Raw genomic sequence first — 72,089 nt, forward strand, 5'->3', positions numbered from 1 at the left:
TCGGACCAACTTATGCGTATCTTAATTTATTCTCTTTTCAATCTGGTTAAAGATAAGCCATTCACGTCATAGTTAAAGAATTCACACGAAATTAATTTTTGCTGTCGTTTGTCCCCAATAATCGTAACCTAGTCAATTATCAATGCTTAGGTGTTGTTCCAGCTAGATTTTGGGCTTTTTCTAATTTCGTTCCTATCCATTTTGTTTTTCCCGCGTTTGTTAGTTTTGCTCTTAGGTTTTTTGGTTGACGAATCGGAAAAGTATAAAAAATTATATGATTTTTATCCAAATATTTTTGAAAATATCCAAAATAAAGCACCCAAAAAATTGGTCATAATTTTTTAATTTTCCGAATGAATCTAAAAATCCAAAAAATTAGGCGCAAAACTAAAAAATGTCAAAAAAACAAAAAGAATAAGAATAAAATTAGAAAAAACCCAAAAAAAGCCTAAAAATCCAATTGTGCTACAAGTACAGCAACCCACTCACAACAACCGTGTACAAATCTATTTTGTGTCTGTCTTGGGTCCCACAAAGATGATCGAAGCCGTTCATTTTGTTCAAAATATATTATTTAGAGTCCTTGCAAAAAATCATTTCAATCCGACACTGTTAAGAGTGTGTACGAATCATCCAACTTTGCTTCAGAAATTCAGGCCAAATTCTGAAGCAAAGTTGTATGATTCATAAACTCCCTTACCGATATCGGATTGAGATGATTTTTTGCAGAGACCCTAAACAATATGTTTTTGATTAAAATGAGCGACTCTGATAATTATTGTGAGACCCAAAACGGACGCAAAATGAATATATGTGCTGCTGCTGTACGGGGTTTGCTTTACCCCTGGCATTTTTTGCTAAATATCTCATTGCAATTTCGCTCACACGTACGTGTCTTCTCTATATAAATCTACACTTGTGCTTCTACAACGATCTTATTTATATCAATCTCGCAAAACCGATGTTGAGTGGTTGAACTCACAGCCAAGAGAAAGAGACGCAAGCCTCGCCACCACAATGGTACTGGACATTGAATCCACGGCGTCGGCCATCGGCGTCTCGGTCCCCGTCTTCCGCTTCCTCCTGTGCTTCCTGGCCACGATTCCCGTCAGCTTCCTCTGGCGCCACGTCCCCGGCGGCCCCCCGGCCAAGCACCTCTACTCCGCCGCCACCGGCGCCGCCCTGTCCTACCTCTCCTTCGGCTTCTCCTCCAATCTCCACTTCCTCGTCCCCATGCTCCTGGGCTACGCCTCCATGGTCCTCTGCCGCCCTCGGTGCGGCATCATCACGTTCTTCGTCGGATTCGCTTACCTCATTGGCTGGTGCGTTCTCGATTTATTTCAAATTTCGATCTACAATTGCCTCGTTATTTTGTAATTTCGCAGGGAAAAAAAATTGATCTGCAATATTCTTTATTGGTTTGATTGAATCAAAGGTTTGAATTTTAGGCTCGTTGACTTGGTTTGAGAAAAAATAAGAGTCAATTGTCAACTAGTCACGATTGATCGGAATTCAATTACTGGTTTAATTGATTCGAGTGATTTGGTTCATCTCGGGCATGCACTCGGAACTGACTCAACCGAGTGGTGTCATCGGAATTACTGAACTCGAAAACAGAAAATTACCTATAGATTTTTAGATTTTAGGAGAGGAAAATGCTAACCACAGTTCATAGGGCGGTATTCAGGCGTTTAAAGTGTGTTGGATTGTGTGAACGATGTGCAAAAATACGAAGTAGTGGAATGTGCATCTTAATTCTGGTTTTTGTGGCATTATTTGGACCTTTAGCATGTTTCTTCAGGATTGTTTGGCTGTTAGTTTTGAGACAAAATACTTTTACAAAAAAGTTCTATAGGTTTGCATATTTTTCCGTCTTTATTCAGTTTTTTTTTTAACATTTTAACAAAAAAAAATACTTTTTGAGTAGAGTTTTTAACAATATTTTTTTTTCTTTTTTTGAGTAGAGGTATGCTATATGCATCCAAAAAATAAAAAATAAGTAAAAAATTTGATAAAAAATCACTAAAGACGAAAAAACACTCATGACAAAATAGTCAAAAATTTTGGGGAGAGATATTTTGAGAGGAGAACGAAACAAGGTTATAATATGTTTTTGTCACTACTAAAAACGTACTGTTATGGACCCCCCTTCTGCCTTTAAAATACCGTCACAAACTTAAGAATTCCAAACTAACATTTGGTGTTGCTTTTTATCATTAGTTGAGGTCAATTGCCGAAGCTTCCTCTGTAAATGTTTTCTTTTTCATTTGAATCTGTAGCAAACTATTGAGGTTTTGATTTATGCATGACTTGAGAAGTTTAAATTATTCTGTTCGATTAACTGGAAATAGATGTTGGATGGGTTAAATACCAATTTTTTTTTTTTTACAAGGTTACAGAATTTTGAATATTGAAATGTCACAACTGACAAAAAGTTTTAGAGTCGCCACCTGTCTGGGAATTTGAAAAGTTATCTTAGGCACTAAGCAGAGTCATGGAAGTGGTAGGCTTCACTTTATCAGCTTCTTCTTGATTCAGATTTTCTTGAAATTTGGATTAAATTGTTATTGATAATGCTTAGAGCAAGTCCAATGGGGGGATGGATAGTCATTTTCCATACCCAAATGCTAAAACCTGGTCTCCAATGGGGGATGGAAAAGGAGATGCAAAATGACTTTGATGGATATGGGGATGGATATATCCATCCCCAAATGACTATAGTCTATAGCTATAAATGCCACATCATCAAACCCAACTGCAATTACCAGAAAATGGACGACCGGAGTTACCTCTATTCGCTGGAAAGTTGGCCGGAATCTGCAAATGTCGCTAGTTTCTGCAATCTGTCGCCGAAATTTGCAAATGTTGGTGGTTTCTGCAATCTGTCGCTGGAGAGAGAGAGAGAGAGAGAGAGAGAGAGAGAGAGAGAGAGAGAGATATCTCGCCGGTGAGAGAGAGAGATCGACTGGTTTGTTGCCGTGGTGATTTCTAGGGTTTGGTGAAAGAGGGGTTTGCTCTAAGAGAGAGAGAGAGAGAGAGAGAGAGAGAGAGAGAGAGAGAGAGAGAGTATATGGGAGTTAGGGTTTAGATGTTCTTTACTTTGCCCAGATGAGTTCGAAGAGAGAGAGAGAGACCGACAGAATATAACGTTGGAATTTTTATCCAGTGTGGCACTTTGGGAAACAATCACCTTGTTTGATTCACATCTCAACTAATCTCATTTTCGTCTCTACACGTTTCTCAATACATTTTTCTCTCTATCTCTCTCCACTTATTACCACTCATTACATCAAAAATAACTTTCAAAAATGCAAAAAATGCAAACCAAACGAGGTGAATAATATTTTCCATCCCTTTGGTTCTATTTTAAAACTCGCCATTGGAGAGGGGTAAGTCATATTTTAGAACTAACTAACTTTTAACAACTTTGTGATACTAAAATAACTATCCATCCCCTCATTTTCCATCCCACCATTGGACTTGCTCTTACGAGGGTGAATGGGCTTTTCTCCTTAGAGTGCTATTATGAACAATAGTTCTTCATTGAGAGGATTGTATGTGAAGAACGCATGGTTAGTGCGGTTGCTTGATAATTTGATGAATGGGCTTTCAGTTAGTGCAATTGCTTATAATTTAAGGATGGGCTTTCTTAGTAAAGTGCAACTGTCACGACCCCGAATCTAGGAATTTGTTGAGTCATCGTGACCAATCGATGAGTACTCATGCTCATCCAGGCCTCTTTTCAAAAATAAATTTGGAGACAATGACATAACTAAAACACTTTAAAGCTTTTATTACAAAACCAAAGTATTCTTAAAAGAGAGCATTTTTACAACATTTACACACAAAAAACAACAGGCATGTCCTGGGGCAGCAGCAACTCCATTCATATTCCTCATTATCTGTGCAAAAATATTGATTCTCATAAATAAGTCGAATGCTCGTGTGAGATACAAATACTAAAGTTACACGTTTTTACCCTGGAAACAGTTCATAACATAAATGCTTGCATAATCTGAAGTAAATAATCTCATGATGTATCATTGAACAACTTAATCTTTTTGTAGGGAAGCGACCTCTCTTCCTGTGTGAAATGTGTGAAATGATCAAGTCACTGGCCGCTAGCGCCACATTCTTTCTGTCCGTATAACTCCCCTCTATGTTATGGTATCTTTTAGACCGTCCCCCAAACTCGGGATAACTGTCTTGATGCATCAATAGACCATCACCTTTGTCTGGCCAATAATATTTTCTAAGCTTAACTTTATAATGTCATCTCCTTTGTCTGCGTGTTTCTAGTCTTTAACATGAAAACTTTATCGTATCTTTTCCGTGGCAATTTTTAAATAAACTCATAAGCTTTTTTGAACATACAAACACTATGTAGCACCGACACTTCAAAAGGGCACCGTGTACATGTATTGGACACGGGGACACGGCGGGGACACGCCTAAATAAACTCATAGTCTTTAACATGAAAACTTTATCGTATCTTTTCCATGGCAATTTTTAAATAAACTCATAAGCTTTTTTGAACATACAAACACTATGTAGCACCGACACTTCAAAAGGGCACCGTGTACACGTATTGGACACGGGGACACGCCTAAATACATATTGGACACGCCACGTGGCGTGTCCAATAATTTTTATTATTTTTTGATGGGGGGACACAGCTGGGGACACGCCGGGGACACGGCTGAGGGTCAAAATGTAATATATATTTTTAATTTTGAGGGGTTAATATGAAATTATTCAAAAATATTTGGGTTAAATTGTAATTATGCCTTTATTTGGACCATGGTAATCTTATACATTCATATAGGACATGTCTTCATCAACAGTGGAAGAAAAGAAAAAATATATGTATATATGTATTTATATATATATATATATTTATTTATTTATACACGTGGTGTGTCCCCCGCCGTATCCGTATTCCCATTTTTTTAAAATTGCCGTGTCCCGTGTCCGTGTCCGTGCTACATAGTACAAACATACTAGTTTCATTAAAAGCATATAACTAAGGTATAAGTATCACACCTTGGACTTCTTGTGAGCTTAGTGGAGTCTTGACTCGTACCCTTGTTAAACTCCGGACAACATAGTGGTTGCTCGGCGATGGAAAAAGTGGTACACGGCTTGACTAGAGCATTACTTCTTTTCTTCTTTTTTTTGCTAGCACTAACCCTATACTAATCTAATACTAACACTGACTTAACATTTCCCTCTTTTTTCCATTCACAAGGAGTAGTATGTGGTAGCACATGCTATTTTTGGCCCATGCAATGAGAATAGAACTCCTATTTATAGGCTTTCCATATTTACATAACCTTGACACCTAATTTACCCAACTGTCATGCAAGCATGATGTGTCATTCTTTTAAGGATGGTGTAGGCAACTATAAAAATGACTTGGCTAAGCTATACTTATTATGTGGCTTGCCTATAACCATGAGGTGGATAATCCATAAGCATGATGTGGCAAGTTCTTCTTTCTTTTTTTTTCCTAGAAAGCAGTAGAAATTTATTTTCCTTTCTTTTTGTAAGCTATTACATATTTTCCATTTTTACTTATAAAAACAATAACATTTTTCACTTTCTACGTGAAGTGTCTAATTATTTTGGTACGCATACGCCGTATAGATGTTCCAATTTTCATTCCAGAAATAAAACTAAAAATTCTAACAAGCCGGTCTAAACCTTGTCTTTACATTTTCTTTTTTTATACATTTTGCGTAGGAATTTAGGGTCGGGGTTTTACAGCAGCCGCGGGTAGTCGTTTTCTTCACTGTATGGAATTTAGGCAACGAACAACGTGAACTCTTAAGGCAGTCATTGGCATTTTTTATACTTCCATTCAATTTTTGTCATAAGTTGATTACTTCCTTTCTGATATGCTATAAGTCCATAAGAGTAGCTCTATTTGTTACATATTTCCCACGTACACGTAGAAACTTCTTGAAAACCTATAATTTTTGTGGATGCGATTCAAAATTTTGACTGTCTAAGTATGTGTGTAGCCATGTATACTACATGAGTGGAGATGCTTGGAAGGAAGGCGGTATTGATGCTACTGGTAAGCACCATCTCAAACTTTCTATGTGCCTTATTTTCTGTCTTTCAAGATGTTACGGCATTGAATCCGAGAATTTCTCCTGTTGACCGACTTTTAACCTTTCATGAATTCAATATTATTGGAAAATCAAAAGTGAAAGGCTTCAAAGTGCATATTCGTATGTGTTTAACCTTCTCAAGCTATGACTGACAAATCCTGCAAAGCTTTTATTTTATGTTCTCTCTGTTGGCTTGCAACAGCCAAAGATTGAATCAAATAGATGTGGAAGAGACATCTGAATGCGAGAGTTAAGGTTTTGGTTCACTCTATTTTAGATGGCCTTGTTAGATTGATGTGGTGGAGAGAGTGAGTGAGTGGAAAGCTGAGAGCTTGGTCTTCTTTCTGAAGTATGGGAACATTCCTGACACCATGAAAGATTGATATGAACTCTGAAGGAAGACAACTTAGTTGAATGCATAGCCTTCGATTGTATCACCCATCAAAACTTGGGGCTTGTTTTACTCACGTATTATAGCATGGGAGCATTGTACACATGGAGTGGGGCCCACACTTCCACCATTTGGATGCATCAAGTTGCTTTGTGACTCCTGGTTGGATTGTGGAAAAGATGAGTAAAAGTTTGTTCGTGTAAGGTAGAAAAAAAAATATATGTTGAAGATTAGCAACTTAAAATTTGCAAGGACATGGTGAATATAGACCTACTTCCTATAGGTTTGTCAGAGGTAGGCTAGTTGTGTGCTTTGCTGTTGACGCAGCCAGCTTACTCAGCTGTCTTTTTAAGTGCGCAGTGTAGGGAAGTGTAATGAGCTTCATTGTAATGTCTAAGTTTTGGTCATAATTGGAACATATCTAACCGCTTAGCGAATACAAAAATGTCTGTTGGATTGTGAAACGACAAAATCACAGGATATTGGATACATCAGGATGTGTAGTACTTCCGAATAATTGAATTGCTTCAGTATTCAGTAACAAGAGCATATGAATATCAATACCTTTCCTTTTCCATGTTAAAGAGTTTGTTCTTTGCGACCTTTGTTGTTTCAATTCTCCTATGCTAAGTGTCCTCACTTCATAAAAGTTGTTTATTGTGGGGAAAACTTAATAGTTTGCCTCTTTTACCCACCATATGACGTCTCTAGGCAAAACCATGTGAAGGTCCTTTTTCACTTTGTTTGGTTTGTGGCATTGTTTATTGGAGTTCCGCTGACTACTGAGCCTTGATTCAAAAAAAATATTCCGTACCCAATCTGTTTTGAATTCTATATTAGAACACTTTGAGGTGCACACCGGAATTGGATGCTGGACTTCAAATTAGTTCTTGGATGGGGCACGACTCCCATGGACACCATCCCTGCAGAATGGAAAGAAGGCAATCTGGCACTACCTGCCTCAATAGTATCAGACTTGTTTTAATTTGAAATGGCTTCCTAATCGGCTCTTCTCTAATAATTTCTGTAGCGAAAGTGATATAAATGTTTCGTTTGAGTAGTATATAATGTTCCTTTGGTTTTGTTTCTTCCTGTCAAAGTAGAGCAATTCTGGTAGAGAAAGAGAATGTGTCAAGGTAGATATGTTTCTTTCATAACCGATAAGGGAGATATGTTCCTTTCATAACTGAGAACCTGTTCTAGGCAAGGCCCTTAGGACCCACCCACCCAATTTCGAGGTTCCTGCTACACTAACCACTTGAACTGGACAAACGACGGGATTTGAATCCAAGTTGTATTGTGGTGAGCAATGAGCATACCTTACCAACTTTTTTTTTTTTGCACAGCACACACCTTACCAACTTGGATGGTATTTTGTAACGACACCTATGTATTACTTCAAAACTCGAAAGTATTGACATAATTCCAAAACTATCCCAGAAATTGTTGACCTTCCCCTCTTCAAGCGTTTAATGAACCCCAAAACTTTCTTTTTACACAGTGAGAGTTTCTGTTTGGTGTTTAAAATATTAGTAGTTTATGTGACAACAGTATTCTCATGACCATTAACAGAACAAGATTTCTTTAAAAACTATTTCAGATTTGTTCTGAACTTGTGATCATCCAAGGAATGGCCGTATTACTTTTTAAATCACTGATGTGATTACTTCATTGCATAAATTTTATGCCATTTGGTTATTCTAACCCAATTGTGTAATCTTTTCCTGGCAAACAGGTGCCTTAATGGTGTTAGTACTGAAAGTCATTTCATGTGCTATGAATTACAATGACGGGTTACTGAAAGAAGAAGACTTGCGTGAGGCACAGAAGAAAAATCGGTTGCTTAAGTTGCCCTCTTTAGTTGAGTACATTGGTTACTGCCTCTGCTGTGGAAGTCACTTTGCTGGACCAGTTTATGAAATGAAGGATTATCTCGACTGTACAGAAAAGAAGGGGGTGAGTCAACTACGTTATTGTAGCATATCTATGTAGTGTTTGCTATTCTTTCTCAGTGAGACTAATTTGTGCTTAGGTTTTAATATTATCTTTCTTAGATATGGGCACATTCTGGGAAAGGACCGTCACCATCACCTTATGGGGCAACAATCAGAGCTCTTATCCAAGCTGCTTTTTGTATGGGGTTGTACTTGTACTTGGTACCTCAGTTTCCTCTGTCCCGGTTTACGGAACCTCTATACCAAGAATACGGTTTCTGGACGCGGTTGGGTTACCAATACATGGCTGGCTTTACAGCACGGTGGAAGTATTACTTCATTTGGTCAATCTCAGAAGCTTCTATCATCATTTCTGGCCTGGGGTTCAGTGGTTGGACAGATTCTTCTCCACCAAAACCACGATGGGACCGTGCAAAGAATGTAGATATTTTGTGTGTTGAGTTCGCAAAGACTGCAGCTCAGATACCACTTGCGTGGAACATTCAAGTCAGCACCTGGCTACGTTATTGTAAGTTTTCACTTTTCATTGCTTGTTTGGGCTATTCCACGTAGCTTTGCTTTTGTTTGCTCCGTCAGCAGATCATGAATACATGTGAATATCTCACTCTGAACATTGATTTTTCCAAGCACACTGCGAGAAAAACCATAGCTGCGAGTGGAAAGAACTAGCCCTAAATAACTAGGGTGAAGGCAGGAAAAGAGTCATGTGTGTCGTTTGTTCGGGTGAAATACAGTGTATCGTATGGATGTGAATGGATTTCATCTGCAGTACGAGTATAACCTATTTATTGCTACACTTGACCTGCATGGAGAAAAGTAACATAATTAATTCCATCATTTTTCTTGGCTTTAGAAATCCTAGTACTTGTAATTGAGTTTGTTATAGTTCTACTGTTATCTTGTCTTACTGGATCATTATTCTATTTGTTTCGAACTTCAAACCTATATGACCCACGATTCCTGCATCTTTATAGGTTATAAGCATTCTCATTTATCCATATGATATCATAATCCTGGCAGTGGCCAATTTCCCTGGTGTTTACTATAATTAACAAAATGCCATTGTGCGAACATCTTTGTTTCACAATAGAGTGTGACATTAAGAATATCTCCTCGAGCAATTTTGGTTCACCATGCATTATGAAATTAAGGATATCCCTGAAAGTGCGAAGTACAGAAGACAATGATGGTTCAACAATAATCATGAGCATTATCAAAGAAACATTTGATAATTCTGAAGTTAGTTGATTTCTTCTCATTTCGCCAATACATTTTACTTTTCTATCTTATCATGCTTCAGGCTTTGGGGTGGATATTGCACATGTTCCTTCAGTTTTCAATTGAACATCCAAGGGGTTTGCGTTAACATGTTGATGTGGTAGATCTGTAATATTAGGAGGTCGTGAAAGTTGTGATGGGTTGGAGTTCATTGAGTAGCATTAGTTCCTTATATAAGTGGATTCATGATAAAATGCATATTTAATGGTTGAAGTGATACTTGTATAGTTGTATCTATATATCTAATCTCTAATACATTGCTGTTCTTCCAGATGTTTATGACAGGCTCATTCAGAAGGGGAAGAAACCTGGTTTCTTTCAGTTGTTGGCTACCCAGACTGTCAGTGCTGTTTGGCATGTGAGATTCCATTTTAATATATGCTATTCAAAAGAAAGCTCCGTTAATCTATCAAGAAAGTAAAATATAATGGTACAGTGAATGAAGCAATCAATCTCCCTAGAATTGGTTTGCGGACATGTCCATTTGTTGGATTACAATCCCTATGGCTAGGTGGAGTTTGGTTCTCCCATAACTCTATAAGCACAAGGGACATGAATGTGTCTTTTGTTTGCCTTTGGGGGAGAAAAACAAACTAAAAAAATAGAAGTTCTAATGATGGTGTCGTCACCATTATTTGACATGATTCACTAAGCAGTAAGCACCTCTTTTTTGTTTTCTCTTGAGAATCTTCCTTTTCTCACCGGGAAAGAAAAGGTCATTTGGGCATTTACTTGTCTTCAAAGCTAGTTCTAAATGACTTAATTTCTTGTTCAAATGGCCTCATCATGCTGTGCAGGGTTTATATCCCGGGTACCTCATATTCTTTGTGCAGTCGGCACTGATGATTGCTGGTTCAAGAGGTGAGAATCAGGCTATGCTTTTTTGTTGTTATACTTTTTTCAGATGCTTAAAGTCAAATGTTTCATTGATTGTCTAAAACATATTGTTGGTCCATGAGCAGTTATTTATAGATGGCAGCAAGCTGTTCCTCCTAAAATGGATCGGGTGAAGAAAGTATTCGTTTTTTTGAACTTTGCTTACACAGTTCTGGTGTTGAACTACTCCTGCGTTGGTTTCATGGTACTGTCCTTTACCTTTATTTCCCTTCTTTCTTCTCCCCAAGCTAAAATCTTGCCAAAACAGATGTTTATTGTTTTTTCTGCTCTTAATTCCACAGGTACTAAGCTTGCATGAAACACTTGTTGCATATGGGAGTGTGAATTTCATTGGAACCATTGTTCCCATAGTTGTTATCCTCCTTGGTTACGTAATTAAACCAGCAAGGCCGTCCAGATCTAAAGCTAGGAAAGAACAGTGAGTAGAAACCACCGTTTTAGCTTCTCATTGGAATGGCCAGAATGAAATTAGCAAAAAGAGAGGGCTTTGCTATCTTTTTTTGAACGGCGAGGGCTTTGCTATCTGCTGTATCTACTTGTTCTTTTCGTAACTTGTAACATTCGTCCTGATCTCCAGAATTTTTATGAACCTGTTTGCGTTTAATCTGATGCTAAAGCTTTCATTTGAATCGTCATGACTTACTCCCCAAATCTTTAGATAAATGTCGACTGCAAACAAAATTTCCCCCCCCTTTTACTGCCCTCCCCCCTTCTTGTACGCACACAAATACTCAAACATCTCTCCATTAACCCCCCCCCCCCTCTCTTATTCTGAGTGGTTATCCAAAAGAAAAACAACATAGATTGCTAAATTAAAACGCAATGCAAATATCTGTCATGTTTTTGTTTGTGTTCTTTCTTCACTCACAAAGAATGATGGTAGTTTCGATGGTAACATGTACAACTGGTTCGGTGGATAAGTACTTGGAGTTCCTCTCTCCGTGCTTGGCTTCAAGGCTCCATAGCTGCTTTGGCGGGGCTAACATACTCTTCAGTGCTCATAGGATGTGGTGGGACTTTTGCTTCGGTCCCGAATACGTGGAGTCATTTTTGTCTACCGATTTTTTTTTTTCCGGGGTGTGTTTGTGTGCTGATATTTCAACATTTGGATTCATCTTTGAGCTGAGGATAAAGGGTGGCAATGACATGGAGGTTCTAGTGTAGGGCCTTGAGTCCCAGTCTGTGACTGATTGTCCTCAAATGTGCTTTCAAAGAGGCAGCTGGAATGCCTGGCTCTTTGACCAATTTTGTGAATTTCCTGAAACCCTGCTTCCTAGTGATGAACTGTCCTTAACCCCACTCCCTCTTCACAACACATGTTTTTAACATATATCTGCTTATGGTGCTGATATATTTGCCATATAAAATAAGGCTGGGAAAGTTGGAAACATGTTCTTCCTCGTGCTCTGTTATGGCGCTGTGTGTTATTTTGCTGCTGCTGTCCCAATCTTCTACAATCATTTTTTCTTTTTGAACTGATCTACAATCATATGGTCCCCAAGTGACTGCGCAAGGGCAAGCATCCGTCCTTATCAATCTCAGTCATCTTAGGCAGCGTTTGATTCGCGGATAAGGCGCGCTGGGGATAGGACTTATTGCGCCTAATACTATGTTATCCCATGTTTGGTTCCTGGCAGGGTTGTCGGGATTAACAATCGTGGGATTAATATTGTCCCAATATGTGGGGTACTATGGGATTATGCATGATTAAGGAGAGCCAGCTATGAAAAATTACAGGAATACCCTCGGATGTTCCCTTGACAAGTAGACTTGGAAAATTACAAAAATACGCTGCAGAGATTACAAGAATGCCCTCTCTTTTGGAGGTAATCCTGCTTCAGTCAAACATGGAATTGTACAGAATTAGTATTGGGACAAATAGTCCAGGGACTACAAATACCGCGACCGTTAACCCTGTTGGAGTATCTAAATTGCATTTGTGCTGCGAAGAACATCTTACATTTATAATTGAATGGTGATTGGGGTTTGATGGTTTCTGAATTGTTCACATTTTCTACCCAAAAGAATCAGTTTTGTGAATGGGTTGATGCAGAACAATCAAGATGAACCCTGCAAAATATACTAATACTACGTATTAGTTATCAATTCGGCTGTAGGCTCTCTCATTTTTCACTTCTATTATAGATAGCTTTTGTCCTTTTTTACTTTTTTATACACTGACTAATACTAATAAAAGCTGCACCGACGGTTTCCGTAGGAAAACCGTACCGATGGCCACCGGATGGCCGATCCGAGCCGTCCAAAAATTTTAAAAAACAAACCGAGGGGCCCAACGCGGGAATCAACGGCATCCGAGGTGTGTAAGGTACTTGATCCGAGCACCCTTTTTTCGTGTATATATGTATAATATACATATATACACGAAAAAAGGGTGCTCGGATCATTATACATATATACACGAAAAAAGGGTGCTCGGATCAAGTACCTTACACACCTCGGATGCCGTTGATTCCCGCGTTGGGCCCCTCGGTTTGTTTTTTAAAATTTTTGGACGGCTCGGATCGGCCGTCCGGTGGCCGGAAACGGCCGTGCGCGGCGGTCGGTACGGTTTCCCTACACTTTGGTCGGTACACATAGGATTTCTGGACTAATAAAAACACCTCAAATTGTTTCGGTCCCTACCTAACAATTCTCTCACACAATTTTAGGTTTCACTTTTACTAACACTTTTTATAAAATCATCATTAGCAAACACTATTTAAAGAGCCAAATGGAGATTAAGAGGTATTTTCTCAGCTTCTGAAATCTGCCTCTCCTAGTGAGTGGCAAAACAAGACTTTCAAATTTTTTGATTTTAAGTGGAAGACAGAAGAAGGTAAACCAGTGGGAAGATTCAAACCACATAGTGGGTACAGTATGTTGTGCAGCATACTGAGCGAGAAGGGAGCTTGGTTCGACCCGAAATTGATCCTTGCACCTGTGTTTTACCTCCGGTCGGATAAAAGTGTATAGTTCTAGTCCCTGCTCAAGAATAAAACTAAAAAAATAGATTATTATTATTATTATTATATATAATGAAAAATATCGTTAACGATACGATTATACTGTATAAGAAAAATCTTGAATTTGGATCCAAAATTGACAGCTTAGTGTGAGCTTATCCATGCACTTATCCTCTTAGGCATTCTTTTTCTGATATGTCTTTCGTCCTTACTTTCTTGGGTCTCCGAGATCCTTTCAATGAATATTCTGACTTACTTGACCTAACTTGTAGGTTTTTTATTCGTATATAAAACGGATTTAAAATTCTCTTTCATTCCAAAGACATAACATGTATCCAAGCGCTTCATATTCGCCCGGAGATTGTATGCCTTTAACAATGAAGAAAATTGTGTAGGGTTGAATAGATCTCGATCAACTAAGAATTTGTCAAATCTCGACCAATGCTAATTTCATGAGCATTTTCAAGATGTTTCCTAGTAGCAGTAAAATTGATTTCTCAAGAATAAGTTGAGATGCGTGCAGACTGACCCGCTTACCTGTAAAAAAGAAAAAAACCATTTCAGAGTTTACTCCCTTCACCTTATTTTGGCATGGTATTTAGAACGGTATCACCAAACTAATACAGTACTTGACATTATTCTTATCCTTTATACTTTCTCTTGATCTTATCTCCTATCCAAATCCAAGGCATATTATATAAAGTGCACCAACATTTATTCCTCTCTCCTCCTTAATTTCCTACCAATTCCTTTCCTTCTCTCACTTCCTTCGCATTTCCCTGTCCCTTCCCTCTGCAGTCCAATTCACACAACACACGGTTTTTGTTACACCAAATTCTCTTTGAAAATAAATCCCTCTGCACCAAATCTCGTTTAAAAATAATTTCCACAATGGTCTGTGAGACAAGAAGTCACACAGATTGGTTATTTTATAGTCCACAGATTGTCTCTATATAGATACTAATACGTGGATTCTTTCTTCATCTTTGGATTTCCTCGGAACTTGACAAGGAACCCTCTTGAAAAACCCTTTTTCTGCATTGGTTTTTTTAACACCCTTGTCAACCGCGAAGAGATGCTGAAAAAGAACTCCAAGGCCGCCGGAATGCTGTCGCCGGCAAGGCAGAGCACGGGCGGTGGAGGAGGTGGCGGTTTGCAGGTGGCCGGTTTGGAAGTCAGGCCAGGGGGAATGCTGGTGCAACAGAGGAATTCGGATCAAATCTTTTCAGGTCCCAAAGTTAAAGTCAGGGTCAAGTATGGATCAGCTTGTCATGAAATCAGTATTTTGCCTCAATCAAGCTTTGGTAATTCACATTTTCTAGAACTACTCTCTCGCGCTTTCCTAGTTTAATGCATAATGTACGTAACTTCATATAAACTTATGTCGTGTTTTTTTTATTGGGTATCTAAGTCAGCTTGCGCACATATATTTTTTCTTGAATGCTATATTGAATTCAAGTGAGATAAGATTATAACCAATTTGCAATCCACATGATTTAATGGGAAATAACAAGGTCCCGGGGGCTTTAGGGCTGCTAGGGATGCCCTGTTTGTAACTACACTAATGCTTCGGTGACCATGTTTGAGTACCACATTTAGGGTACCACGTGATGTGTCACGACTGTATTGGCAGAATGTGCCATGTTTGTCATATAGTGGAGTACATTCTACCAATGTAATGATGACACCTCATATGGTTCCAAAAATGTGGTACTCAGACATTGTCACCATAGCATTGTTGTTGTAACTTTGGGTACTATTTTCCAACCAGAGTCGTTTGATGTACACCACAGATAAAGGGTATTTGGCCGCTTATTAAGGTTTACGTGGAGTTACGGGACATACTTAGTCGTTGTATTTTCGTCTTTCATTCGTCCCAGTAAGGATTTTGAAGTTGCATTGTCTTTTTTGTGTCATAAATCTGTTTTCTAGGGATATTTTTGAAGTTGCCAATTGATTTTAGATTGGAATGCTCCAAAAAAATCTAAAACGTCATAACAATGTAAATAATATGTTAATGTTAGTATGCATAATTTACTGATGCTAAGTTTTTGTGAGGGTTCAGGGGATTTGAAGAAAATGCTGGCTGGACTAACTGGGCTACACCCTAATGACCAGAAGTTGATTTACAAAGAAAAAGAGAGGAATTCAAGAGCATTTCTTGATGAGGTAGGAGTGACCAATGGGTCAAAATTGGTGTTGACCGAGGATGTATTGAGCCGAGAGAGACGCGTTCTTGAATCACGGAGAAGTGAGAAAATCGACAAGGCATCGAAAGCCATAGCCGAAATTAGGCTCGAAATTGACAAGTTAGCCAAACAGGTGAAAATTGGTTTAGAAGTTTTGATCTAATTGTGCTTTTGCTTTAATCTGTTCTCTCTCTCCCTCTCTGGTTTGGCTTGATGAGTTTTATTTATTTACCTATTTTCTCTCTGGAAATTTGATAGGTTTCAAATTTGGAGTTGGAAATTTATAGCGGGAGAAAGGCGAAGGAAGCGGTTTTGTTGAATCTGATTGAATTGTTAATGTCACAACTGCTGAAATTGGATGGAATTGTGGCTGATGGAGAGGTGAAATTGCAAAGGAGAGAGCAGGTATATATGGGTATTTTTGTCTTTTTAGTGCTATAATTCCAAATATATTTCAAGCCAAAGTGAGACTAAATTTTATTGAATGATGGTGTTGTTGAAGGTGAGAAGAGTCCAGAAGTACATTGAAACTCTTGATTTGCTGAAGGCTAAGGATGCTGGAAATGAACAAAGGCATTCAAATGAGCGAATGCCAAAACAAATGCAACACCATTTAGAGCAGAGGAAACAGAGGAACTTGACTACACAATGGGGAACAATTGGTTCCGGTGTGGCGGCTGCTCCGCCACCATTCACTTCCTCCTCCGCGGCTCATAACTTCCGATATTTTTATGGCAATCCTCCTTTGCAATTCCAGTAAACATTTACCCAAAAAAAGTATTTCACATTCTTGCATTCACGAGGACGTCATTCAGAATAGACATTTTTCGTGGAAATTTCCGGGCATATTTGATTTTTTCTCTCTCTCTCTCTCTCTATTCTTCAATTTGTATAGAGTATGTGTGCTGGGTAGATTACTTTGCTCTCATTCAGATGTTGTGTGTATCTTGTATAAATACATTAGTAATAATCTGGGAAATGAGAAATTCCCATCAGGGGTATTTGCTGCAGCAGAGCAGCTGTTGTTTGTCACAAATCTGAGTGGCTGTGCTTATAATTAATTGCACTTTTTACACTTAATTAATAATGTGTTGCTACAGGTACCGAAATTGGGGGACCGAAATCGGACCGACGGCCGCCGGCGGGCCGTCTCCGGCCACCGGACGGCCGATCCGAGCCGTCCAAAAATTCTAAAAAACAAAACCGAGGGGGCCCACGCGGGAATCAACGTCATCCGAGGTGTGTAGGGTGCTTGATCGGAGCACCCCTTTTCGTGTGTATATGGATTTTTGATTAATAATATGGTCACCTTTCTATTAATTAAATCTCCGCTGATTGGGGCGTTTAAGCAGTGCTTAACCAAAGACATGAAGATTTCTCATGTTTCTTGCAGGGTTGCAAAAAAGATCATAAAAGTGGTAAGTGGGATTATACAATCCCTTATTTTACTGATTAAAAGCTAATCACACCAACAAAGAGCTAATCACACCAGATCATAATACGTTGACAGGCTTGACTTCGGGAGGCTTGATTGGATAATAGTAGCGGAGTAGTTTAACCATATGAAAATCCAAAATTGTTCCTCAACAAACAAGAAATAGTTGTCTGTGAAACGGTGGATGGAGCTCAAGAAAATGAACCCGGGGGACAACACATGTTGTCCTTATTCGGGTCGTCCGATTTTGACAATGGACGGTTCAGATTTCATTGCGGCAATGCACGGATGGACGATTGAGATCTGTTCTGCTGAGATGACATTTGAGCCATCCATTGTCGAAATGGACGGCTCGGATGGGGACAACACCCATGTTGTTCCCTAAGGGACAAAAGGCTAGGGTTGAGGGGACAAATCAACTAACTTGTTCACTGCAGATACAAAACAAAATTAAAAAAATAAAAGGAAAACTTGTTCACTCAGGCTCTGTTTGGTAGAGTTGCTAGTTTTTATTTTTTGTTTATGAAAAACAAGAAATGACTTTTTTTTGATTAAAAAATAAAAACAAAAAACATGTTTGGTGACCGTAATAGTTTTTGTTTATTTGTTTTTCGGACTGCCGAAAGTGTTTTCGAAATAAATGAAAACGCAATTTTTGTGTTTCTAGAATTCCGCAAACTAGTGAAATTGATTATATATTTTGTAAACAAAAACAATAACACAAACATATTTATGGTGTTTGTTTTAAAAAATATCAGAAGCAAAAACAAAAAACTGAAAATAAAAACTTTACCAAACAAAGCCTTATTATCCGGTGTGCATAAGCAGATGATGGTAGAGCCAACCAGCCCATACGGGTGAACACCTTCAAAGCCTGAAAAATAGAACGAAGGTAAGCTAGGTAGAAGACTTTTGGAAGACTTTGTTACGAACATATTTTTTTTTATTTATAAAAAATTACCACCAAATTAAAGCATATAAGCAAAGCTTAAAATCTTAATTTCGCATGTTTTCTGAAGCCTACTAAAAGGTTCTGTTAATTTGTTACTATTACCAACATTAATAATTAACCTCTGAATAATGGCCTTGTTATGATCATTATACAACTGTGTCCTAATTGGTAAGATATGTGCCTCAGGATCGATAATCCAACTGCGTTTCTCTCTTTTGAGTCTGTGTTCGGCGGATGATTGTCTAGAGGTTTGGTGTCAACTTAGTTGAGATGCTTTTTTTTTGTTGTGATGCAGCTCGCACGTGCTTCCGGCCTTTAATATTTGTAATTCTCCTTCCAAAGATTAAAGAAATCTTCTTCTTTTTTCGTTAAAAAAAAAAAAAAAAAGGGATCAATAATCCAACGCTAGTCAAATCTCAGGATAGTCAGCAGTTAAAAATTTCAACACTTGGAAATTCATCAAGCCTTCGGTTAGCATGTCAATCCCAACAAACCCTTTGTCTACTTAAGGACAGTAAGAGTCGGTAAACCCATTAACCGCTACTACTTTTTAGTGAGAACTCAATGTCAGGGTCAGTGTATGCATGCGTAACTCGATTAATCTCGAGACACTGAAGTTAACGACCGAATATACCGTGTCCTAAGAATTGTGTTTTTTGTTTTTTTTTGTTTTTTGTTTTGGTTGGCTAAAAGTGGCCCAAGAGTTTAACTGCTGGATGTTGATTTTGGCACTCCACTTTTAACGTGACTAGTAACTTCATGTACAAAGTGGAACGTCTGCGTACAAAAGTGGAGCGCAAAATTCAATTTCTTCAACTGCTAGTAGTGCAACTTTGTTTCCCCATTATTGCTCTCTCTTGCTGATTGTACAGAGAAGTAACAGAGGAAACAAAACCCCAAAGCATCTGGCACCGAAAGAACATTTTGTTGGCTGTTTGTTAGGCAGCAGGCATATCATTGGATGCCTTGAGGAGACAATCTTCGTAATGAGTGGCGTAACGGAGGAATTGAGAGTCAGAGATAGAACATTTTGTTGGTTGTTAATTCGCAAATTTTCTTCAATTTCAGTATGGACAAAATGCATATGATTGCCAAAACTAAAGCAATTAAGGGAATTGAGTAAGTTTTTCAGCTAGGCATCCAAGAATTTCATCTCAAGTGACAAAAGAAAGAAGAATGGTACCATGCTCGTCATTCTTCTAATTTCCCCAACCGCCTTCCCACAGGGGAGAGAGTTCTCGGACAAACCAAAGGCGCGAACGAAAATTTGTAATCGGTCGGGCGCGCGTGGTTCATAGATACGTAGAAATGTTCATCGATCCGTGTACGTATAAAGTGAAAAATGGCTTGTGATTAGTGACGAGAGAGCTGTGAAGATTGGAGAGGGAAATGAATAGTAACATTCGTAACTACAACAGTATTCCCAAAGGACCAAAATAGTAGGGACCAGACCAAGCACGTATACATTGTTTTGGCCAATCCCTATTGGGAGTTACATCAAGGTACTCTGAATTACTACTATTGAAGAGGTGATTGGAACAAGGTGTCTTTAAATGTGCGACAGGAAAAAGCACAGCCCTAACAGCTCTAGACCTACAAGCCCCAACTCTACCTTCAAGTCTTTTCTCCATGTCAAGAAAAAGAGAATTGACGAGAATTTTGTTTTCATTGATGGGTATTATTGATTAATTTGATTGTAACTCTAGTACGCCTTTATATTTGCTACACAATTTGGTAACCAAGAAACCTAAACCAATGAAGAAAATACGCATAATAAGGAAATATATATATATATATATATATATATATATATATATATATATATATCTCTTAACGTAGCGTAAACAAGAAACATAATGTTGAAATCTAGAAACATGGTAATACAATATTTTCTAATATTACCAAAAAAAAAAAGATGACCAATAGAATCCAAAAAAGCGAAGACGCCGCTGCACACTCAGGGCTGACTCATAAGTTTTGAAGGCCGGAAGCGAACCTCTTAAGTGAGGCCTCCCTATATTTTTCATGCAAAAGTTTGGTCTACAAAGAGTCTCATAAAAAAAAAAAAACCATTACAAAAAAATTACTATTACAAATATAAGCATATAATTATCCAAAAAAAAAAAAAATGTAACTATTACAATACCTCGAAATCCGTCATTTGAAAATTAGTCTTCTTGCACTTTTTGCCGCAAACGTATTAATTCCACCGTTAGGCCTATTTTGTTGCTCTTAAATTTCAATTGGACATATTTTGTGTAAACGAGGCTCAGTGCAAAAAAAATTTGGGGCCATATATACATACATATATATATATACATACATATATATATATACATACATATATATATACATACATACATATATATATATATATATATATATATATATATATATATATATATATATATGGGTCCTAGAATTTTAGAGGCCCTCATTTTAAACCCTTTTTTGGGGGCCCGAAGCCCTTACTTCTTCTGCCTCTCCTTTTAGCCGGCCCTACGCACACCTCCGTCTTGGAACATCCAATAAGCGTAGATCAATGGCCACACCATTGCCAGACACAAGCCACCATCGCCGTTAGGCCAAACCGAACTCACACAGGAATGAGCCGGCTGGTGGATTTGCTGATGGTGGTGGTAGCTTGGGGTTGTTGGTGGTTGGCAATTGTTGGACGGTGGTTGGGGTGTGTCTGTAGTTGGGCTAGGGTTTGGGTTTCTAGGCTTAACTGTGTAATTCGAGCTTTTAGGCCTTTTAGATGTTCAGGCTACGTCCCGCTTGTGCTTATTATATTATCTGGGTTTTTGACCTCTTAGGTGCTAAGCTTTGTCCCTTGGGGGTGTCTCCTTGATTGGTCAAATAGGGATTTGGATCTCGGATGAGCACTTGTTGCCTTTCCCTTTGCTCGTTTTAGTCTTTGTGTTCACTTAAAAGATTAAGGGCCCGTTCCAGAACCGAAATAAGAACTTATTTTTTGTCTAATAAGAAGCCTTGTTCCGGAAAATAAGAAGGTTGGTACTTATTTTGGAAGAATTTATATAGGTACCGACCGGCCGGGGATGGAAATCGTATTGACGGTCGCGCCGGGCCGTCTCCGGCCATCGGACGGCTGATCCGAGCCGTCCAAAAATTCTAAAAAAAAAAATTGAGGGGGCCAAGGCGAGAATTAACGGCATCTGAGGAGTGTAGGGTGCTTGATTCGAGCACCCCTTTTTCGTGTGAAATCATATACACGAAAAAGGGGTGCTCTGATCAAGCACCCTACACACCTTAGATGCCGTTAATTTTTGCGTTGGCCCCCTTGGTTTTTTTTTTTAGAATTTTTGGACGGCTCGGATCGGCCGTCCGGTGGCCGGAGACGGCCCGGCGCGGCCATCGGTACGATTTCCCTCCTTCGGCGCCCATTCTCATAGCAACAGTCTTATTTTTTGTATAAGGCAACTTCAAGCTCAAAAATCATGTATTTATGCAAATAATTTTCTTATCACTATGGATCTTGTTTGATAGATCTCATTGAGATCTTTAATACGGTACAAAAAATTTTGAATTTTTTTTTTCATTTACATTATTTTTGAGTTTGAAAATGTGAAAGGAACTTTTTGTTTGGATTTTGTGGAATGACCCTTCTTATTTTTGAATGAAAAGTTTCAAAATAAGTACTTATTTTTTAAGAAGGTTTCCGGAATGGAGCCTAATAAAATTTCCTTTTTTCGGCATTCAAAAAAAATATTTCTTAATATTATGTTAACGCCTTGTACTTTGATGAATTCATTTATCAGTCCTTGGGTAGACTTATTGGGCTGGAAATTATTGGGCCGGTGCCAGCTCTCCTACTGCCGTGATTTGCTTACATTACCAAGGCTAGTCGTAGAGATCCGTGTGACGTGAAAAGTGTCCCAACTTCATATCTTTCTTTTTTCTTTTTATAACCGCATTTTGTTGCACGCATTTCTGAGACACTGAAGTTAAAGTCCGGGTAAACCCTTCAATGGTTCGAAGTGTTTGGATCCCGTGAGGATCAAACATGGAATCTTATGAAAGACAAAAAAAAAAGTTCATTTTTCATGCTCATTTGCCCAAATCTCTTAGTTAACTTTATTTATCTTTCTTTTATGACATAAAGGCCCAAATTTTTAACTTTTGAGTCACAATGACAAGCCCTATTTGGGTCCCAACCTATATAAAGCAATAACACTGCCACAAACTTTAAGCGACATTTCGATTAAGGATTTCAAGACACCGATATATATGACTTGAACAAACCAAAAATTGTGAGTGACAGAGACAATTCCCATGCATGGTGGGGAATTTTTAAAACAATAATAATTCAGGTGTTTGGGCTAGCTTTGGCGCACTTGATTGAGCCTAGCGTCCAATCTCACTGTTCACTTACGGGGAATGGAGGGAGATTTTCATTGTTTTTTTTTTTTTTTTATTGAAAAAAAAAGCAACAAAAAAAAAAGAAAGTAAAAGGAGAAGTCGATGAATAGTGGCAATTCCTTTGGGCATGATCATTGTTGTTTTGTACAGTAATTAATAAGAATCACATTGTAGAGAACTCGGACGGAGGGGGCCATATCGATCAAACAAAAATTTATTGACTGCTCTTTGGATATCATGGATCTTGATATTACAATGTACAATTGAGTACGCGGGGACCTGATGGGAGCTGATAGGGTCAGCATTGGTGCTCTCCCCTACCAAACAGTGTCGTTGTGGCACAAGAAAACATATCGCGGAGATTGGTGTTAAAATCGATAACCAAATCCTTAAAAAAAAGAAGGGTATTTCTTCTTCGCTAGCTTCTGTTCAAGGAGGCTAGGAAAATTCTAGATATTGGTCATAGGTTAGGCATTGAGGCTAGAGGGGGAGGAATTTCTTGTTAAGGGAATTTTGAAATGTGGGAGAACGAATTAGCAGAAATGATCAACGCTCTAGATGAATTAGAGGAGGAGGATGACTTGGAGGATCTTGATGAAAATGAGGAAGGAGCTTCTCTTTCCTTGGAATTTTCTGATTTTAAGTTCTGGGTTTTGGCCTTCGGTTTGCCCCCTTAATTTGGATCGTTGTGCTTTGGTTTTTCTATTTTGGTTGCTTGGGCTGCTTTTCCAGTTTTGCTTGGGTTGGTGTTGATGGTTTGGTGCTTTGTTTATCATTTTTGCTTGTTAGGTTCTGGTGTTTTCTGGTCGGTCTTTTTTGGTTTTGTTTTCCGGTTGGCATCTTGCCTTACTTTAGATCTTAGGTGGCTTTATGCCGGTGTACCCGTATCATTTTAATCTTTGTAATCCTTATAACGATTAATAAATCCTTTTTGCTTAGAAAAAAAAAAAACCATTTCCCTTGGACCCTTGGTTCTTGATTGGTGCCCAATAAATGAGCGTGATTGATTATTTTGTGGGGCCCATTTTGAGTCCCACAAAAATGATTCAGACTACGAGTTATTCTTATTAGTTTTTTTTATGTGTTATTGTATAAAATTAGCTCAATCTAATATCCGTAAGAGCTTTTTCAAAATTCTCTACGAATTCTGAAAAAACCTTTACCGTTATCAAAATTTTGAAAATGCCTTGATATCGGATTGAGCTAATTTGGGAAGAACATGCTCGTGTGGATCTTATATTGGGACGAAGGGAAATGTATGGTTGAGTTTCCCTTGCCCCCACCCACACATGTGTGGGTGGGGTGATTTTAGCAAGGTTGAGTTGGCCTTGCCCCACCCTATATATATATATATATATTCTAAAAATAAAACTAAAAAGTGGTTATGTAGTGGAGACCAATTGCATCCTTTTTGCATATGTTTTGCCAAGTACTAGCAATAGAAGTTGACTATATTTTCATTGTAGTACAAATTACTAATTATTTCTTAGATTTCTAGCTAGCAGCTGGTTATGCAAACCCTAGGTAGCTCCATGCATCCTGATCATCTCACGTGAATATATGTAAATTGTAAAATTAAGGACGTTGGGATCAATTTCCCAATACACCTAAATTAATCGAGAACCATGTGCCTGTAATTATAGCACCTAAATCGAGAATCTAGTGGAAAAAATAAAAATAAAAATAAAATAAAATAAAGCCAAATAGATCTAGTGAGGGTCCACTACAGTATATATTCACTATATATTCACTGCAGATATGAATTGCACCTTGTTGGCTTCATACCATCCATGAGATATTCAGGTGCGACCCCAATTAATAAGTAGTAGTAATGTGCTTTATTAATTTGACTGTTAAATAACAACCCAACATCTCTTTTAAGGGGTTTGGCTTAATTGGAACTTCCATCTTTTCAAACATGATCAATCAAACATGACAAGCGGGCCAAGGGAATTTCAAAACAGGGGGAAAAAAAAATAAAGGCCAGTCACGCGCACCTTGATTAATTAATACCGAAGGATCATGATCAATCTCACCGCACGTCTACTACTGTTGAGTTGAGCATGTTCGCTCCTCAACCTTCCCCCCTCGATGTAACCTTTCGAGTTCTATGAAATTTCTTTTAGCCGAGCAAAAAAAAATGTTTAGGAGAGATTTCGAATTAATCTGAAATTAATCTCCAGGGAACAACCCGGCCCTAATTTTGAGGCATTTAACCTAGCTAGAAAAAATGGTATCAAGAAAACAGCAGTTGATATATCAGAAATGCTAGAGACAAAGAAATAATACCCCGAAACTATCCCGAAAAGATTAACTAGTGGTTGAGATTCACTTTGATGTGTGTGACCCAATCATCAAAGTGATTCTTAACCACTGATTACTGTTTTCGGGATACTTTCGGGGTAAGTTTTCTTTGTACCTAGTATTTCCCGTTGATATATACTACTGTGTAAGTAGTGTAGTAATTACTATGCGATCGACAACGACGCTGATTGGACCATATCCTAAGACCTTGTTTGTTAGCCAAGGCTCCAAATCTATTTCTTTTTCACAGGTAATAAGAAAAAAAAATGCATGTGTCTATTCAAAATATATATATATGCTAGCTGTTGATGAGCAGACAAATGTCACAAATCAATAGAACACATGCACAAAATGAATGTTTAGAAGTCATATACATATGACTTGTATCATCAGACCGATCAATTCATGAAAGCAACTATCCCATACGGCCGGTGGTTTGAGTTCGAAGGCGCGTGCGCAAACTTTCCTGCCCGCTCTACCTTCTTACGAGCGAGCCATGGCTACACCCGGCCCTGTCAATATTGCATGGTCTTTAGGCAAGGTAACAGGTCCTAGTCAACCCTGCTCGGGGTTGACCTAGTCATTAAGGCCAGTGAATCACGTTGCTCCCTCTTAACATCTTGTATTCGGAACTAATCAGGTGATAAAATAACAACTTATTTGGCCGGAACCAGTCCATACATAGCTTTGCTCTGATTATGCTAAATACAAGCATGTACACCAACAAAGTATGTTTTTAAAAATAGAGTTATGCTATGGTAATAATATTATCCAAATACCAAACGTAATTGAATTATTTTCGAAATTACTTTGGATAATATATCTGACACGAGTCAGTTATAAGTAAGGATGACAATGAGGCAGGTCTCAGAGTCGGATCGATTATTAGGGCGGCAAAAGGGGAGGTGCCGGGATCGGGGATCAAATAATTAATCGGGTCTCATTCATCTTTGTAGTCTACATTAACTTTGTTCTCTTAAGATAGACTTGGAAAAAAAATATAGCGTTGAGAGTTAAAAAACTACTCCAAAACTAAAATACTAGTATTTGGCAATTTACTCTTATTAGTTGATTTAAAAAAATAAAATCTACACAGTATATAAATGCAAAACTTCCTTATGGGATTAGGGCACGGAGGTCGGAGGCAGGAACATGACGGATACAGTGGTCATCCCTACTTATAAAACCACAACAAAGAAAACATTTTCAATTTTCTCTTAATAGTCTTTGCAAGAGGATGAAAACTCAACGGTTCCAATATTCATTGCTTTCCTTGCCGTAAACACGAAAAAAAAAAAAAAAAAAACCAGAACACCAAAAAAATTCCAAAATTAATTAAATGTCTTGGGGGATGAAAAATCATAAGGTGCTCTTGGAGGATGGCCGCGTGCCGTCCCATGGTCCTTAATTAGCCACCACAAAATCTTGTACTATTCATTGTTAAGTGTATGTACACAAAATGTTCGGTGAGCGACGGTCTTGGTGTGCTACGTGATCATGCCCCAAAACTACTTGCAAATCGGGTTCTATTATGTACACGTACAGACATACATACACACATACATACTTACGGATATACACACAGAAACATGCATATAAACATCACACAGTACTTTTTCGTGCATATTAATTAAAGTCACAACCCAGCATACAAAAATACACTTGAGAAGTTGATGACGACACATGCAATCAAGTAGTAGGCGATTGTTAAGAATATTATCCAAAATGAGTAACAGCTAATTGCTAGCTTGTACATCAAAATTTTGCGTGTGCTTTCTTAATCATACAAACTCCCACAGCCCCCTGAAACTATATATGAACCCCACCATCAAAAGGCCACGAATTCCCCACGCCTTTCACCCCTTAATTATATTTCTACTCTCAAATATAAATCCTCACACTCCCTTAAAATACCCTACATAAAATCTTCACACTCCCTTAAATCACCCAGTCACCCCACCCCTATATACGAACAAACCAATCTCTCTCTATCTCTCTCTCTCTCATATATATATATATATATATATACACATATATGTATATGCATTTTTTAAATCATGGGTGACCCACCAACCCTACTAACTTGCGCCAAAAGTAGACCAAGTTGACCAACCATCTCAGCCTATCGTGCGCCACCAACACCAGTTACCCTTACCCCATTCGGCTACTATACCTATCACCACGTGTGAAAAAACTCTTTCTCTCTCTCCCTCTCTTTCCTGGCAAAAAGTCCAAGTCCAACGACCTAATAGGGCCACCACCGGGACCATGAGCTCCGCTGCCTCCTCCAGAGGCTCATCTAGCCGCCCGCCCGCCGGAAAACATCCGATTTACCGCGGGATACGGTGCAGGAGCGGCAAGTGGGTGTCCGAGATTCGGGAGCCGAGGAAGACGACACGTATCTGGCTCGGCACGTACCCGACTCCGGAGATGGCGGCCGCCGCCTACGACGTGGCGGCGCTGGCCCTCAAGGGCAGAGACGCGGTTCTCAATTTTCCCTATCAGCCCTATCCAGTGGCGGCTTCTTCGTCGCCACAAGACATACGCGCAGCGGCTTCTGCGGCCGCCGCGTTAATGAAGACAGAAGAGCCTGGCTGCGGCCCGAAGGTGGGGGAGGGGCAGCCCTCCGGGCCGCGGCCAGCAGAAAACGAAGCCAGTGGCGCTGCCGGTGGTGGCGTTGCACCGCAGCGTGGCGATGAGTTTATTGACGAGGAGGAGTTGTTCGACATGCCGAATTTGCTGGTAGACATGGCCGGGGGAATGCTGGTGAGTCCGCCGCGGATTAACTCGCCGCCGTCCGATGATGATTCGCCGGGGAATTCTGATGGGGATAGTCTGTGGAGCTATATGTTTAACGAGTCTCTTTGAAGCATCAAATCTGATCAACCCAAAAGAAAAATCCGCAAAGTTTTTGAATGCAGATAGAACAGCAGTTGAACGTTCAAAATTATGATGCTTAACAGTAATTAAGAGTTAAGTAGTAGGGTTAGGGTCGCATTATCTGGGTAAAAATGGTGGGTATTATCCAGTGTGACGCTATATGCACGTCATCATTCACATCACTTAATAGTTCACCATTATTAAAAAAAAAAAAAAAACTCCATAATTGCGATCAACTTTCTTTGCTGATAAAAAAAAAATTGCCAGAAAATTATTTATGCATTAGGATGGACCTAGCTAGTCTGGATATCATGTGAGGTAGTAGTATTAGAGCAACTTAACAAGTCACACTTGCGAATTGAAAACATCATTCGTCCCCAATTATTAGTTATTGTCGTTTTTTTTTTAATCGAGAGCTGCGTCAATATTTGGATTAAAAAAATAACGTATTCTTGTGAATAATTTCGAATTCTCTGTTACACCAATTAAAAGGTTTAGTTGAGATCCTTTGAGTGGTGTAAAAGAAATCAAATCCATTTACAAAAATATATTATTTTCGGGTCTGATGTTTGACACGACTCTCCAAAAATAACTTATAATTGAAGAAGGAGCTAGCTAGAGCGAGTAGAACCGAAAAAATGCGATAATAAGAATTACTACCGCAGTAAAACATGCATGAAAACAAGTCATGTTATGATGCATTCCGGTTTTAATTCACTGTTGGGTTTTGATTGGAATTGAGTAGCTAGGGCGTGGCGTGAGAGTGTCATTTTTGCTCTCATGAGTGGATGTCAGGTATGTTGGGGTGCAATTCTGGGCTACCTCTCATCTTTTCTTTTTTATTTTCCCTAAGTGGAAATGCCATGTTTTTGTATGCTGTTTATCCTGCATATATAACACCAGTTATGCTTCTCAGATCTCTCTCTCTCTCTCTCTCTCACACACACACACTCGTAGCTCCTTAATGTACTAGACTTGTAGCTCCTTAATTAGGTGATTACAAGGTAGGACATACGGACATACCTCACCAATGATATACTTTTTCAGGTATAAAGTCATCTATTTGAGATTTTTCAGTCAGGAACTAAAACATACTTCTGCCGAAAGATTGGGGAGTGAAAACGACAGAACTGCATTTTTTCTTTTAGGGTTAGTTTCTAATAATTTTTTTGATCTTCCGGCTAATGATAATAGTCAAAGTTGCTTCCGTTAAATGACATTTTAGTTAATGTTTCCGCACAAAAACATGAGCTTTTAGCTTTAGGGAAGACTTAATACTATTAGGACGTAGTCAAAATTTTAACTCAATGATGACGACTGCATATATTTATAATTTACTGCTGAAAGTTTTAAACCTTTTTTTATAACTTTCTGCTGATCAATCCTTTAAACTTGACTAGAGGGACTGATCTGTGCATTCAAAGTCATCGCCTACAACTCAGTTGAAACACACTAGCTACCTATAGTAGGTCGTAGGCATGCACTTCTAAAGTGATCTTATTATACTGATTAATTCGACTGATTATCAGAAATTAGTAGGATTTTTTTAACGATGATTCAATTTTCTTCAAAAAGTACAACTTCGGTTGTTTGCTTCGTTTGAAGAATCGTGGAAAACCATATTGGAACCAACAGGCGCCGTTGAGACGGCCTTATTGCATTTGGAGTACTCTCCAAAATGGAACCTTAATTTTCATTCTCCATTCTGAAAAACTATATTTTCACTCACCATTATCTTTTTTCAATTTTGACATCAAAATATAATGCCGATCGACAATATCTATCCTTTTTACTTTTTGTTAGACTTTTGTGATATACTTGTTACTTTATACCATTATAAAAACGGGATTTGGATAAAAGTAAACTGACTCCTGTAAGAAGATATAGACGATACCTTTAAAATGAGTCCAACATTGAAAATATTTCAATAAGAATAAAAATTTTATTTTAGAAGAAAGAAAAAGGGGAGGACCCGTGAGAGAAGTGAGTAAAAATCTTGAAAGAGAGCTATCGAGATGAAAAACAGAGAATGTACGTAGATTTGAGTATTAATTAGTAAATTAATACTCAAAAGTTACTTTGTAAATAACATATAGGATTTTTTTTCGAACATAACATCTAGGATGGGAGATGGGTTAGAGTCTTATTAGAGATGCTCTGATCGATCTTACGTACGTCGAGTATACTTTTGAAAAGAAATATCGTATTGTATTGTATTAGTAAATGTAATGGTTGGGTTTTGGCCTTTGGGGTTTATGTCTTGGTTGGATACCTGCCAACTTCGGAGTGGTGTTGTTTCCATTTTGGATCTTGACGGCATATGAATGTCGAAGTGATGGGGTGTCAACTTTGTGAGTTAGGTCTTACAGCACGTAGCGATGTTTCGTGCTTAGGATTCTTTTAGTTTCTGCAATTTGTTATCAAAGATTAATATAACCTTTTTTTGCTGTTAAAAAAATAAAGTTCATATAGGAAACAAAACAAAAAAAGAGCGAGGGACAATGGAATTATTATTATTTTTTGATCGGCTTTAAATTATTTTGATAACTTGGATTTCCCTTTAAAATCATGTTTGAAACTTGAGGAATTATAAATTGTAATATTATCAAGAGCATCTTCAAATGGATGAATATAGCCGTAACTTGTTCATACATCACGATATATTCAGCGATGTAATTGTCCTCATAGGGCAAATGTTATTTCTCGAAAAGTCAAAAGTTGATTCCTTCAAAAGATGTCAAATCAAAATTTAAAAGTTAAGATATTGCCAAACCTTGTCAACTTGGTACGATTTGAATCATTTGATGTAGTATAACACTATGGAACTAGTTGAACTTTTGTTATAACCATTAGAATGTCTCTAATGGTAAGTCATTTCTCAAGCCAAAGTCATTATTCGGCAGGGAGTCTCAAAAAAATAAACTCCAATATCGTATGGCCATGCATTTCTCAAGCCAAAAAATGGTATTGCCGTTTATCAAACCAAATTTGGCACATTGCCCATTTCACATCTACATTAGCGAGTTGCTATCATTTTTGTTCAAATCTCTATGAAATAGGTCAATAGATCGAAAGGCCGTCATGGAATATGGCTAAAGAAGGAATTTGGCACCATTGGGAAACTTTGCCAAATTTCTAAGAAAACACTGATGCAGGCCGAAAATTAGCTTTGACTTGAAAACAAATGGCTCCAAGTACTGTTACAAGATTATGCTCTTATAGAAAGCTTGTTTTAGAGTTCAATATTGTCAAAATTTGATGTTATGCATCTAACCATTAGAGAGAAGCTCATGTGCTTATAACTAGTAGTAATATATGATGTGAAGTAATTATTTAGTAGTCCCGAAGCAGAACAAACCACTTGGTGTTTCGGATCACCCTAGCTAGCTAGCACCACACGTTTATGTGAGATCTATATATACACTTAATCATGAATCCAACGAGAATGTGCGGTTCTGTTAGAGTGTCTTGGAGCACCACGTTTCTGTTGCCGTGTTTCGGGAACACTGAATAATTAATTAGACCATGGGGAGGGACAAGGGGGAGGCAGAAGTCGGCCGGCCAGGGGGGACACCAAATCGGTGAAAAAAGGTTGTCTCTTGAGTCATCATGATAGCGTTGTTGTTTTGATGACTAAAAAGAAAGGCGTTTGGGGGGGGGGGGGGGACTGGCTTTTTGGAGATATATAGAATCTGGTTTGATCGAGTAGCCGAAATTCGCTTTCAGTACAAAATTTGGAATATTGTTGGAAAATGAGTTCTGGCTATTACTATCTGCAGAGACTTCAAAGAGTCTCATTATTCACATGGCCGACACAGCCCCCGCCCCCCCTCCCAAAGTTCGATCGACCTTCTCTCTCTCTCTCTCTCTCTCTCTCTCTCTCTACGCAACTTTCTTGAAAGCAACTAGGAGTACTATTTACCAAGTGAAAAAGTCGACCCAGATGATCAAACGAAGAGAGGAAAAAAGTTTCAAACCTAAGAATGATAGCATGTAAAGCTACTATTTGAACTTATATACGTAGTATTTTGTTTATATTATTAGACTATTAAATACTAACTCATCTAAGAGGTAATTAAGCTGTTAGAGAAATGAGTAACTTTATATTATATTCTCAACAGTTCATCAGTATCTATACTCTTGATAATTTTATGTGTGCTTGGTGTGAATCGGCGAGCCTAGAGATCTAACCCTATGGGCTATGGGGAAAGAAACCTTAACAAAGCTCCGTGTGAATAGAGCAATGCTAGGAACACAATATTAACATAGTTTTAAAATTGTATTTGGATTTGCGTTCTAAAATTGGTCTCTCTCTCTCTCTATATATATATATATCAGGACGGTTCAAGGGACACCCAAAAAAATACCTAAAAAAACACCCAAAATCTCAATCTCATAGTTCTCGATCAAATTTTTATGATCCGAACCGTTCAATGTGTACAGAATGTGATTTTAAGGGTGCTCACGAGAAATTAGCAAAAAAAATGACCGGAAAAGGCTTGATTTGAGCAGTTTTTATTTGAACCGTTCAATAATATATATATATATATATATATATATATATATATATATATATATATATATATATATATATATATATATATATATATATATATATATATATATATATATATATATATATATATGGAATTTTTGAAATCCTAACACAAGATTTACGGGGAAAAGATGGAAAAACTAAAGTAATTAATAAGCCAAAGCCCAATCATGGATATACCAGGTGGTCTTGCATAATGGGTTTTTTTTTTCTAATATCAAAATTCAAATAATTTGAAAAACAAATTACATATTTTGAGTGAGATGTGTATGGAAAATGCACTTGACGTTCTACAAAGTCACATAATTTGCGTGCGTGAGTAAAAATGACAGTGTGAAAGTATTTTTGAAACACATCTCTAACAACTAAAATTTGCAAGAGCGCGAGCATGAGAGCAGTGCGAAAATTAATCAAAGCCGAAGCGCATGACATTTTGAAGAATGATGTAACTTTGGACTCATCACTCCAATACAAATCCAAACAAAGATTTCCTGGCTGGACCAATACAAAAATATTCGAAACCTCCTTCTACCTACTGCAAGTCTGTATAAACTTCTTTCCGGTTGAGGTGTAAACAAGGAGTTTACATCGCCGCCATGTGCGAGCCCCATTGACACTTTATCGCAATAATTTGAATCGTTCATTTTGTAGGACCCACAGAGTAGTATATATAGGCAAAAAATCAGCTTGACTCAACATCGATAGGTATATCAAAAATTAAATTTTGGTTTATAAAATCAACAGCCTAAATTCTGTCAATAATTTTTAAGTTAAAATAATTCAAGCTGTTGATTTTCTAAACCAAAATTTAATTTTTGATATATCTATCGATGTTGGGTCAAACTAATTTTTTTGCATATATATACTATTCTGCGGGCCTAAAAAATGAACAATTCAGATTATTGCGATAAAGTGTCGATAGACCCACACATGGCGACGGTGTAAACACCTAATTTACACCTCAACCGGAAAAAAGTTTATCTCATCTAGTAATGACTATTTTAAGAAAAAGTTGTGGATACCCACCGTGCTAGGGCAATTGAGGCAAAAGTTTTTATTAAAAAAACACACACACAGACATCCGAATCTTGTAAAAATTATTCAATTCTTTTGGGGTATCATTACGTAGTGTCTCAGGCTTCTCCTCAACCACACATTTTTGTGAGGTCCGAGACTAAGTATATGGACCTTACAACAATATGTAATGGGAAGAGGCTTGGGGCACCAAAACGTAGTGCCCCAAGAGAATTGAATAATCTCTCCGAATCTTGTGATTCCTTTCCAAAATAGGAAAGACGAATGTTGATTATTATAAGAATCAAAAGAGAATTAATTTATTAAGGTAATACCATTTGGGGTAATCTAAATGTCGTCTGCCAATTAAACAATGACTATCACATACTTGAAAGGGCAATAAGCCGATAATCGTACAATTATATAATACTGCTTAGACGTTTTGGTGCGTTTTAAGTCGATGTTTTAATTTGTTCTTAAGATAGCTTAAAGAAAGAGGGGGGAAGTATCCAATGTGGTTCATATAAGTATTTTACGCCCTTTTGCCTTTTGGTCTGATTAAAATCTCTCTCTCTCTCTCTCATGCTGATAACATCGATTTTTTGATTGGCGAAATGAAAGTGATCAGTATCGTCAGAATAATTATACGAGGACCATGAAAAAGGAGCTGAACTTCCAAATTTTTTCTTTCTGGCACTTAAGTGCACTCCTGATAGTATTAGGTCAAAAGCTTTTTGGTAGGTCAAAAGCTTTTTGGCATGCTGTTGACATCGATGTGTAAATTTGTACACATGCAGTCCTATTACAGTATGAACATGGTATATATGCCTTATTTATCCTCTTTAATCCACCTCAAAGTCATCAATCAAATTCGTAACATATGTACTCTCTCTCCGTTCTATTTTGTTGTTTGTCCATTATTCATTTTGTGTTTTTTGTGTCTATTACGTATATATTTCAATCTATGGCATTTTTCATGATTTCGACAACTTTGTATTATAGTATAAATTAAAATCTATCAAATAAGATTCATATTGCATATTTTTTGAAGATTCATATTAGAAGACATAAGCGATTGAAAACTGACACGAACATAATAAAAAAGGACGAACAAAATGGAACAGCGAGAGTATAAATCAATTTTGCTATACATAGCAATTTATAATATACGCATAATAAAAATTGTAACGTCCAGATAAAAACTCAACATATAGTAGATGTTATAAAAGTCAATGTTGATGCAAAACATATATACGAGCACGATTTTCAAGATTTTGGGTAAAGACGGAAGTTAGCAAAAAATTTTGATCGAAGTACGAAGTGCTTTGAAATTTTGGATGATTAATTCAATATTAGACAAAGTCTAAAGGCCACTATGTAATTAATACTTTTAATCCCTATAAAACTAACGTTATTACTCTACTCCTGAGGCAGCAGCTTTTGAAAGGATATTCCCACGGACGAAACAACGAAGAACGGGGCTGCCGTGGGGCTGTGTTCAATATTGTTTAGAGTTCTTTTTTCTTTTCAAGTATTTGAAGTTTTGTTCAATTATTCGCATTTCGGTAACTCATTTTAATTTTTGTTCTTAATTTAAGTTATTCGTTGGTATTCAATTAGTTGTTATCTCTTGTTTATTTTTCATCTCGCGTAATAAAAGCATGTTTCAAGTTAGGGTTTCTTTTATTTCATGTGCAATGATTAGTGAGTAGTCGTATAGGTAGGGTCGCAGGGTGATTAGCACACCGTGGCTAGTTCGAGCATTGCTCCTATTTTCAAATAATGAAAAAGACAATTTTAGATTAAAAAAAAATACTTCATGCAGACGAACTCGGGCATTGTCGGAGTCTATGTGAACGGGGAATGTGGGTCCAAAACTTATTCTCCGTTGTGCATGGGTAAACGGCGACCATAGAGTCTCGCATCTTGCAGGGTATCTTTTTCAATCTAAAGTTGAACGTTTTTAAGAACACCAAATAGAGCAGGTTAATCCGGACTGGTTACGAGTGCTATGAACCCTACGACCATACCTCTTTTTAATTATTCGAAAAGAACAATCAATTTCTTAGGTTTTAATTAATCTTCGCATAAAACGACAAACGGTGGCTACCTAAGAGCCCGTTAAATTAGTAAAACTCGAATTTTTAGTCAGCATACATCACTGTCTCTCTGGATTCGACTCCGGACTTACCGGATATTATGCTACGTCGGTATCAGCCTTACGCTTAGGGCAACCCATTAATTTAGGATTAGGAATCAGAAGCACAAGTTTTCTTAGAAAACAAAAAGATTTGAACATTAATATATTACAAATTTACATCAAAATGTTACATACAAAATAATGAGTGAAAATTGAAAAAATTCCACAATGAATGTCTCAAATCACTATTCACATCTCTCAAACAATCATCTAGATTTTGTAATTTATAGTACTTTTCCTAATTTTAAAAATCTTGTTTAGTAAAATTAATTGAGATCTATCAAATAAGATCCATATTACATACTCCATCCGTCCCAAATTCTTGGTCCTCTACGATTTTACATGCAATTTTCAATGACCTATATCTCTCAATTTATATTGTTTAAAATATGCAATATGAAACTTGTTTGATATATTTCAATTATTTCTATAAAAATAATGTTTTCAAATACATAAAAAAATATACATTGAGAGATATAAGCAATTAAAAATTACACGTAAAATTGTAGGGGACCAAGAATTTGGGAAGGAGGGAGTATGTAAAGTATTATGACTTAATATATAAAATTTATTTATGAGAGGCGTAAATAGTGGTTTTGGTCATCCATTTTGGAACGTAGGGAGTATTATTTGTTGAGCCAAATAGGGGGTTATTCAAATTTGTCTTAACTTAACAAGAAAATAATATCGACCTTGATTTATTCACAAGTGTAAAAGATTCATTTCATACGATTTTCTAACAAGCCAGCAGCCACTGGTCAAGCTTTGTCACGACCCAAAACCTACCTTGGAAGTCATGATCGGCCAAGCGGGTGTTAAGCCGCCGAAGGCCTGCACATAATCTAATTTAGGAATTTCTCACATATCATCGTCATTTTAAACCGTATAAGCAAAGTATGCGGAAGTGTAGAATAAATAACATAATTTCAGAGCTTCTAGGTGTACAAGTATAATAAATACAAACCATTATACTACACATGATTCTCCACGGTTATTCTAGCACCCCATTCAGTTCACAACTTGCAATCTACCTTAACCTGAAAAATTGGAAAAGGTTTTCATAAGCCGAAACTCGGGTGAGAAACGTATACCAAAGTTACAAATTTGACCATGAAAATACCTCATATTATAAAACAGTTCAAAGTAACAATCCAAATATTTCGTTTAACATCCAGTACATGCATTTTAGTCCGTAAGCTCATTTCTTTGGTCCAAGAGATGGACCTTTTCATTTTATTTTTTTTTCAACTTTTGCACTTTTGAGTGATAATATCATTCAACGGTATTTTTGCCAATCGGTTGGAGAGCGACCCTATTGAAGAGTAGTATGATATCAATACCCGGTGATGCCTGGCTGCATCTCCTACCTTATTACTTCATGCCACTAGTATCTTTGCCCGTCCCCTAGCGCTCGGGACACCGTTCAAATGAATTATGCACACTATCACAAACATGTACTAGCAACAAGTAAAATTCAAGTCTTAAAACATATTGCCATGGTCTAGATTTATCCGTTAACACATAAGTTTTATAAACAAGTCATCGCATGTATTTCCCATTTATCATCATCAATTTCAACCAAGTAAGATTCTCAAATTCCATATTTTCCAGTAAAATCAAGCAATGGCATTTCATTCCAAAAATTCAGAAAATACATGTAACTAAAGTATACGCAACTCACCAAAAAAGATGCGTCTAACTTGACGTGGCACCGAATTAGCCCAAGACACTGGTACCTATACAAAATGTATCACGAATTATAGTTGAACTTAATTTAGTAATTGACTCGAATTTCTTCGTCATTCCCCGTCGGGTCGGCACAAGTACAGTTTATGAAGAATTGGTGGAGTCTCCTAATTAACGTAATCAAACTCCTAAATTAGTCTCCTAAATTTAGGCTTACAAACAGTCAAAATAATATCGGTAAACAATCTAATTAAATCATTTTACGGCGGCGAGTTCCGAAGCCGAACTCTTTGCCGGAAGGGGTTTCGCTTGTATGAAAATTATAGTAAGGTTCAGGTATAGTGAGTGCGAGGAGAGAGAGTTATAAATAATTTTTGCCCTAAATCAACTTCTTTTATTATAAACAGTATACATATCTCTAATTACTAACTATAAAATAGATTAATTGGTGAGAAGATTACCAAAAGAGTTGTAGAAATTCTTCGGTGAAAACAAACGGAAACGAACGGAACCGGAAGCGGTGGGGATCGGTAGGAGCCTCTATCTCCTTTACTAATATTTTTCTCTTTGCTTTTATCTTTTAGATTGATTAATACTTATAATAGTAATATATATACCTCGGTGGGAAAGAAGTGAAACATATTAAGAAGACACCTGTTATTTCCTCATGACTCAGCATATTACGCGTTCCATTAATATGAATTTTGACCAAACGCGTTCGGATTTCAGTCTCCAAAAAATTCCAAAAATTCAACACAGACTAATAATAATTTAAGGGTCATCGTGGCAGTGTCGGATTTTTAAGGTAAAATCCCGTCGTTGCATAACTCATATAATGAGTCGGGTTTCCATTCGGACTACGTGATTAAACTACTACTACTTACTTTTTTTTTTTAAAGAAAAGTCGAGATTTAACAAGCTCAAACAGAAATACATGCAGTAGTAAGTACAAATCCGGGACACTACATCAATTGTGAAAATCTACGAGATAACTAAGCCCAACAAGTGGGAAGAGTCGCACTCCTAATCTCCTAGTGAAATGCAAAAGTTTTAACCAACTGAGCTATCCCAATTGGTTGTAGTATTTGTTTGATTTAATCGCATAAAATGTTTAGGATTGATTCAAAAGATACTGAATGGTGGTCCACCAAAGATGTCTCTCCTCCCTCCGGTCACTAATAAAAACAATTATGTCCTCATGTTTTGGTAGACATGATTGTTTCCTTCTTTTTTTGTTTTCACTTGATGGGGAAGTTTGAACTACCCCTCTATTGTATAATCATTGAGATTGAATGGATTAATGTTAGCTTCATGTACCGTAATGGTCTAAAATTAAGAAAGTTAAATCTTGATTGATATCTAAGCAAATTTAATTAGGAACAGATAAAGTGTCAAAGGTGATACAAATCATGACAAGTTAGTGAGTTAAATTGCTACAAAAGATATAGATATGTTGCCTCCGTTGGTTTGAAGTTAGAAGTCCAAATCACTCCCCGTTTGATAACAGTAATAGATGGATGAGATTCGTAAGAAGATGATATTAGAATTGAGATTCGTAATGAGAAGGGATTGGTAATGAGAATGAATTGATAATGAGTATGTTTGTTTGGGATGAGATTAGATGATAGGATTATTAATATCATGTTTGTTTGAGATGGAATTAGATGATGAGATTGGATTGATAGAAGAAATTGGTAATGAGAAGGGATTGATAATGAGAAGAGGTTGGGTTCGGACTATAAATACCAAGTCACACAGTGTATTGCTAATACCCCTAAAATCCGGCTTCCTCATCCCAACGGACTACGAATCCGAACCAATTTTGAAAACCAAACGCAGTATTGTTAATACCTTTGGCTTAGTAATCCAATCCCATCTTCTAAGATCTTTATCAAACGGGGCCTTAAGGAAGTTTCTTTTTATACGGTGGAAATAGGATTTCGTGATAGAAGTCGGTCATCCGGTCGCTAATATATTTTGGATGAATGTAGCTAAATCAATTGAAAAACTGCAAACATACTCTTCTCTGCTAGCAAAATGGTGGTGTCATCGGAAATTCATAACAGAGTCCGGCAACAAATATAGGTTCACAACCATAGACAAATACTAGTAAAAAAAAAGACTAACAGAAGTCAATCACAACAATAGGCAATCCTCGATGAAAAAGGCCTTTTCGAGGGTGGAATGTCGACTGTGATCACCTAGTCTTCAGCTTATTTTGCACCAACTCCGATCCGGCTAGATTATCAGCCCTCTGGTTGGCTAAGCGGGGAATATGCGTGCGGGAGACTGGCACCAGTGAGCGCGTGTCATTAGCATCTTCCAGGAGCTTGGAGAAGTTGAAAGGAGGGATATATATATATATATATCGGGGCGGTTCCGGGGACACCCAAAAAAACACCTAAAAAATCACCTCATAGTTTTTGATCAAATTTTGATGATCCGAGCCGCTCAATGTGATCAAAACGTGATTTTAAGGGTACCCGTGAGAAATCAGCAAAAAAAATGACCGGAAAGAGCTTGATCCAAATAGTTTCGAACAGTTTTTTATTGAACGGTTCAAATAAAAACTGCTCAAATGAAGCCTTTTCCGGTCATTTTTTTCGCTAATTTCTTGCGGGCACCATTAAAATCACATTTGCACACATTGAACGGTTCAGATCATAAAAATTTGATCGGAAACTATGAGATTGAGATTTGGGGTGTTTTTTTAGGTGTCTCTTGAACCGTTCCGTATATATATATATATATATATATATATATATATATATATATATATATATATATATATATATATGGGGGCAGAATCTTGGAGACTGTTAAGAATGAGAGAATTTGGTTTCAGAAGTCTTGATTAAATTGGGCTAAGTTGAGAGAATTTGGTTTCTATTGAAGCATCCAACTTCAAATCAATTGGCATAAAGTGGAGAGGCCGCCCAGATTTATATATTAGTTTTGGAGGAGATAATTAACTGATGTGGGACAAATCTCAACACTCTCCCGCACGTGCGACCCCCGACTCGCATGTGAAGAGGTAAACAAATGATCCAAAACACATGGATCACAACGAAAGAAAGTGCAACTGTGGCAGAAACAAAGGGAAAAGCCTCTGAAACCCTAACTCTAATATCATGTTAAAGCATCCAACTTCAAATCAATTGGCATAGAGTGGAGAGACCGTCCAGACTTATATACTAGTTTTGGAGGAAATAATTAACCGATGTGGGACAAATCCCAACAGTTTCAGAATCTTGGAGACTGTTAAGACTGTTACTTGTGAGCTTGAGAGTTTGGGTCGAGTATTTTCATCTCACTGTACTCGTACAATATATTTGTGGAAGTTGTTCTCTCTTATGTAAAAATTGCTTGTGTCCGATGTGCGCGCTTGTTTATTTTTCGTTATGCTTCTATCGCGGGTGGGATTGAGTTAATTTTTTGTTACACTTCGGTTGCATGTGGGGTCCGAGGTATATAATTCCAACAATCAGAATACCAAGTTTTTTCACATCATGGCCTATGATAGACACAGAAGAAATGCTCTCAACTCCATTGTACTCGATAGTCTCGATCGAGTTAGCATTGATGATCCAGGCCAGATCAAACATGGGGCTTTAATTATTTTCAGAATTTATACCATGTAGGGTGGGCGGCGAGACTAGGTTTTTCTGCGAATATGTCTGAATCAATTGATGGTCCCTCCGGTGATGGTGAGAAGTGAGAACTTGATTAAGGCTTTTTCGGCAGAAGAAATCTGGGGAGCTATTAGATCTTGTGATGGGAATAAGTCACCAGGCCGGGATTGGTTACACATCATTAGTATTAGGAAGGGCTGGAAGCTCATGAAGGAGGATGTCCTCAAGTTCTTTGCAGAATTTCATTGAAGTGGTAGGCAGAGGGGCTCAACTCCTCATTTGTTGCTCAAGGTTAATAACCCCTTATCAGTCTTCCAGATTTCAGACCCATAAGTTACGTATAAGATTCTGGCCAAGGTAACACACATAGGATCAAAGTGGCTTTATCTGAGGTATAATTGGGGAAGTCCAATCAGCCTTTGTTGGTGGTAGAATTAGAAACATACGAGATGCTGGTCTTATTGGTAATGAAGTTATAGACGACTGGAGGAAGAGGAAGAGGAAGAGGAGGGGGTTGATAATCAAAGTAGACTTTGACAAGGCAAATGACAAGCTCAATGACTTTCCCCCTATCTATGATGCAGTTGCTAGGCTTTCCATAAACTTGGGTTAAATGGATGAAGGAATGCATATCCTGTGCTTGTGTTTTGGTCTTAGTTAATGGCTCCCCCACTAATGAGTTTCTAATGCCAAAAGGGATAATAAAAGGGGACCATCGATCTCATCAATCAACGATTGTGATGTGTTTTTAATTTTGATCGGTAATAAATATTTTTTTTACTGGTAAAAGATTGTTTTTAATCTAAACCGTTATTAATAGATCGACGGTAGTGTGTTGTCCTACAAGCGCTCTACACCGGGATGCATTACAACACCCTTCTAACAAGCCAGCCACGGGTCAAGCTCAAACAGAAATATTTGTTTGATTTAACCGCTTAAAATGTTTAATTAGGATGTTTCAAATGGTTCTTAATATTGGTGGTCCACCAACGATCGATGTCTCCTCCAGTTACTAAAGGTCTAAAATAATTACCCGGTATATATGTCCAGTGTCCCTCATATTTTCGTAGACTTGATTGTTTTCTTCTTTTTTGTTTTCACTTGATGGGGAAGTTTGAACTGCAGTACTACATATTGTATAATCATTGAGATTGAATTTTTTTTTAGCTTCATGTATACAGTAATTAATGGTCTAAAAGAAAGTTAAATCTTGATTGATATCTAAGCAAGTTTATTAGGAACAGATAAGTTGATACGTTGTCACCGTACGTGTCAAAGGTGACAAATCATGACAAGTTAGTGGGCTAAATTGCTACAAAAGATATTGATATATATTGCTCTGTTAATTTGAAGCTACAATCAACACTCTGCTAGTACAAGACCATTTAAATAAACGAAGTTTTTTCATATGGTGGAATATGAAGCTTCGTTCCTCAGCAAAGTGCTCACTTCTTTTTTGCCATTCGATTTGGTCGATTTCAAATCATTCAAAGTCGATTTTTCGATCTTTGAGGTCGGCTTTTTCCTCTTCCAAGTCCATTTTCTTCTTCTTCTTCAAAGTCCATTTGTCCTTCGTGGAAGTAGGTCAGTACGTTCTTCTTATTCGTATAAGTAGCAGGTAGGCCAGAAGTTCAAGTTGCTTTTTGAGCAGTAGTTCCTACTTCCTAGCGCCTGGCCTTTTCTTAGCCGGCTAGTAACTTCGTTCCTATAGTTAATTATAAGATCCAACTCGTTCCCCATATCCTGATCGATGGTTATGGTTCAACCCGGCCAACATCTTTTCGAACTTCTGTTCCTGTTCAGCTGTTCTGCCTTTCCCCTTGCTACCAGCGCTAAGTCCTTCCCTTCGGGAAGTCATTCCAGGCAATAAAGCCAATCAAGGAGGAAAGCAAGTCAGTCAAGTCGAATAAATCTGTTTCTGGCCCTAGGCCACAGCCAACCACCATCCTGAATAATAGACACCACCCTTGTAAATAAAGACCCACCCAGATTGTAAACCACAGAGTCACCAAATTAATCTTTGGAACAATGGCTCAAGAGGGTGCCAATTATCAAGCCACACAAAAACATTTTTGCCATTCCCCACAACCAGGAATGGAATCGATTACGTACGGCTTAACCATAGAAGTCGGGTCGCTCCACTGCTTGACAAATTCCTAGACCTAAAATAACGGGTTGTCCCAAGCATAGGGCTGAGACCGATATAACATAATATTCAGTAAGTAAAATCGGAGTCGAATCTACAAAGACGATAATGTGTACTGACTAAAACTCGAACTGTTATAATTTAAACGGGCTCTTAGGTAACCACCCCTTGTCGATTTTACCGTGCGTGGGAATCCAAGAAGATATCACCGCCACATCTCTCTTTGTTTCGTCCGTGGAAAATAAAGTCGTGCGTCCGTTTTTCCTTTCTTCAAAAGCTGCCAGACCCCACTTCACCTGTAAGTTAAATTATTTATTGAAGAATTCAATCACACAAAGGCCCTTTGAACTTTATAAAATAATAAATGAACCATTTAATTTTGAATCATTTTGCATTTGAGCTTCAAACTTTTTTAAAATCTTCTTTTTATCAAAAGTCTCGAATAACGGGCTTGAGCAACCTATAAACATAAAAACACATAATAAAAATCAGTTAACAAATATAAAAGACTAATAAATGTAGATTGGAGGGCCAAAATATATATATTTTGGCACTTATCACCCACTAATATGTTTGAATGAATGTAGCTAAATCAATTGAAAAACTGCAATGGAAGAATTTTTCCCAGGTTCACTATACCACTTTCCAAACCCACTAAGTTCATTTCTAAATTCTATAACTCCCTAAGTCCACTAACCTATTAGTAAAGATATAATAACCCTGGTTAGTCTAATATACCCCTGCTTTCAAAAAATCTTTTATCCTATTTTTTCCTCCATTCCCGTTTTTTTCTCCCTTTTTTCCTCCATTTCCGTTTTTTTCTCCCTTTTTTCCTCCCTTCCCCTTTTTTTTCTCAGATTCCTCCATTATAAAACCCATCCCCCCCCTCCCCCCTTTTCCAGAAGAACAAAACCCAGACTAACAAAACCCAGACGATTTCCCATTAGAAACCACAGACGAATTTCTTTGTCGTCGCCTTCTTGGTAGTCGGCAATCTTGGTCCTCGTTGGGCTTCTTCGGCGTCAGCCCTTCTTCGTCGTCCTCGATCGGCGAGAAGCACTCGAATACCGGCGTTGTCTCCGTCGCCGTCGTCAAGCACTCGATTGCCGTCGTCACTCCAACAACGAGATCAACGGATGAAAAACAGAGATCAACCCACGCCCCAGACTTCCTTCGTCGTCGATCGCACTCCTCCTCGCCGTCGTCCTTCGTCGTCGATCGTCACCCTTCGTCGCCGATCGTCGCCCTTCGTCGCTTTTGCATATATGTATATATAGTTTCTGATTTATATAACATTATATATGATCTACTGTCTCGTAAGACATTTTATATGATGTTCTGTTGCTTTTACATATATGTATATATAGTTTCTGATTTATATAACGTTATATACAATATACTGTCTCGTGAGACATTATATATGATGTTCTGTCGCTTTTGCATATATGTATGTATAGTTTCTGATTTATATAACGTTATATACGATCTACTATCTCGTGAGACATTATATATGATGTTCTGTTCAACAAATATATAGGGTTATATATGGTTATATCAACGTTGGTAACGGAGTCCAGTTCAAGGTATATATAGGAACTCATTAGCAAAGCACAATTGAACAGTTAATAATATATAAGTTAGGGTTTTGATTGCGAGTAGATATGATTATATCAAACTCTGATCATTATATGTTCTACTTTATTGAATTGGTCCGCGCAGCGGCCTTACTGACTTATTATTTGTGCAGTTGTTCAAGGAGTGAAGAGTATTAAGTTACATGTGAAATCGACCGTGAAGAAGGCGACGGCGACAAAGGGAAAAAAGTTACAAGATCTCCTCTTCTTTTTTTTCCCATTTATTTTAGAGTTAGAAATGACAGAATCTCATGTATAATGTTATAAGGCTATATGTTTATTTTTTGTCACACTTATTCCGTTTTTTTGTGTGTATTTATTTATGTGGCAAAATAATACACATATAAAGTTCTTTGTTTATTTTTGCATTGTAAACATATATAAGATTATTTATATATGGTTATCAGAAGTTAGTCAATGAAGCCGCTGCGCGGACCAATTCAATAAAGTAAAACATATAACGTTATATGTGAGTTTCTATGCTGTGAAACTCCAAAAAAATAGAACATATAACATTATATGAAAGCTGCTGACTTGTGTACTTCCCAACAAAAAAAGAACATATATTGTTACTCGAAGCAAGTCATTGAGGCCGCTGCGCGGACCAATTCAATAAAGTAAAAATATAATGTTATATGGAAGTTTTTGTGCAGCGAAACTCCAAAAAAATTATAGAACATATACCATTTTATGTTAATATATGTACGTACAGATGTAAACATGGAATGTTATATGTTCTTGTATTATAATAAAAAAAGATTTCAAAAACTCATATAACGTTAAATGCGAGCCGATGAATGAGTATATAACGTAAAATGTAAGTATCGCACATTAAATGAGAACTGATAAACGAGTATATAACGTTATATATGTACAATTACGTTATATACAGTGTATCAGAAAAAGGAGAATCTTCTGTCGTTTTATTTCAACGCAACTGCTGGGATTTCAAACGTATAACGGATAATGGGCTAAAAATATGGGATTTGAATGGAAAGGGTAATCTTCTCTCTCACTACAAGAAATAACAGTTTTTGCAACGGTTCATTACTGTCGGAAATGGAGAAATACCGTGGCGAAAAGGCTTTTGCAACGGCCCTGCGACGGGATTGGGCAGTGGCAGTAAGGGGGGTGGCAAATGGGTTTTCGCGTCAGGATTGTCCCGTCGCGAAGTATTAGCAACGGGAAATTGATCGTTTGCAACGGTAATTTAGCCGACGCAAATAAATTGCAAAAATCAAATTTTGATTGCCACGGTATGTAATACTGTGGCAAATATGATATTACCTGTCGCAAAAAAAATTATCGTTCTTGCTACTACAGCAACTCCCGTCGCAAACGTGCAATTTTTTTTTAACCGAATTTCATCCATAAAATGAACGAGTTTCTGTAGCTCTAAAATTAACCATTCATTCAAGCTCATGTATTGCAAACCTAAACCTCTTCATTGTTGTATTCAAATCATCCATTCACATCCATATTCCAAGTATTCAAATCATCCATTCACATCCATATTCCAAACCAAGTTGAAAAAAATCATAATTCTCAAATTCTTAATAGCAACACAATTCATCATCTTGTATCGAAATCATCCATTCATCCATATTCAAAACCAAGTTGAACAAAACCATAATTCTCAAATTCCGAATAGCAACACAATCCAATATCATCCATCTCTTTTAACCACATAGACAAAAATACTAAAACACCTGGAGTGAATGAAAAATTAAAAAAAAGTCTCTAAGAGAAAGACTACAAATTGTAAAAAACACACTCAATAATCGTCCATCTCTTTCTCGATCACCTGAAAAGTAAACAGTAAAAAAAATTAAAATCAACCTATAGAAGCAATATATAATTAAATGAAACAATAAAATCAAAGTCGCAACTTACATCACAGAAATTCCACGCAACGTAACGGCCAAGAGCATCTCCAACCGTGTCTACACCTGGACGAGGTCTTTCCAAAAGAACATGGGGCATTATTGCTTTACCAACATATACTTTACAATAGCCTTCACCCAATCGTTCTCCGTCTATTTGTATGTCAGGATCTAAACTAATAAGTAGCCCTTCACCCACATCGTACTTTGGAATATGAGACGTTTGCAAGTATACTTCTCGTCCACACTAGAAAGAATTTAAATTTCAATTAGACTCCAACCTCCAATATATAATATGTAGAAGCATTATAAAGCACTAGAGGCTTGGGCACACACGATGCGTGTGCAAGTCGGATTTTCACAACGTTTTTATAAAAATGCTTCCCACTTATTGTTTGATCAAATTTTCACAAATGTTGTGAAAATCCGACTTGCACAAGCATCGCATCTGCCCAAGCCTCTAGTTAATTGATAATCACGTCCTCCAAATCGATACTCAATGAGCAAATCCCACCATTAGTGAGGGTAAAAAAAGCAGCATCCACACCACATAATAAAAAACCGAACGAAGACTGTTATTATTCACTGATAATAATGACCTCCAGATCGATACTCAATAAGCAACTCCCACCATTAATGAGGGTAAAAAAAAGCAGCATCCACGTCACATAATCAAAAACCGAACGAAGCCGTAATAATTTACTTTGATAAATTACTCAAAGATGGCCCAGAAAAGTGATGCTATGTACCAATCCACGTGATCATGTAGAGGCAATAGATATACATAATTATAAGAATACCAGATATCCACACATGCACCCTATACCATCATTCTTATGTAAAAACACCAACTGGATTTTCACAAAAAGAAAAGTACATAAACTAAATAAGTAAAGAGCAAACAACGGAGCTTACCAAGAAAAAAATACTATTGGATTGAAGGGAGCACTTCTAACAATCAGCTTGATATAAGCTCCAAAACTACGTCACCGTTTCTGATATTTCTGTGGAGACACAAAAGATAATTGAACGTAAGTTGAATTTGTATCAAGTTGGACTTACTACCGACAATTACCATATAAAGCAATTAGACAATGAAATGACAAACTATTTCAAAACTAGTGGTACAAAGATAATTGACCGAAATGGCCACTGCATTTACTCAATATGTCTTTGAGCAATCTCCAAAATCAAAATGTGCAAAAGAAGAAGAATCAAGACCAGTATAAGGCAAGGGACCCAAATTGGAGTCAGCTGTAGGAACACTTTTTTTTGATAAGTGCTGTAGGAACACTTTGCATCCACTCATCCTTAAACTCATCTATTAATTCCTTCTACTTTAGTGCATGGGCCAAGTTTATCGACTCTGATAGCTAATAGTCTATGACACTAAACATCTGACCTCTAGATATTATCAATCCACACAAGAAAATGAAAAAAAAAACTAATTAAAGTAAGATATAGATAATATCAACAAAAATTGAACCACTATACATAAAAAATCATAACTACACACCAAACATCTACTAGCTAGACAGACTTCGTTGAGACCTTTTATTTCGAGTAGAAGGATCATTGATATGCCTCCAACACACTAAGAAGGATTGAATCCCATTCTCAATCTCCAGAAGAATATATAGAAGGCAAACTGATGAACTTGTGATCTTAGAAATCTACATACCCGATTAAGTATACAACAAGTTCTCCCTATCACTTCTCCATTCAAACACGAGTCGCTAAGCATTGACATATACAAAGCGAAAGGCTAACCTATATATAGTTAATTTTTGTTTCGGTCTAATCCTCTCTCCTTCTCCTTTTTATTTACTCGAGTCAACACAAACCAAAACCTCTGACCAAAAACTAGAATAAATGTAGCTACAGATACAAGAAAACCAAAATTACTAGCTTCAAGTCTTCCTGAAAATGGGGTTAGTTTCTAAAAATCTGTAAGTACCCTTGGAAACTACTACTCCTAATCACTGACCAAAATCTGGAAAGATTGGGTTCATGCATGGTCAGTCAAACAGATAAGTTCATTGTAATGGTTCATCTTCCTAATCACCTTGGTAATTGTAAAAGTCAAGTCGTCAAAGGATGGAATTGTTCTAGGTGCTACCAATTGTAAGTATAAATAAAGGTTTAGTGTGAGCAGCTAGATAGCAACCGACCAGCTATATAAAAATTAGATCAAAGCCTTTGTGCCGTAGCAGAAGGTTACTTGTAATAGCCAAAGTAAATTTTGTACCACAGCCCTCTACTGAATGAAATATCCAACGCCTTAAATTGCTTTCTCTTTTCTCTTTTTACTCTTCTTGCAATCACACATCCACTCACTCTTCCGCTGCTCCCAACAACTACTACGTACCCCTACTACAATACTAGAACTTCAAGGGGAATTCTAGCTAGTGAAATCAAACATCCCCATTAATCAAGGGGTCCCCCCAGTCCCCATCTCCCTTGTTGGAACAAACAAATCAATAGCATATATATAATAAATTTAAAAAAGCTATATTCTCAATAATTCGCACATGCATATGCTCGATTTGCGATTTTCTGAAGGAAATTAGTTTTCCATATATACAACGTACTACGTAGGTGAGAGGAACCAGTCTAGTACAAGTTATTGACAACATGATTCATCAAAAAGAAGAAGTAAAACCAACGAACATATTTACCCAAAAAAAAAAAAACCAACGAACATAACTATTTCCAAAACAGAGAGTGCAATCGCAACTCCTAAAAACTCTAGAACTCCAGCGAAATCGATCTAATTTCTAAAGAGGAAGAGGAGTACTCACAGAGGTTAATTGAAGAGCTTAGTGCTGAAGGTGCTGTCACACGATGAAGGCAAAGTAAGGAAAAGAAGAGAGCGAGAGGAGAACGAACCGTCGCCCGGGAGAGTTCAACGCATAAATCGTTTCTAGGGTTTTTGCAGAACGGTTGAGAGAGAGAGCTGAAGCAGATGGGTTTTTGTCAATCGTGGAAAAAATTGCGGGGAAATTTCGCGGGGAAAAAAATTGGGGGAAATACTATTCACGTGCCGAAGTTTTGGGTTTAGAAGGCACGACCATGTGCCCAACTTTTGCCATTTGGACTTGTCGAACTATAAAGGATTTGCATAATTTGGACGGCATTTTTCGAGCAATATCTACTAATATTATATGATTCATATACATTTTCTAATAATATGGCGATATGATTATTTTACGGATCTCAATAAAATAAAACTATTTTAACGATCAGACAAAAATATTCTAACAATCGAAACCGTTGATTTCGTTTTGCTAATTAATTAAATCATGGTCGTATAAAAAATTGCCTCTATCAGATTTAGAAAACTCCTTGATTGGGACACAATTTGTTTTTTTGAATAATAGTTATCGCCCGAATAATTGTGTAGCGATACCCGATCAAATTCATTCTTGGTATTGATGATGAAATCCATAATTTGTAAAAGATAGACGGTTCGAATCAAATAAATAAAAATAAATAAATACTCTGGTGGGAGTCGGGTCTTGCAATCTAATACTTTAATGCCTCGGAGTACATCAAATGTTGTTCGATCAAGCAGTTGTCGATATCCGATGATCTCCGATTTTGGTGACAATGATGAAATCAGTGAGACGTGAAAACCTAACGGTTCCAATCGACAACCGTAAAATTTTAGTTCATAATGACCTTTGAATTCTATATGTTAAATGTAATTGTTAGCACACTAAGTTTTTGTGCTGTACTTGAATGTACAGTAGTCATTCGACCGTAACACAATTACGCTGATCCAAACCGTTGCTTTTGTTTTTCTTGTTGATTATATCATTCTTGGAAAAATTTGTCTCGATCGGGTTTAGAAAGCTTCTTTATTGAGACACAATGTCACTAACAAAATGGATTTTTCTGTCCGATCAAGTGTGTAGCGAACCCGTCGATTAACTTCTTTTTTGGTAAGGTTGATTTACTCCATAATATGTTAAAGAGGGACGGTTCAGATCAAGGAAAAAGACTTAGGTGGGGTCGGGTATTGTAATCTAATACTTTAATACATTGGGATGCATCAAATGTGATTCGATCAGGCAATTGCCGATCATTTTCGATTTTGGTGATAGTGATGGAATTAGTAATGATTCAAATCAACCATTATTAAAATAGAATCGACTGATTAAGTTTAGAACTTATTCGTAGTGCACAATACAAGGACGCTTAATTATTGTGTAGAAAATCACAAGTGTACGCGGTTGCTTCGATTTAATATATATAATATCCTACGTTCAACCAAATTCTCTTGTGCATACTAGTGGCAAGTCGTTTGTACTACTTGTGCAAGGTTGCGTGTTCAAGCCTTGGGCATAGCATTTTCTTTTTTAATGTTTTTTCCCTGAAACTAAATATATTAGTTTTTTAAAAACGAGATCTATTCTTTAAACTATACTCTCACTTTTAGATTAGTGAGATTATAAAATCTTTTCATCTCAATTTTTTTATATAACTGAAATTAAAAAACTATAGTCCATAATATTTTATTACGCTTTTACAAAAAGTGAGACATTCTTAATTTGTGGACTATGATATGCCATAGGTTTTTTTTATTTGCTAAGTGTGGGGAGGGAAAAAACTCAGCGAAAACTAAAACTTTTTTTTTTCCTTTTATATTTGCCACGGGGACCGACCCGTTGCTTTTACTTGTTTAGATTGCCACGGCTCCTTTTTACCGTGGCAAATGAATATTTTTTCACTACTAATTGCAACAGGAATTTTAGCCGTAGCAAATATAGTACCCAATCAATTAAATTGACCTTTTGCGACCGTAAAACCACCGAAGCAAATGTTCTAGTTGCCAATAGCCTAGTTTCTTGTAGTGAGATCGTTTGGACTCTGTTTTCCTTTTGGATATGGGAACAACGTGAATATGAGAGATTTTATAGGAATGGAATATGGGAGATTTTATAGGAGTGATATATATCAGATTAACAGTTTTTAAAGGTAAGGGTATTTTGGTCCTGAACTAATTCCTTTTTTAATTGAATTGGACTTAAGGCCTCACCAAAACCTAATTAGTGGACTAGAGGGGTTATGAAATTTAGAAGTGAATTTAGTGGGTTACAAATATGCTATAGTGGACTTCCCAACAATTTTTTAAATTAAAAAATGGGGGGGATTTTGGCACAAGAGGATGCACTTGATTAATCCAAAAGAAGAAATTAGGCAGGAGGCTTGGGGGGGGGATTAAGGGATTGATCCGGCCAACGAACTATGCTAGCTCTTCTAGCAAAATGGTGGTGTTGACTAGGCCAGGCTTATAACACTTGGGTTGACATGCGTTGTATAATTCAAGATGGATGATTCACAATCAAGGTGTTCTCTACCTCTAGAGAGCTAGCTGCTACTGTGTTCTGGATATGGTTGGGGGATTTTTATTTGAAAATTGAGTATCCAAGGTTGTGTTGGCTGCATTCTTTTTTAACTTTAACTTTTTCCTTCGTTTTATGTAGTTTGTTCGTTTTTCCTAAATTATTGTTGAATTTGCGTGATATTTTTTAGATTAATTATTCATTTCGATGAGAGGAGTCTAAAAAGTATAAAATTACGACCGAAAGTAACAAAAAGTTCACTAAAGACGAACAAAGTATCAAACAACTGTTTTATCTATTTAAAATGCCGTCTTATTTGAATATTTTTAACACCAGTTCATATTTTTATACTTTTCCGATTCGTCTCCTCGAGACGAATGATTAATTTAAAAAATTACGACGAAAAACTAAATAAAAAGTTGCGAAAAATAAAAAAATATCCAAGTAAATTCCAGACTTATAGTTAAAAAGAACGCAGCCAAATTTGGACTCATCAAGACATGATACTTTCCCTTCCCCTTCCTCTCTGTGCATATTTATGCATCAGTCGGTTATAGTTTCAGTTTGTTGTGGTGCCTTTCATTGAATGTTTGGATGCAGCTATGCTTTTTGATCGATGTTGGTTGCAGCCGCTTGTGCTCCTTATCTTTTACCCTCGATGTATCCTTTTCGCTTTCTAAATGAAGTTATTTTTTTCCCGAGAAAAAAACATCTCAGCATATTTGTTTATTGTCCATTTTTCCTTTTGGCTTCTTAAGTTAAAGACTCGAAAATTCTTATTTTAATTTTTAAATAACTTCAGCTTAGATAAATGTTCACAACATATTGTTCGGTTTGATTATATAATTCGTGTGGCTTGGCTTGGCCTTCCCATGTCTGCCGAAATGCTGAATGAAAATGTCAAGGTAATTATATATGAAGGAAAATGGATGGCTTTTCCTAACTTATTGGATGATGTGTGTTCTCTTGAAAGCAAAACAATAATTTTTTCATTTTAGCAAAACCTATTTCGCAGGAGAGTATTTTTCGGTGGAAAAATTGAAGTTGTGGGTCTTACAACTTTCTTAGTAACGGAGCGCACAAAAAGTTGAAGTTAAAGTTGATTTTTTCATACTTTCCATGCAATTGAACATGGCCTTTGAAGCCCATTCTATTGTCGTAATCGTTAAAGTGGCCCAATTCCGTAGTCAGGCCCACGCCTAATTGCCTAGTTTTTATTCTCATGAATCCACCGGAAGCTAAAATGACAGTCCAAGACGTATTTTGATAAATAATACCCGCCAATGACATGTTGAAAACATTTGTTAATGCTGAAAATGTCATTGGTTATATTAATTATCAAAACACGTCAATGACCGTTATTTTCCCAAGCTATTTTTACATAGAAGCGGGTTAATTTTCCAACGTACGTGAAAAATGAAAATAAACATGTTTAGACAGTTCGAATCTCAGCGACCGAACATTTTTTTTTATTTTATATAACAAATTTGCTATCACGAAAAACTGGCAGAGTTGTCCGAATCTTCCCTTCTTCAATCGATCGTTGCGCAATGACTGATCCGAGCCGTGACGTGCACACGCGACGATAATGCTGCTGAGACTAGCTACCGAGTAATTTCTCCACAAGGAGAACATGAGGAAGAGTTCAACCCCCGAATGTCAGGATCCTTTACCAACTCGAGCATAAAAGTTTCGTCCAAGGACACCCAAGCTTCGACTCCCGTCCCACATTTGGTATCCATCAAAGCAACCATTTCCAATGGCACGCAAACGCTACTCACCGAACAAGGCTTCCCCCAACCGAAATCGGTCTCGTACAGAGGAAACCCGCACATGCTCGCGAAATGGTGCACGTCCACGTTCTCGTCCAGCGTAGATTTTCTCAACTGGTAGAGAAAATTCGCTACCGCCGAGAAAACTTGGTCGCCGCTGGAGAGTTCTGCGAAGGTTGAGAGAGAGCTCCGAATGGATTCCCGTACGAGGCCCAGCAAGTGATGACGATTTGGCACCGTAGTACTGTTCTGTTCCGGCGCAAATTCGATCGGAGTTGACATGTAAAAGTTCCCAGAAGGATTTTCAGGTGTGGATAGGGCTGTTCTACCTGTTGGGGATTTAGTTAGGCGCTGCCAAATATCCAGTAATGGGAATATATGTTTTGATAGATAAAACTAGATATGGATCAAGAAAATCAAGCAACATAATTTAAGTTTTGTAACTTGAAATTCCAATCATACCTCTCAAATTTACAGATAACGACATAACAGAGTTCCTCAACTTCCCTTCATTCCTCGCTCGAGCGGCCAAAATTAGAGCCTTCCACACGGCTGATATCACCACCTCCACCCTACTAGGTTTCCGTTCTCCGCCGGAACCACCAACTTCCGCCTTTAACTCTTCTATCTTTGCTGCATCAAACAAGAACACCCTAGTAACAACCTTAACGCCGATGCCGGGGCTGCTAAAGTTTGGTGGTGGAATATTGACAATCTCCCATGCAATATCTCTCGGTGGGAACAACGAGAAGAGATCAAAACACGGTCTGACCACTTCTCCGATCCCCAACCGACTTGCGGTGGCCCACGCTTGGATAAACATACTGCCGGTGAACCCATCGGCTATCACATGGGAAGCGTGCACACAAATGACCAGTCCACCACATTCAAAAACCGAGACTTGAATTGCTACCATGGGTGCAGTTGGTAAGAAAGCAAAGCCTACATCCCACGGCACAAAACAGTTCAACAACTCAAGTTTTTCAGGGCATAAAGAGAGGAACTTGTCGAGCGTGAGATTTACTTTGGCTCCGAAAAACTCCACCCCTTGATCGCTACAATCCACGATGAGGTCTTGTTTGATGAACCTCCCTGACTGAGGGTGGAACACGGTTAAGACATCTGATAAGGATTGTTGTAGCTTTTGTAGCTTTTCGTTGGAGGTGGAGATTCCATCGGATGGGTAGAAGAAAAGGAGGGGGACATGAGCCGGAGGAGCCAGTTGATCAAAGAATGACAGTTTGTGTGTTTTGAGATGGTTTGGAGTTGGAGTTGAGGGTTTTATGGATTTTCTGGACAAGATTTGGATCTCCATGGGTTAGGCTTTTTGGGTTGGAAATGGCACCAATGTTAGTATAGGATGTAAAAGTGCAGCAAGTCTCTTCTATATATATCCAGATTGAGAGCAATACGTGTAGGCTTTCTAAGTAAGTTGTAACAAACATTAGTGTGTTTCGGTGTGATAAATCTAAATGCACAACAAATGCTGAGGCACGTACGTTTTTTTGTTAGAAAAAAAACGGAACTTACTCCTTCCGTGCCTTATTTAGAGTTCAGTATTTCATTTTGGGCTGTCCCTTAATAAGTGTCCATTTTGAAAAGTTAGTGGGTAAAAGTTGGTGCATTGTCTATTTTGTTCCTAAAAGTATATTCCATTTTAAAAAGTTAGTGAGTAAAAGTGTAATGATGATAGGTAAGTATGGAAAGTGGAGGAAAAAGTTGATGTGAAATGTATAATGATGATGTCTTTTTAATTAGTTGGAGTTACAAAGCAAGACACTTAAAAAAAGACGGAGAGAGTACAAATTATGCGGCAATGGCAGTGCAGGAATTGTACTATACTCAATCAATTTTATGGGAAAAAGACAAACATGGTCTTATTGTTTCAGCAATGACAGAAATATACAAGTACAATGAAAAACCCTAAATCGCCTAGATTTATAAATATTTGCTATGTATGAATTCTTTAATAAATAAACCACCAATCAATCCAAATGCAGGAACGAAAAACAATCAAAAGATAACACCAGGATATACGTGGAAAACCCTAAACGGAAAAAAACCACGGGAAGGAATCAAGCACTACTAAACACGAGGTTACAAGAACTCTTACTATAAGTTTGAACTCCACAAACCTAAACCCGATCTTGCCGAATCCACGTATACCTCTCTGAATGCTTGACCGCCACTGCCTTGAATCCACAAGCCTTCCGTTCGCCTTCTGGAATCCACCGAAGGACTTTACTTAGAGATTGATTGATCGATGTTGTTGTAGAACAAAACCCCTCGAAGATGATCCTTTAGAACATATGTGATGATATACCTTCACTAGTCTTCGAGGTGCAGAAACCCTAGCCACCAAAAGAGATGGAATATGAAGAATACGATCTCAGCCTTTTTATCTCATGGCTACTATATAATATGACCTAATAGGTCGATATTTATAAGCAGACTTCAATAATGTTGTTTCCTTATTCCTTAATAATCAAATCAATTGATTGCACATCTCCAATTGATTTTCCCATGATTCAAGCTTTCCATATGTCCTTCCTGCCATTGAATATCAAATCCCTTGATTGCCGTAATAATCTTTCACTACAGCTTCCTAAAGACTCGAACACTCGATTACAAAATATCATTGATTTCCTTCCACTTTTCTAAACAGACACTTTAAAAATGAATAAATAAAATATATATACAACTCGATAATATGGGATACACGCCGATATGTAATTTGTCGTGAAATTACCAAATAAGAGTGACCACAAAATGTGGACCTTACATACAATATGTGGGCAGAATCAAGTTTCCAAGAATTGCAAATTCAACATATATTTGAAGTTCTACACCAACATGAGATTCGAATCAACACATTTTCCAATGCATTTTTAATCACATGATAACACGTCTGAATAATAGGATATGATCATCACGTAACTAAAAAATGTACTGAAATATAAAAATTTGCGAACTTCATTCGTTCCAACTTAGTACGTTGATACTTAGATATACTTCAGGGTTTCATTTATTAGTGAATCCGCAAACACAAATTGGTAGGGCTGATCTGGATCACCTTTTCCAATCGTCGCGCTCTAATAAGTCCGAACTGTAACGTGCACACGCGAAGGCAACTGTAACGTGCACACGCGAAGGCAACGCTGGCCCGAGACAAGCTATGAAATAATTTTCCCATCGGTAGAACATGAGGAAGTGGCCAACCCCGAAATGTCAGGATCCTTTTCAAATTCAAGCATTTGAGGTTCGTCCAAGCTGACCCAAGCTTCGATTCCGGTCCCGCACTTCGTATCCATCAAAGCGACAAATTCCACGGGCATACAAACGCAAGTCACCAAACAAGGCTTCCCCCAACCAAAATCAGAATCATAAAGAGGGAATCTGCACCTGCTTGTGACATGGTGCGCGTCCACTTCCTCGTCCCGTTTAGATTTTCTCGCTTGGTAGAGGAAATTCACTGCGGCCGAGGAAATTTCATCGCCGTCGGAGAGTTTTCCGAAGGTTGTGAGAGAGGTCATTATGGATTCCCTTACGAGGTGTACCAAGAGGTGATGTTCCGCCTCCGTGGTGTTCTGTTCTGGTTCGAATTTGATTGGAGTTTCCATGTAAAAGTTTCCGCCAAGATTCTCTGACATGGGTAGGGCTGTTCTACCTGTTGGGAATAGAATTCGTTAGTTGCCAAATATCAAGTACAGTATATTACTTCCTCCGTCCCGATTTGTTTCTCCATACTTATTTGTTACTTTCTTCGTCTCTTTTTAAGTGTTCAGTTTCGTAATTCCAACTTATTAAAAAGACATCATCATTATACATTTCACATCAACTTTTACATCAACTTTTTCTCCTTACCCTTTGTGAAAATATCATCATTACATTTTTACTCATTAATTTTTCAAAATGAAATCTTTTTTTAGAGACAAAATGGAAAATTCATAATTTTTACCCACTAACTTTACAAAATGGACACTTATTAAGGGACAGCCCAAATTAAAATATATACTGAACTTTAAAAAATGGACGGATAGAGTATTTGTTAGTGGAAGTGGAAGTGGCCAACCCCGAAATGTCAGGATCTTTTTCAACCCCACTAACCAAAATTCCCGGCCCCATAAAAGCAAAGCAAAAAGATGTTGTCGACAACTTATTTGTGTATTTGTTAGTGGAAACACGTATAATTTGAAGGAAACTTGTTTACTACCAGAATCAGGAGTTCAGGGGAGAACATCTGACATATGAAGTAATTTTTTGCTCGGTAGGGAATCCTAAAGCTTTCCTTCATCAGATTTTGCAGCTTGGTTTCATAATTAAAGTGCAGGGAATTTTATCATCTTCTGGGGCCAGGTTTGGCCTAGTGATTGTATAACACCATTATAATACCTATTTTGGTTGGTAAGTATAGGGTTATTGTAAAGTATCTAGGTTCTTTTATCCTATCATAGGAAAACAAAAATCATCCAAATAAAAATGACAGGATTCATAACACTGGATTCATGAAACTGTCCATTAAAGAAGCCTCATGGATCTAGTGTCATGAACTGTACCATGCCTGAATGATCAAGTTCTACCTCGCAAATTTACTACAAAGAGCAGAACTGAATTCCTCAGCTTCCCCTCTTCCTTGCTCGAGCGGCCAAAATAAGCGCCTTCCACACAACCGCTGTCACCACCTCCACCCTGCTAGGTTTCCAATCTTCCCCAGAACCACCAAGTTTGTCCTTCAATTCCGCCATCTTCGCTGCATCAAACAAGAACACCCTAGTAACAACCTTGCGGCTAAAGTTTGGTGGTGGAATATTGACAGTCAGCTCCCTGGCAATATCTCTCGACGGGAAGATAGAGGAAAGATCAAGCCTTGGCCGGAACACTTCCCCGATCCCCAACCGACATGCGGTCGCCCACGCGTTGATAAACGCCACCATGGTGACCCCATCAGATACCACATGGGAAGTATGCATACAAATGACTAGTCCACCACATTCAAAAACCGTGACTTGAAATGCTACCATAGGTGTAGTTGGTAAAACAGTAAGCCCTATATCCCATGGCACAAAATGGTTCAAAAGCTCGAGTCTTTTAGGAGCAAAGAGAGCAACTCGTTGAGTTGAACATCCACCTTGGCTTCAAAAAATTCAACCCCTTGGTTACTACAATCTACAATGAGGTCTTCTTTTATGAACCTCCCTGATTGAGGGTAGAATAGGGTTAAGGTATCTGACAGAGATTTTTGTAGCTTTTGTAGCTTTTCATTGGTGGTGGAAATTCCATCAGATGGGTAGAAGAAGAGGAAGGGGATATGAATTGGAGGAGACACTTGATCAAAGAGTGACAGTTTGTGAGTTCTGAGATGGTTTGGAGTTGGAGTTGGAGTTGAGGGTTTTATGAATTTTCTAGAGAGGACTTGGACCTCCATGGTAGCTAGAGCTAGGCTCTTGGGGTTTAAATGGCAGCAATAGTTTAAGATATTGAAATCCGGCAAGCCTCTTCTCTCAATTTATAATATCAAGATTGATAAGAGGCAAAGCAAACTATATATTGGTTTACTAGCTATCTAACAAATCCAAAGAAGGCAGCATCTCCCAGTCCATTTAGGTGTTGAAATTTCTGTAAGAGGAGATCACAAATTGGTGTTTCTCTTCTTTGAAGCCCCGTCATAATGGGAGAGCACCATTTGGTGTGACATTTTTCGAAACCATATCGTAAAAGTGTTTTCCGAAAAGAACCTTACCAGAGTGTTTTTTTTTTCTCTCCTTTTAAATTTACTGGTTTTGCTTTATAATTTTCATCATCGTGTTATGATGCGGTTATTTAAACTCGACTTGCAACCGCATCATATGTCCCCCAACATCTATCAAACTATAAACCAAGAAGCATTTGTGCATATTTTGACAAAAAATTGACTTGCACATACATAATGTGTGCTCCCGACCTCTAATAATATATAGAAGGAGTGTACTAATTTGGTGTCTCCTATTTTAAACCTCCGTCACAAAAATAATTTTCATAATTTTCCATCAAGATTAGAGGCCACATATGGTTTTAGTGGGCACAACACACCCACATGGCCACATCTACAGAGTTGATTGCGACGATTGTCATCATTTCCGACAGAGATGGTCATGTCCATCTTAAGACTCCTTTATTTGCTTCTTCTTTTTTTCTACTCCACTTCTTTTTTGTTTTTTTTTTTGCTTTTTTGGATCTTGATGTTGCCTTTTGTTTGTTGATGGGGCCTATTCGAACTCACAATAATGCTATCCAGGCAGTCAGGTGTTCGGGCATCGGCCAATCAAGTTTTTTAATAAATTTTTATTGTTTAAAAAAAAATAATGCTATCCAGGAGACTCCGGACGCTGCCGTTTATGTGCTTGAAACAGACGCCTCTGTCCATCTCTTGAGTCCTTCTTTGGCCACATCTTGATTGCTTCTTTGGCCAAATTAATCTTTTTTTTGATTGGCAACAAAAATTTACTACTTCTATATTAGAACTCGATAAATGGTACATAGAGGATAACCAATACAAAGCCCAAGAGGGAAAAAAACTCATGAGCAAAGTAAAGGGGGAGATCCATGCATCCAGCGAAGAGCTGGAATGCAAACTGAGGTTTTCTGCTGCTGTTTTGAACTCTGCTGCTGCTGCTATAATTGGGAGTCTATCCGATGGAAAATAACCATTTTTTGGATGCAAAGAATTGGTTTTCCATCTGAACATCTTCGAGACTATTTACTGGCTTTGGTTCAAGTGGGAATAGCAAGCATAACCAAGTCCAACCTGGTATGCTTGGTACAAGGAAAATAGCACTTTCGTGACTGCTTCTGCTTTTTGGACTCGAATATGCCTTTTGGGAGTAGCCCTTTTTGGTTTCATGCTATGTATGACCACTGTTGTGGTAGCAACGAACCTCCGCTCGTGTTTGACCTTTCTTTCCTTTTGCTTGATATCAGTTGAATGTGAATGCGCGTGCGTGTTCATAAGTGTGTGGGATTGTAGATTTTTTCAAAGACAACATGCTATTGCCATACACAAAACCCCAACACGAATACGTTAATGGTATCTTTGTTTAAAATAATCGATAGTCTTCCTATTGAAATATGGTTTATCTTTACGCGTATATTATATTTACACAATTCAATAGTAACGGAATAGAGGTAGAATTGAAATTTCCAGGGCATAGACTCCAAATTTACTAAAATATTGACAGAGTTCGGATACAACTGAAGATACATGGCATACATTTGAGTTGTATATATTGTACTCAAATCGACTATGCTGAAGCACGTCTTCTGGTTAGAAATTAAAAAGAAAACCAACAAATTATGCGGCAATGGCAGTGCAAGATTTGTACTTTACTCAATCAATTTTATGGGAAAAATAGAATATGGCCTTATTGTTTCAGCAATGACGGAAATACAAGTACAAAATGTGGGCAGAATTAGGTTTTCAAGAATCACAAAAGCAACATATATTTGAAGTTCTACGTTATTTAAAATAATAATAATCACCAATACGAGATTTGGATTAGCACATTTTCCAAGGCATTTTCAATCACACGAACACGTCCGAATAACAGGACATGTTCATCACGTGACTAAAAAATGCACTGAAATATAAAAACATGCGAACTTAATTCGATACATAAGTCCTTAGCTAGTTCCAACTTAGTACTTATTAATATACTTCAGGATTTTATTACCGAATATGCAAACACGAATTGGTAGAGCTGATCATCTGGATAACCTTTTTCAATCGTCGCACGCTCTCTAATTGGTCCGAATCATAACGTGCACAAGCGACAGTAATGCCCCGGGACTAGCTACCAAAGAAATTTCCCGTCGGTAGAACATGAGTAAGTGGCCAACCCCGAAATGTCAGGATCCTTTTCCAATTCAAGCATTTGAGTTTCGTTCAAGCTGACCCAAGCTTCGATTCCGGTCCCGCACTTAGTATCCATCAAAGCGACAATTTCCAGGGGCGCACAAGCGGGAGTCACCAAACAAGGCTTCCCCCAACCAAAATCAGAATCATAAAGAGGGAATCTGCACCTGCTTGTGAAATGGTGCACGTCCACTTCCTCGTCCAGTATAAATTTTCTCACTTGGTTGAGGAAATTCACTGCGGCCGAGGTAATTTCGTCGCTGTCGGAGAGTTTTCCAAAGGTTGCGAGAAAGGTGTTTACGGATTCCCTTATGAGATGTAGCAAGAGGTGATGGTTCGGCTCCGTGGTGTTCTGTTCTGGTTCGTATTTTGTTGGAGTCTCAATGAAAAAGTTTCCGGCAAGATTCTCTGGCATGGGTAGGGCTGTTCTACCTGTTGGAGATTGAATTGGTTAGTTACCAAATATCAAGTATATTATTTATTTCATGGGTCAAGCGATATAAACTAATTTAGATAATCTCTAGCTAGCCTAAGTAACAAACATCAAATATGTTTTTATTTTTTGACAGGTTATGAGTGCTCCAGCTAGCATTATTACCAAATACCAAACTAAAATAAGTACCTAGTCTTTAAATTCATCTTCTCTCTTTACAAATTTGTTGCATGGATACCAACCTTCGAATACTAAAGTACAATATTCTAATGATTCTTTAAGCATATAAAACAATTATATATGTACATGAATACGGTGCTACTAAGGACGTTCTTAGAGTGGGAAAATGCGGACGTCGAACGCCAGCCGTTGGATTGCGTTTTGAATGGTCGTGATTCTCGGATAATCTATTCGCGCGAATAGATTATCCGCGAATCATGACCATTCAAAACATAATCCAACGGCTGTTAACAAAAGTCTGCATTTTCCCACTCTAAGGGCATCTTTAGTAGAAGCACCGTGTGTACCTGAATAAACATGTATTATTTATATATAAACATACAAAGTAATATCTATAATTATGTATCTAAATATAATATGAATTACAAAAAGAATTTACGTATAAAAAAGAATTTTTTTTTATTAGGAAGTATTCTACAGTATTTTATTTAAATTTAAGATATAGATAATATCTACACAAACACATACATAACCAAATAAGTAAATTGTGCGAGTTTGATGAAAGCCTGACAGGCATGACAAGTTGTACGTCTTCAAGCAATATTCATATTTTTCTTGATTAGGTTTTGAATTTCTTACTTCGGAAAAATAGCAAAGTGTTGAGTACCAGGTCAAATAGATCTATTAATCTCTTATAACTATTCAACTCCCCCTCCTCGATTTCTTCATAAAGTCATATCCCATTCAAAGTTTTCTATACAAATTTCCCGTACCGGTGAGGAAGGAATTTGTTGATTAGTTAAATTAATTTGTTCATTTTGAGTGCTGACACAATGAAATTGTTTGGTATATTTCTTTATTTTGATATTTGTAACCTTATGGCTTATGCCCTAGTTTTTTTAATAGAGCTAACACTTTATATTTTTTGTCGCTTTTATCTTTTGTTAACTTAAACATGATTCTACTGCATTCTCTTGGACTTAACTTAAATCTAAAAATTGTCTATATTTGAATTTTTTTTTCGCATTTGTTAGTTTTACGCCAAATTTTTATGGGTTATTAATTCATCTCGACGAGAGGAATCGGAAAAGTTTTTTTTTTTTTACTTTTACCCAAATATTTTGAGAAATAACCACTTTTTAGCGAAAAAATGTCTTACTTTTTCGATTCATCTTGTCGAAACGAATCAATAACCCACAAAAGTTATGTGCAAAACTAACAAATGTGAAAAAAATTCAAATAATGACAACTTTTAGATTTAAGTTAAGTTCAAATTAAGTCCAGGAGAACGTAGAGGAGGGGTGAGGCTCTTTGGGTCTGTGTCTTGGGCTGGCTCCCACATTGAGAGTTTGGGTTGAGTTATGTGTGTTTAAGGATCCTCATATCCTCCCTTAGTCAGCAATTGCCTAGTGGCAGTAGTAAGTGAAATTACCCTTCTACCCTCTGACAAAAACAAATAGAGGAGAAATAAGGGTGAGGCTATAATTGCTTGGGGGTTGTTTTAAAACTAGTTTTAGCGATTTTTTAGAGATGTTTTCGGAGCTTATTTTTCGAATTGGTACGTTTTACGATTATTTTTGTAGGGTTGTTTTAAGGGCAGATGGGGGTTGCTTAGGGTTAGATTTGGGGTTGGTTTTGGGTGCTGATTATAGGCTGCTTTAGGGATCTTTTTAGACTGTTTTAGGGGCAGAATTGAATAGCAGCGATAGGAAAAAATTTCGTACTTAATTTCTAAGGCTCACTATGTTTTAATTCTTTGATATGTGAAATTGTTGTAAATGAATGGAGCTTATTGATAATTTGGCCCTTCTACTGCATGTGTGGTTCTCCCCCCCTTTTTACCATTTCTTTGATTTTAACTTCTTTTGTATTATCCCATACTTTTTCCAATTTAAGAGCGAAAAATTTGATAATCTGTTGCAATTCATGTCCAATGGTGTAAGAGAAAAGTACTTAACGCAAGTGAGAGTTAATTAGTGTGCAAAAAGTAAAAAGCATGGGGACCTAGGTATCAGATGGTCCATAATCAAGCATTGTTAGCAAAATGGGGGTGGATCGGAGGGGATTCGATCGATAAGTAGAGTGATTTTGTATGGGTTAGAGTACTGATCTCAAGTAAGGTACTGAAGTATAATTTGAAGGAAACTTGTTTAATACCAGAAACAGCAAATTCCAATTCTACCTCGCAAATTGAAGGTTAAGGCCAAAACAGAATTCCTCAGCTTCCCCTCATTCCTTGCTCGAGCGGCTAAAACAAGAGCCTTCCACACAACCGATATCACCACCTCCACCCTACTAGGCTTCCGTTCTTCCCCAGAACCACCAAGTTTGTCCTTTAATTCCGCTATCTTCGCTGCATCAAACAAGAACACCCGAGTAACAACCTTGAAGTCGCTGCCGCTAAACTTTGGTGGCGGAATATTTACAATCTCCCTGGCAATATTATCTCTCGGCGGGAAGATAGAGGAAAGATCAAACCTCGGCCGGACCACTTCCTCGATTCCCAACCGACTAGCAGTCGCCCACGCGTTAATAAACGCCGTCCGGGCGAACCCATCAGATACCACGTGGGAAGTAAGGGTACAAATGGCTAGTCCACCACATTCAAAAACCGTGACTTGAAATGCTACCATAGGTGTAGTTGGTAAAACAGTAAGCCCTATATCCCATGGCACAAAATGGTTCAAAAGCTCGAGTCTTTTAGGGAGTAAAGAGAGCAACTCATTGAGTCGAACATTCACTTTGGCTTCAAAAACTTCAACCCCTTGGTCACTACAATCTACCATGAGCTCTTCTTTTATGTACCTCCCCGATTGAGGGTGGAATAGGGTTAAGGTATCTGATAGGGATTTTTGTAGCTTTTGTAGCTTTTCATTGGCGGTGGAAATTCCATCAGATGGGTAGAAGAAGAGGAAGGGAATATGAACTGGAGGAGCCGGTTGATCAAAGAATGATAGTTTGTGAATTCTGAGATGGTTTGGAGTTGGAGTTGAGGGTTTTATGAATTTTCTAGAGAGGACTTGGACCTCCATGGTAGCTAGCTGGCTATAGGCTCTTGGGGTTTGAAATGGCAGCAATAATATAATAATAAGATGTCAAAGTGCGGCAACTCTCTTGTCTATTTATAGAGGCAAAGCAGAGTATTGGTTAACAGTCTTTTATCTTAAAGAAAATCCAACAATATAAATATCAGTATAATTAAGGTTTCGTTTGTTTGAGCGTAAAATATTTTTTGGTAAAATGTTTTACCGGTTTTCCAATATTTGGTTGTGTAAAAAATGAGAAAAATATTTTAAAATAACTTACCCTTAAATTTAAATGAACCCACAACATTCTACTGCAATTCTCATTGCTCAGTTTCCTCGGTCGTCTGTCCTGACCCACGTTCAATTTTAATATTCTTAGATTTCTTCGCTATTTAAACCCCCCTCTCTTTCTATACTATTTTGTCGATTTTTGAAAATATTATTCAAGTGTCAATCAAACACCGCAAAATAAAATTTTGAAGTTTATTTTTTGAAAAAATGTTTTACATGATTGTAAAATATTTTACATCGAAACAAATGGAGCCTAAGAGAAGTATAACGACATCATCTGTATCTCCCACCTACAATATATTTATGTTACGGAAAGTCTAAGGAAACAGACCCGCGGAAACCGATCATGCGTACCGACGGCACGTGGGGCCCACTTCAGGCCCCGCACGGATGATTCGAACCTTTCAATAATTTTTCTAAAAAAACCAAGTGGGTATGTAAAAAAATCAGTTCAATCCGATATTTATAGGTGTTCGATCCAATCTTTCCGTTTTCAAAAAAATCGGAAAAAATAGGATGAAAAATGGAAAGATTGGATAAAACATCTACACATATCGGATTAAGTTGATTTTTCACAGGGTCCACTTGATATTTGCTTTTAAAATTATTGAATGGCTCGGAATCATTCGTACAGGGCCCGGAGTGGGTCCCGCATGTTATCGGTACGTATGGTCAGGGCGGGCCAGGGGGTAAGCCCCGCAAGCCGGCCGGCTCGGGTAACCCCCCGGCAAGGGGAAACAAAAAAAAAAATTGTATGTATACAAAAAAAAAAAAATCCAGCAAAAAATATATTTAGGGGCATCATCCAAAAAATTTTGTAAAATTTTTTTTTGAAAAAGTAAATATGTATGGTTTTCCCCCACTTTAAAAAAATTATGATACTTAAGAAAATTGGGAGGGCAAAGAGAGGTTTTCTATGCCTAGGGTAAATAACATATATAAAAAAAATTAGGAGGGCAAATTATTAAGAGAGAAAATTAGGAGGGCTATCAGATAAGAAGAAAAAAAGAAAAGGGACGCTATAACCAAAACGAGAAGGGACGGGATTGTGCGAAATCCTTACTCTAATTTGCCCCCGAATTTACCTGGTGTAAACCCTTACTCTGATTCTGTGAAGAAGTTAAGAACAATGCTGATTCATAAGAAAAAATAAGTTTGAAATATGATTCATTTCATATTCGCACACTACTTTGTTTTGAACCGGTATTTGCAAAAAAAAAAAAAAAAGAGTTGTTCAAATTAAGAAAGAAGCAATTTGATGAGGATGTGGTAGATGATGCCAATAAAAGTCTATCATCAGAAGATCGTTTAAAATTTTCTTATTTCCTCCGTATCATAGATCAAGCTCTTGCTTCACTTAAGGACCGGTTTGATCAATTTGAACTTTATGAAGCAATCGTTGGACTTTTGTTTAATGTGAAATTCAAGAGTGTTGCTGAAGAGCAATTGATGGAGTATTGCACTAAACTATAATTTCTTGGAATACAATTAACATGTTGATAATATTCACGGGAATGAGTTATTCCAAGAACTTAGACATTTGAAAATAATATTGCCGATAGAAGTAACAAAATCAATGGACATCCTTGATTTTATAAGGTCTTATTGGAAAGATGGCGGTTTCCAAATGGTTTGGGTTGCTTATTGGATTTTGTTGACTATTCCAATCATAGTTGCTTCGGCTGAGAGGAGTTTTACGAAGTTGAAGTTGATAAAAACTTATCTTCAGATTATCATGTCACAGGAGAAAATAAGTGGATTGACTATGATATCAATTGAAAATAAGTACTCGAAGTTAAAGTATGATGATTTAATAATTGAAGAATTTGCTTCAAAAAATGCATGGAGAAGTTATTTTCTTTGAATAGGATCGTATTAATCATAAAGCACTATACTCAGATGATGTAATTCAAGCTAAATGGACAATATAATCTTATTTTTGTTTTGTTTTTTGTTTTTTTTGCTTGTATGTCATTTTATTTTATTTTATATACTTAACACTAATGGGCAACCAAGCGGAAGATCAGGCTTGGGCAACCCAAAAATCGGGGCCGGCACTGCGTATGGTCGGTGTATATGGTCGGTATGCGTAGCAGAGTCCTTTACGTTAACTTACATAACCTTTAATAAATCATGTTAACTCACATATATATAACACATGTCAGTTGACCAATGGAGTTTATAGAATAGGTTTTTAAGGTCCTAAGAAGAAGCAAACTCTTAAGTCCACCACTAGATCAATTCCTAGGGTTCACTACAACAAAATACACCATTCCCAACTAAACTTCCCGACTAAAGATATTTTAGTCGGCAAATATAAGCAAATCACCGACTAAACAATTTTTAGTCAGCAAAATATGAGAAAATTGCCGAGTAAACTATTTTCGTCGGCCAAATCATATGTTTTACCAACTATAATATATACTAGAGGATGGAACACACGCGATGCGTATGCAAATTGAACTTTCACGGAATATGCACTAATGTATAAAATCGGACTTGAACATGCATTGAATATACCTCTGGCTTCGCTTTTTTTTTTTTAAGCACATCATTGTTTCTCCGTAAGTGTTTTTTGCATTGTATTTTTTTTTTATAAAAAATTTAAACCATTTTGCCATTTTTTGGGGGCATACTAATACGGAGTATTTTCAAAAAGGATCGAGAACATTTCAAATGGAGGAAACGATAATGGTCAAAATTGCGCATGCTGGATAAATTTGGTTATGCAAAGTGCAGAGAGAGAATGAAAAACATCTTATAAACAAACGAAAATGCTAAGGCCACCGACAACCAAAGCACCGATCGAGAACCGACGGGCAGGCGGGCCCATCCCGGGTCTCAATTAAGCTGATTTTTCATATCGTCCACTCGATTTTTAAAAAAATTATGAAACTGATTGGATCATCCGTGAAGGATCTGGTGTGGATCCTGCTATCGGTGCTGGTTGGTTAGTGGTCGTAGCAGTGTTGATAAACAAAGGAAGGCAATCGAAACACCCATGATTTCTGGAGTATTTTTTGGGGGAGTGAATTTGGTACTCCTATTTTCTCCAACGGCACCCCCGTTTGTGTCTCCATCAGTTGATGGAGATGGAGAGAGAAAATGGAGTGCCGGTAGAAGGAAAAAAAAAAAGAGTGCCAAAATCCATTCCCATTTTTTTCTTTCAAGAATAAACCACCCGATTTATTTTTGTCATCTCTAGGTAGGAGTTTGACGAAATTTGGAAGGAAGAAAAGTAAGAGAAAGATGTGTACCATGTGCTCCATAATTGGAAACAGAGAAAGATGTGTACCATGTGCTCCATAATTGGAAACGGGTGTACCAGTCGAAAAAGTTAAAAGGAAAAGAGAGCCAAAATGGTACACAACAGAAGTAGTAGTAGTTGGATAGCTAGTGAGAGAGAAGAGAACAAAGGGTAGATGATACTCATGAATATGGGAAAGACGAAGTAGGAAAAAGATGGAGTAAGAATCTACGTACCTTTCTAAAGTAGAAATCCTTGCATCATGATTATCAGAACATGAAGAAGGAAACTGTTTTTTTTCCTGTGTAGGTGTACGTGTGTTGTTTACCCTTCTTCGGAGGATGAAGAAGGAAACCATTTTTACCCTTGCGGTTATAGAATGTTAAGGGTAATTAGGGAAAATTAAAATTTGACACAATGACATTTTTTTGTGTACACTGACTGACCAAACATGTGCTCCCGCTCCCCTTATATATTAGATATATGGAGGGCTGAGATGAGATGTTTCTTTGGATGTTTTTTTTAAGTGCAATTTGCACATGAATCATGCGTGTCCTGATCTCTAATTTAACCCGAGCCGTTCGAGTTTATAAATGGGTAACATCACATCTCAAGCCTCATGTGTGCCACTACTTGTAGTGTCAATTAGTTTAGTTTTTAATTAACCAAATTGCACTGAAGTTTTCTTTTTCCTTATCTAATACTTTGTGAATTGTAGATAATAATTTCTATTATAGATTTTTTTTTTCCATGTTTCGCATAGCACACTCTTTGTTATTAACAGTTTTTTTTTTCCTACGTACGTACAAAGGAAAAAGGGAAAGGGAAAATATCTTGCAGTAGCAAACTTTCACATTGTGTAGAAGAGCCGCACGGGAGAAACTTTGTGTTTTGTTGCTTTGATTAGCCATTGTCCGAAATGGCGACATTTTTTTTTGCTCGCAAACGAAATTTTTATAACACTCGAAAGGATATATACATTGAGAAGGCTCGAACACAGTAAGATTACACACTTACTTGTTCAAACAAGAAAAAAGAACATCTAAAACACTACCCTCCAATAGAAAGTTAGATGGCATACATCTCACCACCCAATCAATTTACAGTTTCAACAATCTGACTCCATCCAGAAAAATTCTAAAGTCCTCCATCAAATGCACCTTTATGTCGAATTTTGCCTTTACCACATTGCGACTCTAATTTTAATCAAATCTCAGCTTCAAATACAATGGGTGACTACCTAAAAGCCGGTTTAAATAGTAATAACCCGAGTTTTTGTTCAATACACATCACCGTCTTTGTGGATTCGACTTCGATTTTACCGGATATTGTGCTACGTCGGTCTTAGCCCTAAGCTTGGGGCAACCCATTATTTTAGGACTAGGATTTAGCTAAGCACGAATTTGGATACAGTTTCTTAAGTATTTGATGAACACCCTTTATTTATGGAAGTTATGAATGAATTATTTTTGAATTTTTGGTGACTATCATATGGAATTATTGCTTGCTCCATTTAATTTACTGGGAAACACAAAAAAAAAAAAAGGGGGCAGGTTTTAAAATCAGATTTAATAGTTGGAATATAACATTTTCCGACTAAATATTCAGTCGGGAAAATTTGTAACATGTCAGTATTATTATAGAAAAATGTGACATTTGCCAACTAAATATTTAGTTGGGAAAAGTAGTATTATGCCGACTAAACATTTAGTTGGAAAAAGTAGACTTTTGCCGACTAAATAATTAGTCGGTAATTATTAAATATTTACCGACTAAATAATTTTGCCAACTAAATATTTTCTCGACAATAATGTAAATATAATGACTAAATAATTAGTCAGGAAATGTTAACATTTGCCGACTAAATATGTTTTAGCCGGCGAATACATTTGCTGATCGCAATTCGCCGACTAATGTTGCCAACTAAAGTTTTAGTCAGAAAAGGCAATTGCCGACTAAATTTGCCAACTAAACCGTTAGTCGGAAATGGTGTATTTTCTTGTAGTGGTTCTTGCACCTCTAAGCTTCTGATTCAACCAAATCGTTTCTTCCCCGATCAGGTTAGTCCACCTCCAATTCGTTCTTATTGTATCACTCTAGGGTTTTTTCTATTCTTTTATCTTTTGAGATACTAGATCTTTGATTTATTTTCCTAGCAAGAAAAATGGTAGATTACTGCTGAGCTAGTTAACTGATTTTGTGCTTCAGTTCTTGCTCTCAAGAATTTTTTTTCCGGCTGAATACTAACTAAATACATGGCTGATTTTGTAACGCCCCGAAAATTCAGAGACATTAAAAAAATATTGAAAAGAGATTTTCAAAGATATTTCTTTTTTCAGGCTTTAAAATTTCCAAAGACAATTTTCCAAAGAGAAATTCATAGATTTACTACGTCATCGGTCCAAAAGCCCGTGTCACCATATTACAACCATATCGAATGTAGTTTAAGTATTTTGAATTTGTCAAAATATTACAATTTCCAATAAACCATAAAGCTCTCAAAATAAGGTCGATTTAAATTAGTCAGAGCAACTAAAGGACGGAATTCAAAGTCGGCAATCTCTTCATTGGTCGTCATCAAATCATTCTTTGCCCACAGCCCTTCTGCTATCGGTCAACGTCACTTCACTTTCTCATACGACCCTTCTGCTCCGTCTTCAGTACCTGGCGTTCGAGTTACCAGGGCAACATAATACCGTGAGCAATGACGCTCAACAGCCAAAACCCACCCGAACCCATAACTTACACATAACAAGATAAGAAAAGCAATGCAAATAATAAATGGCGCTTGATTTCAATTACTACTCCTTTAACTTATGTGAAATCTAGGATCTCACCTTGAGATCCGTTCTACCCTTAACCTCCAGCGTAAGGCAACCCAATGTGATTCAGACAGCTCCTTGTTGTGTCCCGCTGATAGCTACCAAATTATTTACTCGGATCTACAATCGACGCAACCACACAAGGAAGGAACTAAATCTGTTCTGGTAGCCAATCACCACTGTGCCCTACCTAGGGTTACATTTCTCAAACAACCTGGGCCCCTATTAGCACCCATTAACACAAGACTGGGCCCCTGTTAACACCCATCTTAGCACAAGACTGGGCCCCTGTGAGCACCCTTCTTAAAATCACAACTCAATCACTTTCCGATTCATCCTTTATTTATCAGCGTCTACATGATTCTCTAATCGTATACCACCTTGTGATTCTAAGTCCGTTCTAGGTTCTCGCGCACGACAATAACATATATCATGACAACAATAAGTGGCAAACATATAAAAATATAACTTTAAGCATTTCTTTTTATTCCGTCCAGTAGCTTATCCTTTAACGGAAATTTGTTAACTAATATACTAGTAGAACATTAAGCATAAAAAGGGAGGATATCAAGGCTAGTAATGGCCATACTAA

General features: G+C 37.4%; 5 protein-coding genes and 1 long non-coding RNA gene across 6 annotated transcripts; 3 read left to right on the forward strand and 3 right to left on the reverse strand.

Annotated features, from left to right (window-relative positions):
* Positions 1–896: 896 nt before the first annotated feature.
* On the forward strand, positions 897–11,266 carry LOC131332329 (lysophospholipid acyltransferase 1). The gene is made up of 8 exons (XM_058366494.1): positions 897–1,322; positions 6,024–6,079; positions 8,243–8,463; positions 8,562–8,970; positions 10,013–10,098; positions 10,538–10,601; positions 10,703–10,821; positions 10,919–11,266. Exons 1-8 carry the CDS (start codon positions 1,018–1,020, stop codon positions 11,057–11,059), a joined length of 1,401 nt encoding a protein of 466 aa, XP_058222477.1. The 5' UTR covers positions 897–1,017; the 3' UTR covers positions 11,060–11,266.
* A 3,061-nt stretch (positions 11,267–14,327) lies between these two features.
* LOC131332530 (BAG family molecular chaperone regulator 1-like) lies at positions 14,328–16,794 on the forward strand. Its single transcript, XM_058366835.1, has 4 exons — positions 14,328–14,904; positions 15,666–15,922; positions 16,048–16,194; positions 16,292–16,794. Exons 1-4 carry the CDS (start codon positions 14,676–14,678, stop codon positions 16,547–16,549), a joined length of 891 nt encoding a protein of 296 aa, XP_058222818.1. The 5' UTR covers positions 14,328–14,675; the 3' UTR covers positions 16,550–16,794.
* Positions 16,795–26,783: 9,989 nt separating this feature from the next.
* On the forward strand, positions 26,784–28,655 carry LOC131333029 (ethylene-responsive transcription factor ERF027-like). The gene has a single exon (XM_058367330.1). It carries the CDS (start codon positions 27,129–27,131, stop codon positions 27,726–27,728), a length of 600 nt encoding a protein of 199 aa, XP_058223313.1. The 5' UTR covers positions 26,784–27,128; the 3' UTR covers positions 27,729–28,655.
* A 17,520-nt stretch (positions 28,656–46,175) lies between these two features.
* On the reverse strand, positions 46,176–46,800 carry LOC131333334 (uncharacterized). Its single transcript, XR_009201775.1, has 2 exons — positions 46,501–46,800; positions 46,176–46,411 (listed from the first exon to the last, which is right to left on the reverse strand). It is a non-coding gene; the product is annotated as an uncharacterized LOC131333334 (long non-coding RNA).
* A 6,399-nt stretch (positions 46,801–53,199) lies between these two features.
* LOC131333393 (acetyl-CoA-benzylalcohol acetyltransferase-like) lies at positions 53,200–55,956 on the reverse strand. The gene is made up of 2 exons (XM_058367892.1): positions 54,073–55,956; positions 53,200–53,939 (listed from the first exon to the last, which is right to left on the reverse strand). The coding sequence occupies exons 1-2, from the start codon at positions 54,923–54,925 to the stop codon at positions 53,443–53,445; spliced, it is 1,350 nt and encodes a 449-aa protein (XP_058223875.1). The 5' UTR covers positions 54,926–55,956; the 3' UTR covers positions 53,200–53,442.
* Positions 55,957–61,102: 5,146 nt separating this feature from the next.
* On the reverse strand, positions 61,103–65,215 carry LOC131333057 (acetyl-CoA-benzylalcohol acetyltransferase-like). Its single transcript, XM_058367377.1, has 2 exons — positions 64,294–65,215; positions 61,103–61,930 (listed from the first exon to the last, which is right to left on the reverse strand). The coding sequence occupies exons 1-2, from the start codon at positions 65,141–65,143 to the stop codon at positions 61,437–61,439; spliced, it is 1,344 nt and encodes a 447-aa protein (XP_058223360.1). The 5' UTR covers positions 65,144–65,215; the 3' UTR covers positions 61,103–61,436.
* Between the last annotated feature and the right edge of the window lie 6,874 nt (positions 65,216–72,089).

The sequence above is a fragment of the Rhododendron vialii genome, chromosome 7a (genome assembly GCF_030253575.1).
Source record: "Rhododendron vialii isolate Sample 1 chromosome 7a, ASM3025357v1".
Lineage (NCBI taxonomy): Eukaryota > Viridiplantae > Streptophyta > Magnoliopsida > Ericales > Ericaceae > Rhododendron > Rhododendron vialii.

Coding starts and splice junctions, on each gene's coding strand:
- LOC131332329 (XM_058366494.1), top strand. CDS start 1,018: ATGGTACTGGACATTGAATCCACGGCGTCGGCCATCGGCGTCTCGGTC. Junction 10,099..10,537: donor CTGTCAGTGCTGTTTGGCAT/GTGAGATTCCAT, acceptor CATGCTGTGCAG/GGTTTATATCCCGGGTACCT. Junction 10,822..10,918: donor ACTCCTGCGTTGGTTTCATG/GTACTGTCCTTT, acceptor TTAATTCCACAG/GTACTAAGCTTGCATGAAAC.
- LOC131332530 (XM_058366835.1), top strand. CDS start 14,676: ATGCTGAAAAAGAACTCCAAGGCCGCCGGAATGCTGTCGCCGGCAAGG. Junction 14,905..15,665: donor TTTGCCTCAATCAAGCTTTG/GTAATTCACATT, acceptor GTGAGGGTTCAG/GGGATTTGAAGAAAATGCTG. Junction 15,923..16,047: donor TTGACAAGTTAGCCAAACAG/GTGAAAATTGGT, acceptor GAAATTTGATAG/GTTTCAAATTTGGAGTTGGA.
- LOC131333029 (XM_058367330.1), top strand. CDS start 27,129: ATGAGCTCCGCTGCCTCCTCCAGAGGCTCATCTAGCCGCCCGCCCGCC.
- LOC131333393 (XM_058367892.1), bottom strand. CDS start 54,925: ATGGAGATCCAAATCTTGTCCAGAAAATCCATAAAACCCTCAACTCCA. Junction 53,940..54,072: donor GTTATCTGTAAATTTGAGAG/GTATGATTGGAA, acceptor AATCCCCAACAG/GTAGAACAGCCCTATCCACA.
- LOC131333057 (XM_058367377.1), bottom strand. CDS start 65,143: ATGGAGGTCCAAGTCCTCTCTAGAAAATTCATAAAACCCTCAACTCCA. Junction 61,931..64,293: donor CTTAACCTTCAATTTGCGAG/GTAGAATTGGAA, acceptor AATCTCCAACAG/GTAGAACAGCCCTACCCATG.